Source organism: Dendrobates tinctorius, unplaced genomic scaffold (assembly GCF_039654945.1).
Source record: "Dendrobates tinctorius isolate UK_male_01 unplaced genomic scaffold, ASM3965494v1 ptg000064l, whole genome shotgun sequence".
In the NCBI taxonomy this organism is placed as follows: domain Eukaryota; kingdom Metazoa; phylum Chordata; class Amphibia; order Anura; family Dendrobatidae; genus Dendrobates; species Dendrobates tinctorius.
In genome coordinates this window covers 45,084,056-45,156,144 of record NW_027361732.1, presented here as the reverse complement: position 1 = coordinate 45,156,144, position 72,089 = coordinate 45,084,056, and the positions used below count along the sequence as shown (strand labels likewise).

Here is a 72,089-nt window from a genome sequence, read left to right as displayed (position 1 = left end):
AGGCAAATGCAATTCTAGGATGTATTAACAGAAGCATACAGTCTAGATCACGTGAAGTCATTATTTCCCTCTACTCCTCTTTGGTCAGACCTCATCTGGAATATTGTGTCCCGTTTTGGGCACCACATTTTAAAAAAGACATCAACAAACTGGAGCAAGTTCAGAAAAGAGCGACCAGAATGGTGACCGGTCTGCAAACCCTGTCTTATGAGGAAAGGTTGCAGGATTTGGGAGAGTTTAGTTTGCAAAAGAGAAGACTGAGAGGAGACTTAATAGCTGTCTACAAATATCTAAAGGGCTGTCACATTGTAGAAGGATCAACTTTATTCTCATTTGCATAAGGAAAGACTAGAAGCAATGGGATGAAACTGAATGGGAGGAGACACAGATTAGATATTAGAAAAAACTTTTTGACAGTTAGAGTGATCAATGAGTGGAACAGGCTGCCACGAGAAGTGGTGAGTTCTCCTTCAATGGAAGTCTTCAAAAAGAGGCTGGACAGACATCTGACTGGGATGATTTAGCGAATCCTGCTTTGAGCAGGGGGTTGGACCAGATGGCCCAGGAGGTCCCTTCCAACTCTACGATTCTATGATTCTATGATTCTACACTATATGGATAGGCGCTATGGCATAGGAGCCCAAAGTCTATCCAAGTCTATCTATGATTCTATGATTCTATGATTCTATGATTCTAAGTCATAGATCTTCGTTATATGGGAATTGCTGTATATTTAATTCTCTAGTATACACATATTGCTTCCTGTAAGGTTATTCCTCACTTACATGTTCTAAATCTACACTATGTAACAGTAGGAGCTTTAAAAATGTCTGGACTTAGAGACAATCATTATTTCACAATTTAATGATTAATTGATTGGAAGATCAAATATAACATGACGCTAAAGACAGAGGTCTGTGACTCAAGAAATATGACATGCAGAATTCATGGGGCATCCTTAAATAGATTATTGCTCTGTCATATGGCAATTACTGAGTGCTCAAGCACGCACAAATGAGTCACACACAAATAACTAATTCATATCATATCCCTAGAACACATTATGATCTGACCATAACTATGGATGCACAATACAATAAAGAACGGTATATGAAAATCCAATATACACATTAATATGGGCACATATTATTTACATATATATATATATACAGTATATATATATATACTGCTCAATTGCTCAATGAAATAAAGGGAACACAAACAACATGTTGCAAATGGAATAGTGTTCCCTTTATTTTTTTGAGCAGCATATATATATAGAGAGAGAGAGTATATTTTTACATACGGACAACAAAGGATTGCAATCATGATTCGGCAGTGATATTTTTAAGCCACTGATTTACACATTACTCCACACAAATGGCAGCATTGTAAGACCTGAAGAGTGAAATATCGTATGCCGGGTGCCCACGATCTGGAAGTAGTGCGCACATACCTTTAGTGGTTATACCAAGAGTGCAACTTATCACCTATCCACTGTTATTTCAGTTATAAGTGTGTGATCACCTGATTTCAAGCAAAATGTACATTCATTGGGTGAAAAGATCTTTTAGGCACCCTTCACAAGTCAGTGTCTCCAGCACGAGTCACAACAGTTTTCACACATACTGGAGACACTTAGGGCCCCGTCACACATAGCGACGCACCAGCGATCCAGACAACGATATGAGCTTGTCAGGATCGCTGCTGTGTCGCTACATGATCGCTGGTGAGCTGCCAAACAGGCAGGGGGGCCGGTCGCTGGTCAGTGTCACACACAGCGATCTCACTGGTGAGATCGCTGTTGCATCACAAAACTTGTGACTCTGCATCGATCTCGCTAGGGAGTCTGCGCACATGTAAGTGTGTTCACATGGATCGTGTGTCAGTGTCCAAAACACATAGACATGTCCATTTTTTGCTGGCAGCATGGGCCACAATACATCCCACACATATGCACACATCAGTGTGACATGTAGCGGCATCTAGGAAAAGCAGTACAGTTAGCACTGTTCCCAGGCACCCAGAGCAGAATTCAACTCTCATCAACGTCACATGGTCTCCCTGCGATCAGTGTGAACAGGCAACGCTGATGAGATTTGGAGTCAGCACCCATCGTCTGTGTATAGTGCATATTAAGTAAAGAAATAAAGAAAAACAACGGCATGGGGTCACCCTTAATTTTTCTAAACAGCCCAGGGAAAGCAGACAGCTGTGAGCTGGTGTTAATTTTCTGGGAAGGGGCCAATAACCATACAGGTTCCCAGCCTATTATTAACAGCTTTCACCTATTTTCTTAGCCTTTACTGGATTTTAAAAAGGGGGTACCGCCCCCCAAAAATGATACAGGGTCCCACCTTGGATGGGCCAGTTGTGCCACTTAGCCTCAACTCTTCCCACTAGCCCTGGTGCGATATTTGGAGTACACTCCTTCTGACTGAGCATATCTCACATCAGCGTAAGACGTTTTTAATTAGAGCTGGAACCTGCCTGCCTTTAAAACTGTACACTTTCAACCCAGGATACTCATACAAGGTTAGGGTCTCATCAAAGAAGTATGTATTGCCTTGGCTGATGGACTCTCAAGAATTGGCCAATTTTTGCACTAAGTGTTAGGCTGGCGGAACGCACCAAATAATAAAAATGTTAATGAGGTGTGTTCGCAGCCTGGGGTCCACCGTGCAGCGATGGAAACTGCTGCTAGACAATGACGGATACGATACAACAGGTGGAAGCCGGGCACCGGCGGGTAACCACTGACCCGGTGCTTGCAAGAGCGGACTCTGTTACCTCCCGGAGTCCGCACTAGCCGGCATATAACCGTGCCCTGTTAAGCTTCACAGGACACGACTGGGAGTAGTACACCACACAGAGCGGATGCTCCGACTACCCTGGTGGTCGCCACTAACCAGCATGGTAACATTGTTGGAAAGCGCTAGTAACTGCGCACGGCGCCGTATGGATAGCCGCTGCGGTAACTGCAGAGATGTGGTGTCTGCACTGTCTGGCGCCCACTGGCGTAAATGGAACCAGAGCTAACTGCACTGCGGGGCTAAGCAATCCTAGTGCTAGATGCAGAGACTAACTCTAAGGCCCTAACTCATACACAACCAAGGAGGGGGATCTTAATGAGTCAGTCACCAGAATCATACATCCATCATCAGACACACAACTAAAGCAAAAGACTCAATGTCTATCAGCGCATGGCGAGGTGGCCATGTGAACCTTTTATAGCAGCGTCCTTCTGGGACCTTCCTGATGGTCCAATCCGAGCTGGAGAAGGACCTGAACATGTGACCTCCGATCTCCAATGAGAGATCATCCCGCGGGCATGCTCAGTGGACCAAAAGGAGGACTTAGTCCCTGGAGTCGTTCGCTGCTGACCAGCATGCGTTGCTATAGCTGGACCAGAGGTGGCAGCAGCAGCAACCAAACCTACAATGCTGGTGTGAGCAGAGTGCTGGGATCGACAAGTCTGCTGAGCAGGCTCCACTGTGGCTGGAGAGGAATGGGAGACCGCCGAAGGCAAAGCTCGGGATTCAAGTGGGGTTCTTGCCAGTCCATCACCGCCTGCAGTTTGGCAGGATCCATAGCCAAACCCTGGGCCGAGATGATATATCCCAGGAAAGGCAAGGACTCCTGCTCAAACTGGCACTTCTCCAACTTGGCATTGAGGGAGTTCGCTCGCAAGCGGTCGAAGACCTTGCAAATGTCTCTCTGGTGGGTGTCCAAATCTGGAGAGAAGATAAAGATGTCATCCAGACAGACCACCACCGAGGTGGAGAGCATGTCTCAGAAGATATCATTTACAAAGTCTTGGGAGACGGCTGGGGCATTACATAGGCCGAAGGGCATGACCAGATACTCGTAATGGCCATCCCTGGTGTTAAAAGCCATCTTCCATTCGTCCCCCTCACGAATACGTATCAGGTTATAGGCCCCTCGTAGATCTAGTTTGGAGAAGATCCTTGTTCCAAGCAACCTATCGAACAGCTCTGATATCAGCGGCAGAGGGTATTTGTTCTTAACGGTTATGGCGTTAAGACCCCTGTAATTAATACAAGGACGCAGCTCTCTACTCTTCTTCTGCATGAAGAAGAATCTCTCCCCTGCTGGTGACACCGACTTCCTAATGAACCCTCTTGACAGATCCTCCCTGATATATTGTTACATGGCCTCCATCTCTGGGAGAGACAGGGGATACACGCAACCCCCGAGGAGGCTCCGCTCCTGGCCAAAGGTCTATAGGACAGTCATAGGGGCGTTTCAGAGGAAGAGTCTCTGCCGCCTTTTTGGAGAATACGTCCGCGTACTGATGATAGTGCTTAGGGAGCGAGGACAGATCCGCGGGGACCTCAGTGGAATCTACCTGAATGCACTCCCTCATGCATCTACCCTCACAGGACTTGCTCCAGCCAAGAATTCTCCCCGAGGACCACTGTATGTGAGGAGAGTGGCAACGCAACCAGGGAACTCCTAGGAGAACCTGATCAATGCCCTCGGGCATAATGAGGAGAGACAAGGTCTCATGGTGGGACGGAGACAGCGAGAGCCTAAGAGGAGCAGTCTGATGTGTGATTTGTGAGGGTAGTGTCGAGCTGTTCACCACCCTGATGGTAACGGGGTGAGGTAGCAGAACCAATGGGACTGCGTGCCGTTGGGTGAAGGCTGAAGACATAAAATTGCCCTCCGCCCCGGAGTCCACGCAAGCCTCTACCATCAAGGTGGAAGAACCAAACTCTAGCGTCCCTTTAAAGGACAGTTTGGAGGAGAAAGTTTCAGTGTCTAGTAGGCCTCCTCCGATTACCACTAGACGCTGGCGTTTCCTGACCACTGTGGGCACCTGTTAGCCAGGTGACCAGGCTGTTGGCATTGGAAACATAGCACGGGGGCACGCACCGAGTGAGACTTGGAGCCCGTGTGAGACACCTCCATGGCCTCAGAAGGCTTGATCACCCGACCGGGAGGTTTCGGGAGTTTAGAGAAGGTTGGAGCCAACCTAACCCTCCATCTGGACTGGGAGCGCTTCAACCCCCTCTCCGTGAAACAGAGACCTATACGGGTGGAGATGGTGATAAGCTCCTCCAGAGAAAGTGGAACCTCCCTGGTGGCCAGAGCGTCCTTGACGTGTTCCGCCAAACACCTCCAGAAGACTGGTATAAGCACCCTGTCAGGCCATTCCAACTCGGAAGCCAGTGTCCGAAACCGAATGGCATAATGACTGACCGAGGAGGATCCTTGCACCAATGCCAACAAATGGAGAGCGGTATCGTGTGTGACCCGTGGCCCCAGAAAGACATGTTTCAGGGATACCAGGAACTGGGCGGCACTCTGTACCACAGGGTCACCACACTCCCACAGGGGAGTGGCCCACTCCAGAGCCCTGCCCAACAGGACGGAGATAATGAATCCCACCTTGGCCATTCTGAGGGAAAACGAATAGCCAGCAGCTCAAGCTGAATAGAGCACTGGCTCACGAAACCCTGGCAGGAGGTGCTGTTACCCGAGAACTTATCGGGCAGTGGTAGACGGGACATGGATGGAAGTGGAGGCGCGGGAGACAGCCTCTGTGACTGCCTGAGCAGTGACTGCAATGACATCCACAGCTGAGGTTGACCGCTCAAGAGCCGTCAACCTTCCCTCCAGCTGCTGAATATATCTCTGCAGACGCTGATCGTCTGCCATTGCTAGTCAGACCCTGGCGCTATGATAATGTTAGGCTGGCGACACGCACCAAATAATAAAGATGTTAATGAGGTGCGTTCACAGCCTGGGGTCCACCGTGCAGCGATGGAAACTGCTGCTAGACAAAGGCAGATACGATATTACAGGTGGAAGCCAGGCACAGGCGGGTAACCACTGATCCGGTGCTTGCAAGAGCGGACTCTGTTACCTCCCGGAGTCCGCACTAGCCAGCATATAACCGTGCCCTGTTAAGCTTCACAGGACATGACTGGGAGTAGTACACCACACAGAGCGGATGCTATGACTACTCTGGCGGTCGCCACTAACCAGCGTTAGAACAGTGCTGGAAAGCGCTAGTAACTGCGTACGGCGCCGCACGGATAGCGGTAACTGTGGAGTTGTGGTGTCTGCACTGTCTGGCACCCACTGGCACAAATGGAACCAGAGCTAACTGCACTGCGGCGCTAAGCAGTACTAGTGGAAGAAGCAGAGAATAACTCTAAGGCCCTAACTCATACACCACCGAGGAGGGGGATCTTAATGAGTCAGTCACCAGAATCATACAGTACATCCATCATCAGACACACCACTAAAGCAAAAGACTCAATGTCTATCATAGCGCATGGCGAGGTGGCCATACGAACCTTTTATAGCAGCGTCCTTCTGGGACCTTCCTGATGGTCCAATCCGAGCTGGAGAAGGACCTGAACATGTGACCTCCGATCTCCAATGAGAGATCGTCCCATGGGCATGCTCAGTGGACCAAAAGGAGGACTTAGTCCCTGGAGTCATTCGCTGCTGACCAGCATGCGTTGCTATAGCTGGTCCAGAGGAGGCAGCAGCAGCAACAGCCAAACCTACAATGCTGGTGTGAGCAGAGCGCTGGGATCAACGAGACCACTGAGCAGGCTCCACTGCGGCTGGAGAGGAATGGGAGACCGCCAAAGGCAAAGCTTGGTATTCCTGCTGTGCAGCGACAGGAACCCGACGCCTAACACTGAGTACCTTCATTCTATAACATATTTTCTATAGCAGTAATGCAGTTCCAAATTCATATATTTGATGTTTGCATATTACAGTGTTTCAGAGTGCAGCTATTTTCTTGGTTATATTGAATAGTTGTGACGGCTTGCACCTGTTCACAATTGTCTTAGGCTAGGTTCACATTGCGTTAGAGCAGTCCGTTCAATGCATGCATTAAACGGACTGCGCTAACGCTACTCCTTTTTTTGATTGCGTAATGAGATCACGCTAGCGCAGCTGCTCCATCTGTACTAGCAGTGACGGACCCTCAAACGCTCTAGACCGCATCCGAGGGTCCGTCACAGCATGACGGCACATCGCTAGTGCTTGCCGTTTATGACATGTGTTAGTGATGCGCTAAGTTATGGCAGTCTATGGGTGCGTTAACGGATGCGTTATATCGCGTTAATGCCGCTTTGTAACGCAATCCGTTAAACGGACTGCCATAACGCAATGTGAACCACCCCTTATTCTGTTTGGAGGTACTTAGTCAGTTTTTTTTATATGGACAGTGTATTAAACAACTGCCAATCTGCAAACATATAGAAAATTGGAGGTCATTTAAGGCCATGAATCGGCTGGTGCAAAACAACCTTAGGGACAGATTCTGATATGCTAACAATTCACTAGCAATGCAAGTAGGGTATTTGATATCCAAAAGGTAAATATCCCAATGGCAGAGATAACAAAGATAACACATCGTGTTCAATAGACCTTGGTCAGACATCAATTTTTCACCTGTGTTCTATCTTTATGTTTCATAGACACAACACATACTGTACCCATTATAGTCTAAGGGTACCGTCACACTTGGCGACGCACCAGCGATCCCGACAACGATATGACCTAGTAGGGATCGCTGGTGTGTCGCTACGAGATCGCTGGTGAGATGTCAAACTGTCACATCTCACCAGCGACGTAAGAACGATACAACGGTCATTGGGACCCTGTCTCTCAGACCTGTAGTATTGATGTCGTTCGTCGTTGTCCCTGTCAAACACAGCGATGCATGCTGGCCAGAGGGACACCAGCGATCAAAAAATGGCCCGGGACATTCGAGCACGATCAGCGACATTGCAGCAGGGGCCCGATCACCGCTATGTGTCACACGTAGCGAGATCGCTGTCGCGTCACAAAATCAGTGACGCAACAGCGATCTCGCTAGTGATCTCGCTATGTGAGACGGGGGCTTAAGGGGTTGTTCAAATGTTCATGCTTTTTATGTAGGTCTCTCCATTTTTATCAGAGTCATGATTCGATTTCGCCAAAGAGTCCGTGAAAAAAACTGCAAGTACATTTATGCCATCCTTGTTTCATCTATGGGCTGTGGGGTTAATGGGCATGAGAAACTTGGAATTTTTTTATTTTTTTGCATATGAGAAAAACTGATGAAACATGGATGGTAAAAACAAATCTGATCACACTGATGGAAATCTGACAGTTTTTTCCCATATACGAGAAAAATAGCAGATGTCTAAATGAGGCCTTACTCTGTGAAAACACGCACTACCTACATACTACTATGTAAAAGTATGGTGTAAGATTTGTCCTCCGAGAGAATGCTATCAATACGACTGGATGACGGACAAGTTAACAGATTGGGTGACTAGGATATTGCATAATTCTGAATAGATTAACATCTACTTAGTAAGGATTATATCTTAATATGACTGTGGACATAGAGGACACATAACAAATGAGAAAACTAGAGCGACAGATTTACCACATTATGGCTCCGGAATTAATATGGTGATCTGTATATAGGTTTTCCAGCTTATGTAATGTAGCTTAATCACTGTGTAAAGAAAAGTTCTGTAACATTTTTGATTCCTCTCCATTATTAAAATATCAATATCTCTGCTTGCTGTCAGTGAGTGGAAGTATTCTGGTTTACTGAAACATATGGATAACTCGTTTCCCAAGCCAAACTTAAAGTGGTTTTACTATTAACAAAAAGTTTATTTTAATAATTTGATTTTTGAATAATAATAAGTTCCACAATTGAATGTGTTTAAATAAAATGTTCCTGTGCTGAGATAATCTTATAAATGTTCCCCTGCAGTGTACTGTGTAATGGCCGTGTCTGACCATACAGGTTCTGATCGTACCACATCTCCTGGGCGGGGGGGAGCAAAAGAGTATACAGACATTACAGTACGGGATCTCTGCTGATTCTTTTTGGGAGGTAAAACATTGTTTTCAAAAAATGTTTTATTTCAAAGAATCAATTACAATCCCCTGCTGTAATGTCTGTATTCTCCCCTCCCCCCCGCCCGGTAAATGTGGTATGATCAGACCATGTTCCTGTAGGGTCAGACACAGCCATTACACAGTACACAGCAGGGGCACATTTTTTTTAAACACATCCAGTTGTGGAAATTATTCGAAGATCTATTGATTAAAATTAACTTTTGTTCCTGTTAAAACCCCTTTCATTCAGACAATATATAGATCTAAAATATCTCACAGCTAATGGCTCAAAGCAAATATATTTTATCTCAAAAAGTATTAAGACAACAGAAAAACAAAAATAATTTACAGCATCTTCTGACAGTTTAAGAAAATGTTGTGAATGTGAGCAATACTTCGATAATATCCATCCATGCACAACATCTCAGATTAATGGCACAAGCATGTTAATTTTTTTTGTGTGCTTGTGTACCCCATGTCATGTCTTTCTATTTTTTAGTCTGCATTCTAGCAAAATACTGGGCTTCGCTTCTTAGCACTGCTCAGCTCATGTTTTATCCATGGATCAATAGGAGCATCATGCCTCAGGGACAGAGTATTATATTCCTTCCATGCACATACATTATTATGTCACCAGTATTGTATTCTATCAATGTCATCACATCAATGAACACTCATACACTATGCGCCCTATTTATCAAAATTTTCACTCTAGAATTCTGACGTAAAAGTTTCTAAAATTTGCAAACTCGGTTGCACCTCAATTTTGCAATTTTTGCCATTTTCACACCAGTTTCTCCCAGCTACAACAAAATGGCTATGTGGCAGGTGCGGGAGGCCACAGCTCGTCTAATTAATAACAGCACTAAGATTTCTGGAGCGGTGCACCGGCTGTGCACGCCATTCGGCAGACTTTCCAGATTCATGAAGAGGAGTGCACCTAGTCATGAATCAGGAGCAACTGACTCCAGAACATCCCCACATCAAGACCGGCACTATCAGCAGGAGCTCGGCTGTCACAGCTCACATAATTGCCAGTATGTACCGGTACTTTCAATTGCAGGATCGCACTTCAAAATAGGGCATACCGGTACATCCAATGTCAGAATTGGGTTAATGCCACTAAATCTATACACATTAGTTAATTGGACAACATGATGAACTCAGCAGGTTCAGTTAGAATGTGTATAGCCACCTTTAAAGGGAACCTGTCACCAGGTTTTTCCCATACGAGGTAAGGCCAGTACCTGTAAGTCCTGATATACAGCCTTCTAATATGCTCTATATATGCCCCCAATCTGGCCTGTAAGTCATTAATGGGGCTCATTATTCTGCATAAAGCATTATATGGGGCTCATTATTCTGTATGGAGCACTATGTGGTGCCAAAATAATGTATGGAGCACTGTACTGTCTGGTTTGTACGCTATTGATATCACTCATGTAATGTAAGAAGTGAAATCTTTGGCACTGTCCTACACCTATATTTTTCTGCCGTATCTGTGCATCATGAATTGTGGTATGCGTTAAAGGGGCCCACTGAGACTCTTTCGCCCGGCGCCTGCGAAAACCTGTAGCTGGCTCTTGCCATCAATATCATATCTGCTATTTGCGTTCCCGGCAGTGGTTGGATATGATCAGTTGTTGTGGAGCTGCACAGCACAGATCTTCCAACTGTATAGTGGTCATAGCAGGGAACTACAGCCCCATTTCTATTCATTTAAATGGAAACAGAGGTGCAGTGCCCACTATACGGGTGATGACGCTGTACTGTGCAGCTCCGCAACTGAGCACATCCAGCTGTTGCCGGCATTGGAAACAGCTTATCAGTTTGGGTGCCGGGTGTCTCATCCCAGGTACTCTGATATTGATAACCTATTCTAGTGGTGGACAACCCCCTTAATCAAAGGTATTGTATATGGCCACAAATTACACTGCAGCTTTTTGTTGTTTTTTTTTCAGAAACTGATATGAAAGCACAGCATTGATTGGTAAACAACAGCATCACTATAGTGTTAAGGCTGCCCATGTTTTTATAAGGGACACTAATGCTTGAAGACAGCGGCCATGTTTTCCTAATATGACAAAAGAGGCGCGTCAGTCTCTCGTCCACTGCAGAGTGTGATGCAATTATTAACAGAGCAATCCCAAGATGAAAAAAATGAACTATCGTTACTAGTGCGTGTGTTGCAAAAAGCAGCACTATTGTCCTTTAGAATAGCAGATAGGAGGTGACATTGAGATTTGGACCATCCTATGTAGTACAGATGGCGATTAATTTAACAACTGGAAACCCCTTTAATATTAGCAAACACTGTTTAGCAAACCCCTTAGATGGTGCTTTTTCGTAGCATTTAATTTGTTAAAACCAAGGTGTCCATCCTTTCACTCATTAGGCTCCTGCCATGCTATTGTGAGATAGCAGGTGCGCAGGATGCAATGACGAGCAGGAGACAGAGCAAGAGTTAAAGGGTTTATTACAGGGAATACTCCACGCAGGGAGAGAGTGGGTTAATAGGGAACAAAATTGAATAATATATTGGGGTAAGAACAATTGTTTATGAAACAGGTAAACTTTTCAGTCTATTGGTTTCCGGGCTGTAAAGACTTGAAATCCCACGGTGGCACCCACACATGTGACGCATGAAGTCTCTGGCGTGATCTTGAAGCACATTGAGGAACTGTCTCCCGAAAAAGGCGGTGTAGTATCCTGGCTATCCTAAGCGAGGTTCTGCGTTCCAGGGACGACGTACGTGATGTGGCACAGTCTGTGGTACCGCCAGAGCATAAGTCAGTTCAGCTGCGGTGTCGGGGTAGAAACTACCCGGAACGGTGCGGGACAGATTCTTGATGACAGGTGTGAGTGGGAACACCGCTACTTGTTGCTCACAGCTAGTGGGCGCATAGGCCAGGGAACTACAGTGCTGGCCTGAGCTATCACGTTGCTCTCAGGAGAATGAACCAACCTTCTCCTGCTGCGCACTCTGTCTTCCTGACAAGTGTCCCGCTTTCCCACGCGCCATCCCTTTTGACCCTGACACGCCCCCCACTGTCGAGTACAAAGGTCTGTCTGGGTCAGAAAGCTTTCCCCCCTGTCAACAATGGAGACAGCCCCGACAGTTTCGGAACCGGCATAGGAGAGGTACCACAACCCGGTCTGTTTTCCTCTCCTTTTGCTCGCCATTCCACTGGTGAGTGTTCTTGTAAAATGCGTTGGCAGTCTTCTATTCCTTGGACAAGTCGTTGCCAAATAAATTGGTCTTGATTGTATCGTTGGGGGGTATGGGTGCTACAGTCAACGCCTTCTTCAGAGCTTGAAATGCCTTTTCCTGATGGTCTCCCCTTTGGATAGTCCGATTCTTGGTGCCTGAGGGCACTCCCTTTAAAAGTTCTAACAGTGGGTTCACTATGCGGGTAAAATTCTTCACAAAGCACCGATAATACCCAGTCAACCCCAAGAACGCTCGGACGTCTTTCACAGTCGTTGGGGTAGGCCAATCCTGCAGAGCAGCAATCTTCTCTCGGGATGGTTTCACCCCTTCAGAAGAGACTACATGACCCAGATACTTGATTTGAGTGCGAAACAGATGACATTTCTTAGGCTTCACCTTTAAACTTTATCTTTGAAGGCGGCTCAACACCTGTTCCAGTCTTTGTAAATGATCCTCAAACAAAACGACATATACGATGAAGTCGTGTAAATAAAGGAGCGTGGCTTCAAAGTTTAAGTCACCTAAACACCTCTCCATCAACCAGGGGCGTTGGCCAAACCGAACAGCATCCTGTTGAATTCATATAGTCTTATGGGAAGTTTGAAGGCTGTCTGCCCGATCCTGCTCAGACATCCGCACCTGCAAATAGCTGCTGGCTAGATCCAACTGGGTCGCCCTCCAAGGGCTGTGGGGTACTTGGTACCGGGCCCGATGAGCTTCAATGGGAGATGTCACGGCGGCTGAGACCCGGCCCGTGGCCCTGGGCGCCCATTGTAAAAAAAGGGAACCTTTATAAGTGATTCGTGACGCCACCTGTGGTTTTCTGCAAATGTTAAGCTGACTCTGCAGACAGATCCTCTGGGACAGATGGTATAGTGCACCAATGATGTTATAGCCCTCCACAGGCAAGGGATGTAGCCGTGCTGGCGCACGAATAAGTGGAGGACACCAGGGCATGTAGTTCCAAAGCTTTACTCACAGTCTGCTGTGCAAACAGGTGCCCACCTCGGTGCTGTGTACTCCAGGTCAGGAGCTCAGCCAATTTCAGTCAAGATGAAGTACTCCCTTCCAACACTCCGCCAACATATGTGCCTTTTCTGAACGTCTCCTCTTATAGCGCCTTTGAGTGAAGTACTCACCGTACTGAGTTACACTGGAGTTCCTTCTGTCAGATGTTCCTATGAACTCTACTTGTACGGCAGACAGCTGTAGCCTGCTTTGGGAACTCCTTACTACCTAGTCCCGGCTCACTATCATTGCTGTTGTGCCCCCAAGTCTTGTGTGGGAATAAAGTGGTCACTACTTCTATTCCTCCGGTGTCTGCTGCAGGACCATTAGTATCCATACAACTTCGGGGACCGGACCCCGGCCTTGCGCTTAGAACTTGGGAAGGGTTCTCTCTTCCAACCCTGATCCTTAGTCCTCCTACTCTCCTTACGTTCCGTACTAATCCTTCTTTCCAGTGGAGAATCAAGCTTCCTTTCTCTGTCTCTTTCCTGTGCCAGCATACCCAGATCACTGTGGCCTGCTGCAGCACTTCCTTCTTCCATCCCTATCCCGGGGATCTTCTCTTTATCACTCTCTGTCCTTCTACATCCTCACTCACTGACTGAATGAAAGACTGACTGACTGTCCCAACTCTTCCCGCTTTTTTATGTGAACTAAAATCAACCCACCTCTCAGCACGTTTCGTGTTCCAAGCAGGGAGCCACCAAAGGGTGCTATGCTACACTCCAAGCAGGGAGCCGCCGAAGGTGCTTTGCTACACTATTTTGTGGTGTGGGGTGCAGGTGTTGGAGTGTGGTCAGGTGTCTCCACCTTACCTGGATGGTGGGGTACCACACCTTAGGAGGAGGTGCAGTACCTCTGTGGCAACTGAACCCTCAGGGGTGACACACAACCATGAAAAGAATTTGGCATTTCCTAGTGCAGACAAGGATTCTTCAACCCTGGCTAATGAGTAGGAATCTCAAACGGTGCAGGCATTGTTTGCGATAGTCTACGCAAAAACGTAATGTACCATCCTTCTTTTGCACTAGCACAATGGGGGCTGCCCACAGACTTTGGCTCTCCCTTATGACACCTTTCTGCAGCATCTGAGTTAGCATGCCTTTCACCTCTTGATATAGTTGCGGTGGAATTTGTTGTTACCGCTCTCTTATGGGTGCAGCATTTCCAGTCGGAATCTCATGTGTGATTGCTGTAGTGGAGTCAAAATCATCCTCATGATGTGCGAACACATCCTGATATCACCCCAGTAGAGCTTTCACCTGCTGGATCTGTAGCAGAGTAAGGTCTGCCACTTGGCCCGCATCTGTTCTAACATATGATGCCCCTCTCGTACATGCTGGAGTTCTGGTGTCAGAGACGTATCTACATCCACAGTCCAAGGGTCCCCCTGTTTCACCATCAATAGCATGACCTGTGGTGATAGCAATTCTTCTGGCATGCCTAGAATCCGCGCCACTTCACTTCTGAGAGACAGCATGATGTTATCTTCTCCCAAATTGACACAGCATACTGGGACCGTCCTGTTGTGTACAATGGCTAGTGTTCACGCCACAAGGAGCCATGGGGGTAATTGGTCCATAGTAGCTGGCTCGATCTGCATCTCCACTCCTTCCAGAGGTGTACACACCCGTACGGACAGGGTAAGCACGGTCTGTCCTGATGGCAAAACGAGTCAAGCAGAGGCTAGTACAATCACCTTTCTTAATGTCTCTCTGTCAGTGGAGGACTCCTGAGCTTGAGCTACACAGAATAACAGTTAGAATACTCTCCTTTGGGGAGTGTGCAGGTTCCATTGCTTCAGGGTAACATCTGAGGGCTCATTGATGAGGAGGCTACCGAACTCCTTCAGCACGTTCATCCCCAGGGCGACTGCATGTCCATTACCTGCTTCTCCAATGGTCAACACCACTCCCTTCCGACCCAGGTCTTTGCTGCAGTAGGTTATTTGCATCCAGACCACCCTGTGACCAGGATGGCCAAGTGATTGGCAGCTGTCAATTTTATCACTGGGCCTCACTCAGGCCGCATTGTCTCAGGAAAGTGTCGCCGGAAGTAGGTTTCAGGCATCGTATTCACCTGCGAACCAATATCCACCAGACAACATACTGCTCGACCGTCCATTTCGGCTCAGATGAGTGGGCACATCGAGACTAAATTTAAGGGACTTCTGACACTCCTTCGTGACTGTTCAGGCTCCTGGTGGTGTCCCCCAGGCTCGGAGCCCTCAAGTTTAATGAACGACGTTGAAGGGGCCTACCCCGTCGTGGGCACTCCCAAGCAAATGTCCAATTTCTCCACAATTATAACAGGTGAGGGGTCTTTCTCAATGGAACATCTGTGTTTCGCAGCGAGGTTCAGGGCCATCTCTGCCCACTGGAGGATTTGAGGTACTTACTGACTTCTTCTTTGCATCAGCCAACTCTCCTCGAATATCCTAGATTTCCTTCCGCAATTCCTCCACCCACTGTGGTTCACTGACCATGTTCACAGATACCTCTCCGCTGTGGACCTTCCCTACCAGGACTGTCACCGCCTGCTCTTGCTCGCGTGTGCGTGCTTCACTTCCTATCTCAGAAAAGGTCATGCAGGGGGTTTAAACCTGTTTCGTCAGCACGTCTCGCAAGCCTGTCACCAATTGATCCCGCAACAATACGTCAGTAGGCCCTACACCTATGGATCTCCTGAAATGCGTTCATGTACTGAGTCACCGTCTCCCCCTTGCTTTTCATACGGCAAAACAGACGCATCCGTAACTCCCCTACACCCGTGGGGTCCCCATGGGTCTCTTCCAAGATTTGTAGCACCTTGTTAAAGGTGTCTCTCTCTCTGGAGGGTCGTAACATAACTGAATCTCTGGCTTCTCCATCTAGAGCCATCATGGCCACCTCGGCTTCTAATGCAGAGGTCATGGGGTGCATCCTCATCATTCCCCTAATGTGCTTACTCCATCTCTATAACATAGTATTATTCCTTGCAAACTTAGGGAGGTTCTCAACATTGCCTCCAGGGAGATACTGGATCTAGGGCTCACCCCAACTGCTTGGTCTGCCGCCTCCTTGCCTGTTAGATTGCATCCTGCCGACCAGGGGCGGACACTGACAGCTTGGGGCTCCTGTGCAAGAAATATGTCTGGGCCCCCCTCCTTTTATGGCATCAAAGCTACATGTGTGTATATATATATACGGTATATATATATATATATTATACAGCCACACACATACATGTATATATATTACATAGTCTCCTTTATTATCTATATTGCTGTCCCTTACACAGTGCCCTCTCTTATGTACAGTACCATCCCTTACATATTGAATTATAAAGAGCCCTGTTTTTTATTACATACTGTCCTGTCTTGTTAGCTGTATAATGCAATGATGGCTGATGGAGCATGGGAAAGCTTCCTTTCTAATGGAGGAGCCGATGGACTGGTAGTTTGGTCACCGGCTGCTCCATCAGCAGTCATTTTATATCTAACAAGAGAAGGGACTATGTAATAAAAGAGGGCACTGTAAATAACAAAATTAACAAGAATACACTATGTAAGAGACAGCACTATACATAACAGCAGAGGAAGCTATATACAGTGGGGAAAAAAAGTATTTAGTCAGTCAGCAATAGTGCAAGTTCCACCACTTAAAAAGATGAGAGGCGTCTGTAATTTACATCATAGGTAGACCTCAACTATGGGAGACAAACTGAGAAAAAAAATCCAGAAAATCACATTGTCTGTTTTTTTTTCATTTTATTTGCATATTATGGTGGAAAATAAGTATTTGGTCAGAAACAAGCAATCAAGATTTCTGGCTCTCACAGACCTGTAACTTCTTCTTTAAGAGTCTCCTCTTTCCTCCACTCATTACCTGTAGTAATGGCACCTGTTTAAACTTGTTATCAGTATAAAAAGACACCTGTGCACACCCTCAAACAGTCTGACTCCAAACTCCACTATGGTGAAGACCAAAGAGCTGTCAAAGGACACCAGAAACAAAATTGTAGCCCTGCACCAGGCTGGGAAGACTGAATCTGCAATAGCCAACCAGCTTGGAGTGAAGAAATCAACTGTGGGAGCAATAATTAGAAAATGGAAGACATACAAGACCACTGATAATCTCCCTCGATCTGGTGCTCCACGCAAAATCCCACCCTGTGGGGTCAGAATGATCACAAGAACGGTGAACAAAAATCCCAGAACCACGCGGGGGGACCTAGTGAATGAACTGCGGAGAGCTGGGACCAATGTAACAAGGCCTACCATAAGTAACACACTACGCCACCATGGACTCAGATCCTGCAGTGCCAGACGTGTCCCACTGCTTAAGCCTGTACATGTCCGGGCCCGTCTGAAGTTTGCTAGAGAGCATTTGGATGATCCAGAGGAGTTTTGGGAGAATGTCCTATGGTCTGATGAAACCAAACTGGAACTGTTTGGTAGAAACACAACTTGTCGTGTTTGGAGGAAAAAGAATACTGAGTTGCATCCATCAAACACCATACCTACTGTAAAGCATGGTGGTGGAAACATCATGCTTTAGGGCTGTTTCACTGCAAAGGGGCCAGGACGACTGATCCGGGTACATGAAAGAATGAATGGGGCCATGTATCGTGAGATTTTGAGTGCAAACCTCCTTCCATCAGCAAGGGCATTGATGATGAAACGTGGCTGGGTCTTTCAACATGACAATGATCCAAAGCACACCGCCAGGGCAACGAAGGAGTGGCTTCGTAAGAAGCATTTCAAGGTCCTGGAGTGGCCTAGCCAGTCTCCAGATCTCAACCCTATAGAAAACCTTTGGAGGGAGTTGAAAGTCCGTGTTGCCAAGCGAAAAGCCAAAAACATCACTGCTCTAGAGGAGATCTGCATGGAGGAATGGGCCAACATACCAACAACAGTGTGTGGCAACCTTGTGAAGACTTACAGAAAACGTTTGACCTCTGTCATTGCCAACAAAGGATATATCACAAAGTATTGAGATGAAATTTTGTTTCTGACCAAATACTTATTTTCCACCATAATATGCAAATAAAATTAAAAAAAAAACAGACAATGTGATTTTCTGGATTTTTTTTTCTCAGTTTGTCTCCCATAGTTGAGGTCTACCTATGATGTAAATTACAGATGCCTCTCATCTTTTTAAGTGGTGGAACTTGCACTATTGCTGACTGACTAAATACTTTTTTTCCCCACGGTAATAAGGGACGGCACCATATATAACTAGAGAGGATGGTACGTAATAAGGGACGTGTTATACATAATAACAGAGGAAACTATGTAACTAAGGGTGGTGTTATGCAGAATTAGTGAGTCCACTATATACTAAGGGACTGTGTTAGACATAGTGAGTACACTATATACTAAGGGACTGTGTTAGACATAATAAGCGAAAACGTCTTCCTCCACCTCCCCCTGTTCCTAAAACCATTATAAGTCCCCCTTCCGAACATCCCAATCCCCCACACGCCTCATTGTCCCTCGCATCCCATTATTGTCCTCTCCCCCACCCCATCATTGCCCTCTTCACCACCTCCATCATTTTCTTCTCCCCACCACTATCTTTGTTTTCTCCCCCATCACTCCCATCATTGCCCATTCCACCACCTCCATCATTTCCTCCTCCTCCTCCTCCACCACCCCCATTATTGCCCTTTCCACCACCACCAGTGAATTCTCCCCCACCACCCCATCATCATTTCTTTTTCCCCCACCACCCCATCATTGCCCTCTCCATCACCCCCATCATTGCCTTCTCTCCATCACCCCCATCATTGCCCTCTCCCCATCACTCCCATCATTGCCTTCTCCCCATCACTCCCATCACTGCCTGCTCCATCACCCCATCACTCCCATCATTGCCTTCTCCCCATCACTCCCATCATTGCCTTCTCCATCACCCCATCACTGCCTTCTCCCCATCACTCCCATCATTGCCTAATCCCATCATTGCCTGCTCCATCACCCCATCACTCCTATCATTGCCTTCTCCCCATCACTTCCATCATTGCCTGCTCCATCATCCCCATCATTGCCTGCTCCATCACCCCATCACTCCCATCATTGCCTTCTCCCCATCACTCCCTTCTCTCCATCACTCCCATCATTGCCTTCTCCCCATCACTCCCTTCTCTCCATGACTCCCATCATTGCCTTCTCCCCATCACTCCAATGTTCCCATCAATGCCTTCTTTCCATCACCCCTCATGGCCTTCTCCCATTACCCCTCATGGCCTTCTCCCATCAACCCGGGCATCATGGCCTTCTCTCCTCATCACAATCTTCTCCTCATGTCCGCATCTCCTCCAGGGCCAGGCTCCACCTACACTCACAGACACACACACACATACACACATACGTACACACAGACATACAGACATACATACATACACACACAGACATACACACACAGACACACGTACACACACAGACATACATACACACACATACACACAGACGCACACACATACATATATACACACACACATACACACAGACACACACACATACATACACACAGACATACACACACACATACACACACAGACATACACACATACATACAGCCACACACATACATACATACACACATACACACAGACAAACACACACATACATACACACACAGACATACTGTACATACATACAGACACACACACACACAGACATACACACACATACATACACACAGACATACACACATTCATACACAAAGACACAAATACATACACACACAGACATACACATACACACACATACACAAACATACACATACACACACAGACATACACACACACATACAGACATACACACACACATACACAGACATACACATACACACACACAGACATACACACATACATACACACACATACACACACACATACAGACATACACACACATACAGACATACACATACATACACACATACACAGACATACACACACACACATACATACACATAGACATACACACATTCATACACAAAGACACACATACATACACACACAGACATACACACACATACACACACATACATACATACACACACAGACATACACACCCATACAAACATACACACATACACACACAGACATACACACACAGACATACACACATGCATACACACATACATACACACACAGACATACACACAGACACACACACATACATACACACACACAAGTGACTGACTGACCTGCGGCTGCAGCCACCATCCAGCCGGCGCCAAAGGTACAGTGAGTGAGACAGTCTGTCTCCTCCTCTCCTCCCCCATGGCAGCAGCGCAGCACAGTGTGACTGATGCTGATATCCTCTCACCTCAGGGCAGGCTCCTCTCCTCCTTGCACCTGGCACTCCACATGGCTAATTTGAATAATTAGCCATGCGGTGCTGGAGGCTGGAGGGGCCCCTCTCCCCCGGGGCCCTGTGCAATGCACAGGCTGCACGGGCGGTAGGTCCGCCCCTGCTGCCGACTACGCCGAGAGAGAGTAGATCCGCGGGATGCAGTGATGAGCAGGAGGCAGAGCAAGAGCTAAAGGGTTTATTACAGGGAATACTCCATGCAGGGAGAGAGTGGGTAAACCCCTTTTACCCCCCGGGTGGTTTGCATGTTAATGACCAGGCCAATGTTTACAATTTTCACTGTTCCTTTATGAGGTAATAACTCTGGAACGCTTGCATGGATCCCGGTGATTCTGACAACGTTTTCTCATGACATATTGTACTTCATGATAGTGGTAAAATTTCTTTGATATGACTTGCGTTTATTTGTGAAAAAAATAGAAATTTGGCGAAAATTTTCAAAATTTCGCAACTTTCCAACTTTGAATTTTAATTCCCTTAAAACAGAGAAATATGTCACACAAAATAGTTAATAAATAACATTTACCACGTCTTCTTTACATCACCACAATTTTGGAACCAATTTTTTTTATTGTTAGGAAGTTATAAGGGTGAAAAATGGCCAGCAATTTCTGATTTTCACAACACCATTATTTTTTAGGAACCACATCACATTTGAAGTCACTTTGAGGGGTCTGTATGATAGAAAAGGCCCAAAAGTGACACCATTCTAAAAATTGCACCCCTGAAGGTGCTCAAAACCACATTCAAGAAGTTTATTAACCCTTCAGGTGCTTCACAGTAATTTTTTGAGTGGTTAAAAAAATGAACATTTAACTTTTTTTCACAAAAAATTTACCTCTGATCCAATTTCTTTTATTTTACCAAGGTTAACAGGAGAAATTGGACCCCAAAAGTTGTTATACAATTTGTCCTGAGTATGATGATACACTATATATGCAGGTATACCACTATTTGGGTGCACGGCAGAGCTTGGAAGGGAAGGAGCGCCGTTTGACTGCAAAATTGGCTGGAATTGAGATCGGACACCATGTCGCGTTTGGAGAGCCCCTGATGTGCCTAAACAGTGGAAACCCCCCCAAGTGACACCATTTTGGAAAGTAGATCTCCTAAGGAACTTATCTAGATATGTGGTGAGCACTTTGAACTCCCAAGTGCTTCACAGAAGGTTATAATGTAGAGCTGTAAAAATAAAAAATCTTATTTTTTTCACAAAAATGATCTTTTAGCCCTCAATTTTTTATTTTACCAAGGGTAACAGGAGAAATTGGACCACAAAAGTTGTTTTGCAATTTGCCCTGAGTATGCTATGCTGACACACCATATGTGGGGGTAAACCACTATTTGGGCACATGACTGAGCTCGGAAGGGAAGGAGCACCCTTGGACTTTTTCAACGCAGAATTGGCTGGAATTGAGATCAGATGCATGTCGCGTTTGGAGAGCCCCTGATGTGCCTAAACAGAAACCCCCAATTCTAACTCCAACCCCAAACATAATCTTAACCACAAACCTATCCCTAACACACCCCTAACCCTAATCCCAACCCTAACCCTAATCACAATCCTAACCATAATCCTAAATTTAGCCCCTACCCTAACCCTAATGGCAAAATGGAGATAAATACTTTTTTTATTTTATTATTTTTCCCTAACTAAGCGGGTGATAAAGGGGGGGTTTGATTTACTATTTATATTGGGTTTTTAGGTTTGGCAGCTGTCACACACTAAAAGACAATTTTAATTACAAAAAATAGTTATTGCATCACCACATTTTGAGAGCTATAATTTTTCCATATTTTGGCCCACAGAGTCATGTGAGGTCTTGTTTTTGCGGGACGAGTTGACGTTTTTATTGGTACCATTTTCGGGCACGTGACATTTTTTGATCACTTTTTATTCCAATTTTTAGGAGGCAGAATGAACAAAAACCATCAATTCATGAATTTCTTTTGGGGAGGGCGTTCATACCGTTCCGCATGTGGTAAAATTGATAAAGCAGTTTTATTCTTCGGCTCAGCATGATGACAGTATGATGACAGTGATACCTCATTTTTATATTTTTTCTATGTTTTGGCGCTTTTATACAATAAAAACTATTTTATAGAAAAAATAATTATTTTTGCATCCCTTTATTCTGAGAGCTATAACTTTTTTATTTTTCTGATGATGAAGCTATATAGCGGCTTGTATTTTGCGGGACAAGATGACATTTTTAGCGGTACTACGTTTATTTATATCCGTCTTTTAAATCGCGTGTTATTCCAGTTTTTGTTCGGCGGTAGATGACAAAGCATTGTTTTTTTCCCTTGTTTTTTTTGTTTTTTAATGGTGTTCACTAAAGAGGTTAACTAGTGGGACAGTTTTATAGGTTGGGTCGTTACGGACGTGGCGATACTAAATATGTGTACTTTTATTAGATTTTTTTAATTCAAATACTGATTTAATGATAGATTAAGTATTGATATTTTTAGTATTATTTTTTAAAATATTTTTTAATTATTTAAAAAAAATTTTTTATTTCATTCTTACTTTTCCACTGAGTCTCACTATGGGACACTTATCTTGTGCAGGCTGATTGCTTCTATTGCATGCAGATCTGCATGCCATATAAGCTGTCAGTGCTGCATTCTGCATACTGACTTCAGAGACTTCCTGACATGCAATGCGCATGACAGGAAGTCTCTGAGCTCTGGTAACCCGGCTGACGTCCACAGCTGACAGCCCCTCTGCCTGCTCCCGGAATGCTGTGATGTTTGATTGCAGTGTGCCGGGGGTTAAAGTGCCGAGAGCAGTCCGTGACTACTCCTGGCACTTAGTGCCGTGTGTCAGCTGTGAGAATCAGCTGACACCCAGCCACGATCAGCCGCGCTCCCAACCGTGAGCTTGGCTGATCGCGTATGACGTATCATCCCAGTCATGGTCATTAAGGCCAAGGGAACATGGATGGGAGAGTACGTCCAATGTCATAATGGGGTTAATAGGGAATAAAATTGAAAAATAATAATATATCGGGTAAGAATAATTGTTTATGAAACGGGTAAACTTATCAGTCTGTTGGTTTCCGGGCTGTGAAGTTGAAATTCTACGGTGGCGCCCACACAAGTGACACATGAAGTCTCTGGCGTGATCCTGAAGCACATTGAGGAACTGTCTCCCAATGAAAGTGGCATATCCTGGCTCTCCCAAGCAAGGTCCTGTGTTCCCGACGATGTACGTGATGTGGCAAAGTCTGTGGTACCGCCAGAGCGTGACTCAGTTCAGCTGCGGATGCGGGGGAGAAACTACCCAGCTCTGTATGAATCACCAGGTCAGTCTTAGGCCGGGCGCCTGCGGCAGTCAGCTGAATAGTGCGGGACGGATTCTTGGTGACAGGGGTGGGTGGGTACACAGCTACATGTTGCTCACAGTCAGTGGGCGCATAGGCCAGGGAACTACAGCGCTGGCCTGAGCTATCACGTTGCTCCCAGGTGAGTGAACCAACCTTCTCTCGCTGCGCACTCTGTCTTCCCGCCAAGTGTCCCGCTTTCTCACGCGCCGTCCCTTGTAACCCTGACGTGCCCCCTACTGTTGAGTGCAAAGGTCTGTCCCGGTCAGAAAGCTTTCCCTCCGGCAACAATGGTAACAGCCCCAACAGTTCCGGAATTGGCGCATGAGAGGTACCACCGGCCCGGTCCATCTTCCTACACTATCATGAGGTACTGAAGGTGGCTCATGGAAGCTGAGGCTCACTGGTGGCTCTCTGTCATGTTAGTTCACCTTTGAATCTCTATCAGTAGCATGGGGTGGCTGGGGATGGCAAGACTTTGAGGGAGAGGAGCACTCTATCTTTTGGAGCATAATTTTGGCTGAAATAGATTGCAGATGCCATGTCACATGTACAGTCTATCCCACAAAAAGTGACCCCCATTTTGAAAACTACACCCCTTTAGGGATATAGTAACCTTTTCAGACTCACAAGTGCTTTACAAAAGTTTGACACCAAGACAAAAAAAAATAAAAGTTACATTATTTCCACAAAAATGTTGTTTTAGCACCCATTTTTTCCCTTTCAGAAGGGTAGTAGGATAAAGTGGACCCCAGAATTTGTAAAGCAATTTCTCCTGAGTACACTGATAACTGAATTGTGGTCAGAAACTACTGTTTAGGCACATGGTAAGGCTCAGAAGGGAAGGGAGGTGCACTTCTTGACTTTCTGTTTTTTTGTTAAAATATGTGGATAAAAATGTACAATTTTTACCACAGCCAATTAGAAAAAACCTACCACGTAAAATATTTTATTTGTCCCAAGTACGGAAATACCCTATATAGAACCACTGGCAAAAATTATGTAATCACCGACCTTGGAGGATGTTCATTCAGTTGTTTAATTTTGTGGAACAAAAGCAGATCACAGACATGCACAAAACTAAAGTAATTTCAAATAGCAACTTTCTGGCTTTAAGAAACACTAAAGGACATCAAGAACAAAAAATGTGGTAGTCAGTAATGGTTACTTTTTTAGACCAAGCAGAGGGGAAAAATTATGGAGTCACTCAATTCTGTGGGAAAAAATTATGGAATCACCCTCTAAATTTTCATTCCCAAAACAAACACCTGCATCAGTTTAGATCTGCTCATTAGTGATCACACCTTGGAGAGCTGTTGCACCAAGTGGACTGACATGAATCATGGCTCCAACACGAGAGATGTCAAATGAAATAAAGGACAGGATTATCAAACTCTTAAAAGAGGGTAAATCATCACGCAATGTTGCAAAAGATGTTGGTTGTCCACAGTCAGCTGTGTCTAAAATCTGGACCAAATACAAACAACATGGGAAGGTTGTTAAAGGCAAACATACTGGTAGACCTAGGAAGACATCAAACCGTCAAGACCGGAAACTTAAATCAAGATGTCTCCAAAACATGAAATGCACAACAAAACATATGAGGAACGAATCGGAGGAAACTGGATTCAACGTCTGTGACCGAACTGTAAGAAACCGCCTAAAGGAAATGGGATTTACATACAGAAAAGCTAAATGAAAGCCATCATTAATACCCAAGAGTCAGTGATAAGCGGTCATAAAGTAGCGCTTAGGAAGCAACCCAGGGGCAGACAAGGATGTCAGGTCTCCACCGCAGCTCCAGCCGAAAACCTCCAATGGAGGATAGGAGCAATGAGAAAATGGAAACGGTCTTAGGAGCGCAGGAAAGAGACTCAGACAAGAGATGGGTTTAAACCACAACGCGTTTCGACAGAGGATCCGTCTTCATCAGGTCGAAGTTTCTCATTATTAATACCTAAACAGAAAAAAAACAAGGTTACAATGGGCTAAGGAAAAGCAATAATGGACTGTGGATGATTGGATAAAAGTCATATTACTTAAGTGCCAGACAGCTGCTGAAAGATCCTGCTTTTAGCCTGTGTCTGGAGATTGGTTGTCTATGTTGACATTATGGTATACATATGGAAATGTTTCTAGACACACTGTAGGCTAGGTGTACTGATTCTGCTATATACAGCAATCTCATACATTGCTTGGTGACCGCTGCCAGAAAACTGCAGTACATTCACTTCAATGGGAGATGAAGCTCCGTACCCGTCTGTGGACAAATAACGTAACGTGCGTTGTTCTGCCCATACATCGCTTATGTTCGGGCACTGCCGGAGCAGTTTTGAGCTGATAGTTATGCTGGTGCCGGACCCCCTACCTCATATTAAAGAACTATCCATTGGATAGATAATCAATGATTACACCTACAGAACCCCTTTAAGTCCATTCTCCCATCTGCAGCAAGGCCAGACATATTTTTACATTAAGTGTAGCTTGGCTACGCTTCGAAATTCAGAAGGGGCCACTTGGCTTTCAGAGCTCGGATTTTACTGGATTTTTGGGGGAAGCCATGTCGCTCTTCCAGTGCCTTTGAGCTACTAGGAACATGGATAATCTCTATTTTTCCGTCGACAGATATGAGTAATGGCTTGTTTTTTGTAAGATGAATTGACTTTTTTTTGGAGCCATTTTGGGCAATTTAAAATACACATTTGCTTTTTATACCATTTTTTTGAGAAACAGAGTAGACAAATAAAGAGCTATTTAGGAATGGTCTTTAAATTTACGTTGTTCAACGTGAGGAAAACATGAAAAGACGTTCAAAAGGAGGTGGGCCAAGGGCAGTGAAATGCTAGACACTGAAAATATAATTACATACACTGACATTGTAGTGCTATTGTTCAGAGATAAAAAGTGATTCCAGCACCATCCCCCCACCCCACCCGGAAGAAGCGTTATGCAAAACGGCGTAGGGTTGGGGATGTGCGGCTGTCCTTGTCTTAATTTTGGGTCCCTTCCTACACTTCATTGCTTGAGGTGATGTAATTCTTTTTACCCTCACAAATGTTATGTTATGTTCTTGGCACTTCCTTATGGATTTTCTTATTGCACTAAGCACTTTAGGCTACTTTCACACATCAGGTTTTCGGCGTCAGGCGCGATCCGGCAAATGTTTTGTAAAACCTGATGTGGTTTTCTGCCGGATCCGTCTTGTTCTTGACAGACAAAACCGGATCCGTCTCATCCGGTTCATCCGTTTTCCTATCCGTTTTTCGACGGATTACGCCGGATCCGGTTTTTAAAATTGACCCTTGTGGCCTTCCGAACGGGATTGGCTACTGGAAAACTATATATAGAGTGTTCCTACAGCCCTTCTTTGACAGGTTGTCGAGGAGAAAGTGCAGGTTGGAGAGAAGAGCAAGTTACTGGCGAAGATGGATGTTGTGATTGGAAATATTTTGAAGAATTTGGCGGATTTTATAGCGGAGGTGAATCGTTTGAGGGTGATTGTTCTGGAGAAGGAGAGAGCGAGACAGCAGCGCATCAGGCATCGTAGACGACGTTTGTGGATCCACCCCATCACAGCCAAGAGAATGACGCGTGGGGTCTATTCTACACTCTGCATGGACCTTCGACGAAACCCGGATACATTTTTTGGATATGTTCGGCTGAAAATGGAGAATTTTGATTACTTGGTGGAGCGCATTGCACACCTCATAAGAAAAGCGGACACCTATTGCCGCTTCTCTGTTTCACCCGCAGAGCGTCTGATGGTGACTTTAAGGTAAGCCACATTTATTGGATGTGCTCGCATCAGAGCACACTTTCACTGCAATCTTGTTGGTGGTAGTTTGTATCTCCAAGTGTTATAGCTGAGTTTTGGTATGTAATGCTGTGATTTTAAACTAATTGATTGTTTTTTAATTCCCCACAGATTTCTTGCAACTGGAGAATCCCTTTCGTCACTGCATTTCCAGTACAGACTCGGGATTTCCACCATATCTGGAATAGTGAAGTACACATGCCGTGCACTGTGGGACTCCTTAGCTGAAGAGTTTTTACCAGAGCCCACAACAGAGAGGTGGATTGAAATTTCAGAAAAGTTTCAACAGATATGTCAGTTTCCCAACTGCTTGGGCACTGTGGACGGGAAACATATCCGCATTGTAAAGCCAGCCGGATCGGGATCGGAATATTTCAATTACAAGAAATATTTTTCAATTGTCCTCATGGCCATCGCTGACGTGGAATACAAATTTATTGCTGTTGATATTGGGGCCTATGGCCGCTCCAATGACTCTCAAGTTTTCAAACTGTCTGCCATGGGGCGTAAACTGTATGGAAACACCTTCCAGTTCCCACCACCTAGACCGCTGCCGCAAACATCTGGTCCACCTATGCCATTTGTCTGTGTAGGGGATGAAGCCTTCCAGCTGTCAGAACACCTTTTGAAACCGTACTCTAGCAGAGGATTGACAAGACCAAAACGCATTTTTAATTACCGCCTCACAAGAGCAAGAAGAATGGTTGAATGTACCTTTGGTATTCTGACAGCCAAATGGCGGGTCCTATTGACTGCGATCAACCTCAAGACAGAAACTGTGGACGAGGTGATCAAAGCTTGCGTGGTACTCCACAATTTTGTTATCTGCAAGGAACCCATTTCCATTGAGGACACCTCTGAAGAAACCACCTTGCAAGATTACCATGACATTACCACTAGAAGTTCTGTGACGGTTTGAGTAATGAGGGACAATTTTGCCCTATACTTTATGTCACCTCAAGGCAGAGTACACTGGCAGGATGACAGAGTGTGAAAGATTTGTGCCCTAACCAAACTTGTGTACCTTCTGGACCAACAGTATATACCTTTGCCAACCAAAGTTGGCTATCTTGTCATGGTCTCTATTTTTAGCTTTAGGCCACAGGTGTGTACCTGGTTGTGTTTTATGCAAAGTATTTCACCTTTTAACAAAAGTTGTGTACATTGTTAGGAAATCACCAACAATAAACACAACTTTTTAGGTGAAATACTTTGCTTCAAACACAACCAGGAACACAACTGTGGCAAAAAGCTAAAATTTACCCACAGTTATATACCTGGTTTTGAATACCTTTTTACCTTTTAAATAACCTTTATTTAACCTTTTTTTTAAACATATTTTGCCGCAGAAAGAAATGACAGACAACCAGTGTAAACAATAATTTAACTTTTATTTAAAATATTTTTTTGTTTGTAAACTGTTTTTAAAGTTAAAAAAACTTTTTTAATAAAGGTTTGAAAAAAAACTGGGCATTTTTATTACAAAACACACATTACAAATCTGTGTAGTGTGGGGTGGAAATACTGCTGGAGGGGCTGCGGGACACTTCGACAATGGGAGTGTGGAGAGAGGACTGGGATCGTGGTGGGGAAGGAACAGTTAGAGGTGATGGTGTGGAAAAAGCTACAGAATGGGTGGACATGTGGGAGGCAGAAGAGGGTTGGGTGGAGTGGAGGGTTGGGCAGGGACTGTAGGAGCAGATGATGTTGATGGAAAGTTGTATGGGGAAGGAGTTTGGTACGGGGAAGGAGTTTGATACGGGGCAGGTTGCTGGAAGTGGGGAGATGTCTGGTACTGGGGAGGTTGCTGGTACTGGGGAGGTTGCTGGTACTGGGCAGGTTGCTGGTATGTAATAGGAGGGGGAGGATGGAAAGTGGCTGGAGGGGGTGCAGATGTAATAGGAGGGGGAGGATGGAAAGTGGCTGGAGGGGGTGCAGGTGGAGGAACTACAGTGGTGGGAGGTGGAGGTTGGGAGGTAACCTGCTGTAGAGCACCGTGGCACGAATGCATTACATGCATCTGCTGGGTAGGAGATAGTGTTGCCATGCGCTCCACAACAGACCTGAAAAAGGTGTGGTTTGGCAAAGATCTTGCTTCTGAATGCATGGTTTGCAGAAGTGTCTTCACCTCCAGAATGCTGGAGTTGATCTGCTGAAAGCCTGCGGAGATTTGCTCTGACAAGACTTTTAGACAGTTCTGGAAAGATGCATTCAGATGCAAGAACTCTGGCGCATAACTCTTTTCCTGACCCCTCTGCCGCTGCCGCCCAGTACCCGCAGGTGTACTAGAGGTGGCAGGGGCAGAAGGGTGGGGTAAAGGGAAAGCGATCTCCTCACCAGCAGCTTCATGTAATGTAGGCGGCCACGATGCTCCTGTGCTGGTGGATGGGACAGATGGGTCGAATGTGTGGGAAGGCTGGGAAGGTGCAGATGTACCGGGGCGGTCGAAGTGTCCCTCGGTGCCGGTCTCCTCAGGGATCGCCTCAGAAGGGTCCAATCGTGCAGGCTCCCGAGTGCTGCTCACCGTGCTGTGGAATAAAGAGAAAAAAAAACAATTAAAATAGTGACATGGTATGGCCCTGGCTGAAAAAAAAAAGTTACATCTAAACATTTTTTTGTCACATGTGGTGTGTAATATTTACCTTCTGGTGAGCATTTTCTCCCGGAGGAACGACAGGGCTCGTGCGTACTTGTACTTGCTCCTGCGTCCTCCAGATCCACTCGGGGCCCGCATCTCTTTATTGAACTCCTTCTTGAAACGATCCCTCACAGACCGCCACCGCTTCACAATTCTCTCCCCTGAAACGAGAAAGGACAAAGTGGTTAGTATACAACATCAGTGTTTCCCAAACTCCAGTCCTCATGCTCCCCAGGGGTCATGTTTTCAGGATTTCCAAAGTAAATAGAAATCATGAACACATGATCCGTGGGGACCACGAGGACTGGAGTTCGGGAAACACTGGTTTAAATCAAGCAACCGGTACTGTATATACTTACGCTCTTTAATCTGGGCCCGAGCTTCGAGGTCCTCCCAGCGGTCCACAAGGAGCGAACAGATTTCCTCCCAGAGTCGTCGGGTAACGATAAGGTCAGCGTGGCGGCGGTCAGCCATATTCCAGAGCGGCTCCCTTTCTCTGACGAGATCGATGAGGCGGTCCACATCAATCCCTCCATCCTCACCGTCAGAGTCGGGAGCACGCTGTGAAGGCTGTTAAAGAAAAAGACAAAAATAACATAATTAGCCTCCACAAAAGAAATGAAATAAAAAGTGCAAAAAAAACAAAGCAAAAATATTTATACTTACACGCTGGTGACCGCCGCGTTGCTGTCGCCGACGACCCTGGGAGGCACTGCGAGGACCTCTTGGCCGAGCACCAGATTGGGAAGACTAGAGAGGAAAACAAAAAATGTTATGTCTTTGGATGTAGGCATTTGTTTGCTGTGTGTGGTCTGCAGAACATTGTTTTCTATGTGTTGTGTGTAGTGTGATGTTGTGTTTCTGCGTTTGATGCAAAAAACTTACCAATTGTGAGCCCACTCCAAGTGTCTGTCCACCCCTTCCTTCTTCTTCTGGGAGCTCCTCTTCATCTTGTGATTCCTGTTTTGAAATAAAAGGCAATGAATAGACATATATTACAGAGATGATGGATTTTGGAAATAAAAACTTACCGTCAAACGCTGACGATGCGAGGGAGGGCTCCCAGAAGAAGATGTGCTGTCTTCCTCATGGCCAGACTCCATGGCTGTGGGTGGTGTTCCTGCTGCTGCCATTGCTGCTGCTGCTGCATCTATTGGGCGGCTGTTGAATAAAGAGAAACAAAGGGCCAATGAATATCTTGATATTCCATAGCCCTAGTTTGGAGGAATGGGGGATTTGATAATTACCGTCTCTCATCTGCTGCTGGACTCCCCTCCCGTTGTTCAGCATGCTGCTCCATTTGGGGTGGTGCTGATGGTGCTGCTGCAGATGTCTGCTGCCTTCTCCTGCTCCTGGTTCTTGGCTTGGGTGGCATGTTGGGTGTGGCTGAGGGTCCCACTGTCTTGCTTTTATATATGTCTTGTGGGCAGAGCTACTGAGCATGCTCAGACCAAAAAAAACGGATCCGGCGCATTGGCGGCGCTCATAGGCTTTCATTGTATGAAAAAGCCGGACACGCCGGATCCGGCGTGTCCGGCTTTTTCGCCGGAGACAAAAAACGTTACAGTAGCCGTTTTTTCCAGACGCCGGATCGCGTCACATTGCCGGATCCGGCGAAAATCGGATGAAACGCATGGCCATCTGGCTCGATCCGGCTCTAATGCAAGTCAATGGGGGGGAAACCGGATCCGGCATTGCATTTCGCCGGATCCGGTTTTTGTCAAAAGCGCCGGATCGCGCCTGACGGCGAAAACCTGATGTGTGAAAGAGGCCTTACTCTTGTTGAGAACCTTTAACATTAATACAGCCATACAATGAATTGTATACCGCGGAATGCTAACCCGCAACAATCTACCTCACATCGGATAGTACCTTAGTGACCCAACTGTTGACCCAGCCTTTATGTTCACTTCCTCCCTTCGAGGTTTATTCCCACCTGGTTTTCTATAATTAGTTTTAAATTTTAATATACTTCAACAAACTATTGCTTTTATTAAAATTCTGCTGGAATCACTTTGTATCTCTGGACAATAGTGCTACAGATGTTTACAAACACTATGACATGAGAAGATACCTAATCCTCAGGTCAATACAATTACGGCGATGCCAGGGTTCGTAAGTATTTTCATTATTTACACGCCAAGAACACAATTTACAAAAAAGTATTTGTGTTTGCACCACCATATTCTGAGGTGTATAATTATTTTTATTTTTCCTCCACTGAACGAGCTGCATGGGGGGGGGGTAGTGCTTTCTGCAAGATGAGTTGAAGTTTTTGTTCATAACCTTTTTGAATTGTTTCAGGGTTTTTTTGGGGGGGTGGCAGAGTGAACAAAAATGCAGAATTCATAAATGGATTTCAATATATCTTTTTCACGTTATTCACCTTGAAGTAAAAGTGATCAGGTCAGTATGATCGCAGCGGAACATAATTATATAGGCTTTTTTTGTTATGCTTTTGGCACACTAAAAATCTAATTTATTTTCTATCTGGTTTTCACGTTATTTTTTAATAGCTGTAACTTTTTTATATATATATATATATATATATATATATATATATATATATATATATATATATATACACACGGAGCCATTTAAAAGAGGGCTCTTTTTTACAGGATAAAATGACATTTTAATAATATTTTGTAACATTTTGAATTAGTTTTTATGCAAAATTCTGTGCGTCTCAGTTTGATGAAATAAGTATTGTTGCAAGGTTTTTATACAGCGTTCACCAAATAGGTTAAATAACATGACTGTTTTATAGGCTGGTTTGTCTATAAAAACAATTTGAAAAATCAATTTTCCATTTTTTTTTACCACATAGTCCCAGTATGGGATATCAACTTTCCATGCGCTGATCCTTAGGGCGTAAACAGATGACAGCATAACTAGTGTGAGGATCGCATCACAATCCTCGTACTGGCCGTCTGCTCCCCCAAGCAGAGCTTGACAGCTACATAGAACTATATCACACTGTCATGACCAGGACAGGAGAGGTGCCGGGCCGTCTGTCTGCGACCTTCGCTTTTGCATTGCAGGGTATTAGACCTGTCAGACACAGGTCTAATACCTTGTGTCACATCCCACACATTGTAGAACCTTATAGACCACTGTATCTGTGTGACCCAGCTATCATTCAGCCTGGGATTCCCATAGAGAGCACTGGCATGCCCCAATACTGATGGAGCAAAGATAGATGCTGCTGTTGCTATTGACAGTGGAATCAGAGGGGTCATTATATACAGTTGTGGCCAAAGTATTGACACCCCTGCAATTCTGTCAGATAATACTCAGTTTCTTCCTGAAAATGATTGCAAACACAAATTCTTTGGTATTATCTTCATTTAATTTGTCTTAAATGAAAAAACACAAAAGAGAATGAAGCAAAAAATTGATCATTTCACACAAAACTCCAAAAATGGGCCAGACAAAAGTATTGGCACCCTCAGCCTAATACTTGGTTGCACAACCTTTAGCCAAAATAACTGCGACCAACCGCTTCCGGTAACCATCAATGAGTTTCTTACAATGCTCTGCTGGAATTTTAGACCATTCTTCTTTGGCAGACTGCTCCAGGTCCCTGATATTTGAAGGGTGCCTTCTCCAAACTGCCATTTTTAGATCTCTCCACAGGTGTTCTATGGGATTCAGGTCTGGACTCATTGCTGGCCACCTTAGAAGTCTCCAGTGCTTTCGCTCAAACCATTTTCTAGTGCTTTTTGAAGTGTGTTTTGGGTCATTGTCCTGCTGGAAGACCCATGACCTCTGAGGGAGACCCAGCTTTCTCACACTGGGCCCTACATTATGCTGCAAAATTTGTTGGTAGTCTTCTGACTTCATAATGCCATGCACACGGTCAAGCAGTCCAGTGCCAGAGGTAGCAAAGCAACCCCAAAACATCAGGGAACCTCCGCCATGTTTGACTGTAGGGACCGTGTTCTTTTCTTTGAATGCCTCTTTTTTTCTCCTGTAAACTCTATGTTGATGCCTTCGCCCAAAAAGCTCTACTTTTGTCTCATCTGACCAGAGAACATTCTTCCAAAATGTTTTAGGCTTTTTCAGGTAAGTTTTAGCAAACTCCAGCCTGGCTTTTTTATGTCTCAGGGTAAGAAGTGGGGTCATCCTGGGTCTCCTACCATACAGTCCCTTTTCATTCAGATGCCGACGGATAGTACGGGTTGACACTGTTGTACCCTCGGACTGCAGGGCAGCTTGAACTTGTTTGGATGTTAGTTGAGGTTCTGTATCCAACATCCACACAATCTTCCATTGAAATCTCTTGTCAATTTTTCTTTTCCGTCCACATCTAGGGAGGTTAGCCACAGTGCCATGGGCTTTAAACTTCTTGATGACACTGCGCACGGTAGACACAGGAACATTCAGGTCTTTGGAGATGGACTTGTTGCCTTGAGATTGCTCATGCTTCCTCACAATTTGGTTTCTCAAGTGCTCAGACAGTTCTTTGGTCTTCTTTTCTCCATGCTCAATGTGGTACACACAAGGACACAGGACAGAGGTTGTCAACTTTAATCCATGTCAACTGGCTGCAAGTGTGATTTAGTTATTGCCAACACCTGTTAGGTGCCACAGGTAAGTTACAGGTGCTGTTAATTACACAAATTAGGCCTCTTTCACACTTCCGTTTTTTACAATCAGTCACAATCCGCCAGGTTTTGGAAAAAACGGATCCGCAATTTTCTTTTGAGGATCCGTTTTTTCCCCATTGAATTTCATTAGTGGCGGATCCTGACGGATTGCTGTCCGTTGCATCCGTTTTTGTGAGGATTCGCCGTGATGTTGCTGTCAGTTTCCATCCTCAAAGATTTTGAAACGGAGCTTGTAACGTTTTTTTTCCCAGCGGATCCTCCAGACACTGAATTAACCCGAAATTCTGTCTGGGTGCCGGACAAAAAAATTCTCTCTCTCTCTCTCCCCTTCCCAGCCAGCGTTTCCTTTAAACTTCCTCATTTTCAGGATCCGTCTCAAACCGGATCCTGTGCCATCCGTTCACATCAGTTAAGAACGGATCCACTTTTCTAACTTTTTGGCGGATTTGAACTGATGCAAAAAACTGAAGTGTGAAAGAGGCCTTAGAGAAGCATCACATGATTTTTTGAACAGTGACAATATTTTTGTCCACCCTCTTTATGTTTGGTGTGGAATTATATCCAATTTGGCTTTAAGACAATTCTTTGTGTTTTGTTTTGTTTTTTAAGACAAATTAAATGAAGATAATACCAAAGAATTTGTGTTTGCAATCATTTTCAGGAAGAAACTGAGTATTATCTGACAGAATTGCAGGGGTGTCAATACTTTTGGCCACAACTGTATAGCCGACACCCGCTAATGATTTTGCTGGCTTTGCTTGTGAGCTGCCCCGATTATTGCGCTGTATATGTATGGCGGTTTATGGGAATGCCGTACAAGACGCTTTGTTTGATACTTTCTGATTTTGGGCTGAGAAAAATGTATTCTTAAAATGTGAGGATCACACGAGTTTGCGTCTCCACATATGGGGATTTTTCCTGCGGGTTTTCAGAATCTAACGCAGTACTATAAGGAAAATCTCCACATAACTTCTGTTGTCGGTACACTGAACTAATAAGTTGCAGCAGATTAAACACACACACACACACACACGTCTGTTTACGCTACGTAATGAATAAAAACATAATGCAATCATATTTTAGGCACTTCAGTTTATTATTGACAATGCATATAAAAAAGGAACAGTTTTCATTTTTTATGGAAACAGACAATTTGTCCCTTTGTTTTAATAACTGCAAATATAAAAATACAGGGCAATAAAGCAACAACAATGTGCACATCTTTTGTATAAACAAAGTGTTGTACAAAATTATTTACATTTGTAATGTATTTACAGGTTTTTTTAAAAGTACAATTAAACGGCCTACAATAATGTTAATTTAATCAAAATAGCTAAAATAGAGAAATTTTACAGTAAAAAAAGGAAAATAAAAACAGAACAAAAAAAAAAACAAAAAACACACCATTATGAACTAAAACAATTAATAAAAATAAATAGAAAAAGAAAATACAGCAATTATTTTTTACGAGTAAAACCCTTTCGGTTCCTGGTTATCTTTTATTCTTGAACACTTTTGTCAGTACAAGAATTTCTACAGCGCAAAAACCTTCATCCAATCTATTTTAGTATTACAATACTTAAGATACTGCAAAAATATAGGTAAGTAAACTGCATAGTAACTTCTATAAATTACCGTGTCCATTAACAAACGCTGAAATACACATTTACGACCTACATAATGAATGCTGAATTTTTTTTTGCTTTAGTGTTGTGGCTTTATAAAATACATATGTAGATAAGGAAACCCCCTGAGGCCGCGTTCCCATGTGCAGTATTTTACATCAGTATTGGTAAGCCGAAACCAGGAGAGGAACAATCAGAGGAAAAGTATAATAGAAGCACGTCACCACTTCTGGATTTATCACCCACTCCTGGCTTTAGCTTACAAATATGGATGTGAAATCCTGATCGAGTACTGAACTTGTGCATTCTCCTTTAGAAGCCCGATGGCTATTAAAATCAATGTTGCACTTAACTGATAAAATATATACGGTACGTATTAGGGGGACTTTACAGACTGGAGTAACAACCACATGTGTCTACAAGACCTGCAATGTTTAGCGTTAGCTTATCAAACTATGTACAGACTCAAAAATTAAACCCTTTTTTTAACATATAAATGTATAAATAAGATTAGTTTCAAGATATCAGTGCAGGTTTTTTTTTTAAGGCTATGAAATATTTGGGCAATAGCTTTTGTAAAAAAAAAAAAAAAGTCAATGGAGGCCTACATTGATATGCTATAGAGACAGATTGGGGTGGGGGGACAAAATGCTACAAAATAAAAAAATAAAAAAAACAAAAAACAAAACCTGGTGTTGCATGCTCAAGTATCAGGTTTTTTTATATTATGGCTTGTCCTTTGCGTGCAGTCATCTGTGACCTCATATCATTTACTAAACACTGTAACAGTAAAGACAGTGCTTTGGTCAAAACATTGCTGAACAATCTTAACAGCATGGTGTTGAGATGTAAATATCATGTATTGAGATGAAACCGGACAACTGCTATATATTGGGGGAAGAGGAGTAATAGTAATGTTGTATCAAACATTCAAGGTTGGGGGGGGCAGGAGACACAAAATTAGGTTTTCTTCCAGTCCCTCTCCTTCTCCACAACCCCCATAGACCAGTCCATATTAGAACAGAGATGAAGCAACCACTTTGTTAGGAAGTTACTGCTGTTTGAAATATATTTCGGAGATGAGGCAGTGGGGGGGGGGGAACAAAACAACCCTTTGCATAGTAAAGAACAGCCTCTGGCAGAGTCCAGATTAATTCTGATGTCTTTTCATATGAAGAGCCAAGTGGTCAGAACGGGAGAAGCTGCGGCTGCAAACTGCACACTGAAAAGGTTTTGCTCCCGTGTGTTTCCTGTAGTGACGCGTCAGTTCGTCGGAGCGAGCGAATCTCCAGTCACAACCTTCCCATGTACATTTGTATGGCTTCTCGCCTGCAAAACAGAATTATTGAACAACATTAGAAATATGATTAAATATAAGAAAAATTAGTATTTTCAGAATTACAGGAGATGCAATGTAAAACACACACACCTATGAACCTCATAAATTTACCAATTTACCAAAGTAGACATCATGCTTATCTCAAAAAAAATCAGAATGTCATCATAAGGGTAGAGAAAGCACTGATTAACATCATTCCAGAGGTATAAGACCGACGAGAGAAAAATCTACAATCCTACTGCAAAATAAGGCAGAGAATGATCTGCTTACGGGTGGGTGTTCTGGGCAGGAGCCTGCAGCTTACTCCATGGCATGACACAGTAGGCCACAATACAGACTCAAGTAGCTGTCATACGAATGACCATATCCAAAAGTTCCGCTCCGCTTGGAATGTCCTACTAGCAGCTCTCAAACCTATTTGTGTGTTTGCAGATGAGCACGTTAATTATAGATTAGATGACCACAACCATAATGCCATCACTCAAGACAATGTACTCAGCTGCTATTCTGACTGCCTCTGTGTATTAAATCCTGCGCAGTCATTACCCAACTATTTCTATGTTGCTGTGCATATAATACGTAGGTTGCCATACTGCTAATAGCTTTAAAAAGTGGCCAACTGGCAGGATAATCCTTGCATAATATACACACACACACCACTTTGAAAATCTATATTTAAGTATTATCTGTGGGTTGTGAAAAAAAAAAAAAAAATATGTATAATGCTGAACTTTTGCTACATCTAGGTAGCATCAGAAAAATATCTAACCAAACTACCTAGATGTAGCAAAAGGCCAGACTAAATCACAGTGCCGGTGACCTTTCTGATCAGAATTTTCAGACCTTCTTACATGCGTGGACAAGCATGTTTTGTGGCCGATTTTATTTTCATCTTCTTAGGACAATTTTGAAAGAAATACGGTAATTTGCTATGTACTGTAAGCATTTGCCTTCTAAACAATTCAGTCATCTAAGTTGATTAATATTGTGTTCTAACTACATTGTCATTATCTGAAGACTTTATATTATCGAGTTACGATTTCATTTTCCAGACATAGTTTGAGACTCTTTACTGCTTTGGAAAGTTTGTCTACATGATCTAAAAAAGATTAATAAATTCTGAGAGCAGAAAGGGAGAGATTATTACTGAATAAACAGGACAGATGTAATTATAGAATTAGACTTTTTTCAGTAATATACTAGGGTAATACACTGAACAGGTATATACATTTAAATTCCACAGAGAAAATAAAAAACAAAACAAAAAAAAACTTTTAGATCATAAAAGGGTCTAAATTTCATAGCCATAAAACAAAAACACACATAGAAGACGGTTACCTTGTTGAAAAGGGTTCAATATAACCGATTGACTCAATGGGTAACTAACGTTCTGTTCACATTGAGAAAATGGCGGGACTAAACAACTGCTGATCAGTAAAGATTTACCAATCTGCAGTAGTTTAAATAGCTCATCTACAGATCACATTAAACTAAGCTCACTTAGCAATCTGCAATAAACCAGTCAATGAGCATAGGTAGCCATTGCTTGACAGGGAGACCGTTTTCACAAAGGAGGATGCGCTGGCAAGAATGATGATCTTTTGTACTGCACAAAAGATCACTTCACCCAATGAACGAGAATGTTGCGTGTTCTTCAGTAGCCCATTTACACTGAAAGAATGCTCAATCACGCTAATCTCAACATTGACATTTTATTATTTTTTTTAAATCCTTTTAGTTGAAAGATTGTTGGGGATTGAGTTCAGAAGAGTCCCACAGATGGCCAAACCATCCCCCCTCACCAGAGGAGTGCGTCATGCTCGTGAAACAGGAGCGCACACATAGAAGAGTATGGATGTGCTATTTATTGTATCAGTACTCTGCTCTTTGCATATGCTCAGGCAAGAGCTGTCTTCCAGTCTCTTAAGAAGGATAAACTCCTCGGGGTTTTTTTTTTTTGAGCGATCAGGGAAGTTCTCAGGACCCAGAACCCACCTTGCATCTAAAGTACATAAAAACTCTTGCCAAAAAGGATTACTCTATAAGGGTCAAATTGAAGCCCAACTAAGGTCCTATCAGAAAAGTCAAGTTTTTCTTATTTTGCTCGCTCAGAGAATTGAATCGATGATAGTAAGGACACTTGGCTCAAACACCGATTAGAGCTTGGACAGTGTCAGTGTACCGTGTTGACAGTCTTTCACAGGATAAATCAGAGCGCGGGTGCAAAGAAGACGGAGGACTTAATTTCTCCATTGTTTGTGTTCGCATAAATGGACATCAGAGTGCAGTCCGATGTTTTACACGCACCCATAGACTTGCATGGGTGCGCGTGATGTGATCTGCCGAGCCACTTGATGCATTTTTTTCCTCATGCCAAGGGGGGGGGGGGGGGTAGAAACACTGGTTAGCAGTAAGACATTGGTCCGAGTTATCCGATAAGACATCACATAAACACTTGTCCAAGTTATACGAGTTAACTTCTTAACTTTATAAATGTGGATGATCAGGGTCAGTAGGGATGAGGAGCGCTCGCAATTTAAAGCCGGCAACAGTCACGTAGGTGCCCTAATTTACCATTTAACAACAGACATACAGTTGGGCATGATGTCGCTGCCTGGATGACTCATCTGCATTATTCAACCTGTAAATGCAGTCAAGTCTAAAAAAAAAAAAAAAAAAAAAAATAAGTCATCTTTGAGAAAAAACAACAAGGATGAGGTGTTATTCAATTACAAAGAGCTAATCCTTAATTCACACAATGTTCAGTGGAGATTTGACTCCACTCCAATAGATTCTAAAGCTCCCCCTCCCCCGAAACGTCTCGAGTGTTAAATCAAAAATACTATTCTTCAAAGACTAATGTGTTTAAGTTCAGTTACTGGAACATGACGACTGAATCAAAACAGCTATTTTACTGTGCAGCAAAATGCAGCTACTCCTCCACTTCAGAGAACTTCTATGGCATTTGTTAAAATGTCAGCACTGTTCAAGTAAAACATCATGGAGGAAACTGGTACCAACTTCCAGCCAAATAGCACACTCCGGCCGTTTCTTTCCAAGCCAGGAATATCAAGCATAGCTCTGCCAGAAAACAGGCCTATACTTTATGTATTCCTTCACTGCTATGGCAGGCGCAGAGCAATAACCTTACCCAATATATATGGGATTTCTACAGCTTAGAGAGGTTATGTCACAGAATATTCTTAAAGCGCAAGAAAAAAAAACAAAAAAAAACCAAAAAAACAGAAGAGCAACAGCGACTGCAGGTCCACAGAACCATTCTGGCGGTCAAAACCCAAGAGTCAGTCGGAGTTTTCCTATATCTTAGAAAAACCAATCCTGCATGGCTTTCACAGCTTCGTTATAAGAGCCAGCCATGACCAGTGTGAACAAAGTTGTAATTTTATAGAATGTGTAGTTATCGCATTACCAAACAATTACACGGTTTAGGATCCAGTCAATACTAATAACCATGTATCCTGTTGGTGGTCGGTTCAGCTTTAAGTTTATTAAGCCATTTTCAAGCTCCAGCTTTGCAGCTTACCATTTACCTTGGTGCATGGTCATAGTAAACCATGATTGGGTATGACAACTCAATTTTACCCCTTCATATGGGAAGGATCTGGCCTTCAGAACATCTAGCAGCACTTTGTTTAGTAACCCTACTCTATCATTATGATCTGATTGTACAGAGAAAAACCCAAAAAAATGCAAAAAAAAAAAACACAACACACACACGTCAAATTGCAATAAGGGCGACAGCCGTGTTTTGCCACAGGAAAGTGACTCCATCAGGGTTTTTCCTATGAAATGGAATTCAGGTGCAACCCATGATGGGGCCATGAACACTACTGAGGGAGACAGTCACTGTGCTTTGTCTGGTGGGCACAAAGGTGCAGTCAGTCACATTTTGTGGTTGCCTAAAATAGAAGGTCACTGCCAAAACAAAAGGCCAGGAAGATCACAAAACACCTACACCCGCTTTAAAAAATAAATAAAAAAGGTCAATCACGTCATCGTGTGTTGCACCTGGATCCTGTTTTTCAGCCCCAACGTAACTACCGTATATGCATGTGGAAAACACGCAATATGAATAAGGCTATGTGCGCACATTGCGGATTTGCTTGCGTAAATTTCTGCATCTCTTGGCAGAAAACGCAGTGGAAATTCTGCACTTTTTTTTGCAGATTTACATGTAGATTTGTTATCTAAATAAAGATATAGTATTAAAAAAAAAAGTCATGTAATTTCCTTGTCCAACCTCCATTGTTGATGTGCTTCAACCCAAGATGGGCACTAATCTATATTCTCCGCCCATACACTCTTCCTCCTTCTGACATCATTTCCTTTGACAAATCTGCTGTGTTTTTGGCACAAAATCCGCAAACCTTTACACATCTGCGTTTTTGCTGCAGATTTCAGTGACTCAATGGGTGAAAAACGCTGCAGAGCTGCAAAAAGATTTGACATGCTGCAGAAAATAAAACGCTGCAAATAAGGATAGAAACTTCTACATCATGTGCACAATTCAGGATTGTCATTGATTAACCTTGCTTCAGTGATCCTTTGCGCTTTTGGTGCATTTTCGAGCTGAAAAAAAAAAAAAATATACGCTGTGGAAACACAACAAATCCGCATCGTGTGCACATAGCCTAAAGACTAAATAAAGCCATCCCTAATTGCATATACGTTTCCAACACAATTCCCAATACCATTAACTACATATCCAAATACCTCCATGTAGGAATGAAGAGCAGAGAGGAGTACAAGGGTCACCTACCCAAATTTATTTCAAAACCTGCCAGAAGAGCGGAGATGAACGGATTGCTTAATTTTGACAGTCAACCACATTCTACAAGTGGCCAAGTAAATGGCTTATTGTCCCCAATACTCGGCATTGCTAAAACATGACTACACTGCTTACGAAATAGGATGAAAAGTAATATTTAGCAGCACTGTGTGTTCTTTACACACCCTAAATATGAGGACTTCAATGAAGTACAAATGCTCTAGAAACTCCTAAAATAGCAACTCTTAATACACAGAACTAATTTAAGTAATTACTGATGCTGAGGAGTGATTTGCACTTTAATTGCAATTACCTGGATGAACTGAACTGCATTAAAAACACACACAGGCTTTTGGAGCGAGCCCACTCAGAAAAATCACTTTAAGGCCTCATACTCACTGGCGATTAAATCGGATGATTGCAATCCGATTTTTAATCGGATTTCACTCTGGCCCATGTTAGTGAATGGGTGACATCTCACTTGCGATTTTTTTTCCCAGCCAAGATCGGTGTGAGAGAGAAGAGAGGAAAAAAAAAAAAAAAAAAAAAAACACCATCTGTTTTCAACGGATACACCACCATTATGTGGTATAGACCACTGTAAATGGTCCTGTAAATGACTGTAGAAAAAGAGTGGCTGGAAAAAAAAAAAAAATATATATATATATATATATATATATATATATATATATATATATATAGCAAAGAAATTGCGTGACACTGGCATAACACTCCACCCTTTTTTCCAGTCCAGAAATCTGACTTTTTTTTTTTAAATCGCCAATGGGTATGAGGCCTAAAAGTGAACCTGTCAGCAGTTTTGGCCGATATAAGATGCAGCTATCCCCTTTCAGGGTTAAGGCTTCTTTTACACTTGCCGTGTTTTTGCGTGCCATTTTGGAGGCCCCAATAGATTTCTATGGGGCCGCAAAAATACATTGGAGCGCCGTGTCCCGTATGGCCATGAGGGCTGTATATACGGCCGTGAAAAAATATCGAGCTTGCTCGATATTTTTCACAGCTCATGGACACTGCCTCCATTTAAATCAATGGTACCGCAAAAACAAGGGTAGCTTGTTTTTGTGGTACACAGTATTTGCGGATCGCCATTTTTTTCCCTGCAATTTGTTACAGCAGGGAAAAACGGCGATCCGAGAAGGTTTCTTGGGGCTCGTTTTTGTGGGAGACAGCAAAAACCACTGCACCCGTCATGTGTAAAAGTAACCTTATACACAGCATTTAATGCTGTATATCTGCCCCCAACCTGACCTGGAAGAACTGAAAAATAAGTTTATACTCACCTGTGAAGTGGTCCAGTCCGAGGCATCTTCTAATGATCGCCACCCTCCTGCTTGCTTTTTGTGGATGACGCAACCTTGCATCATCCACACAGGCTCCCCAGCATTGCACACCTGCGCAGGTGTACTTATCTTCCCTGTTGAGGGCAGAGCAAAGTACTGCAGTGCGCAGGGAAAGGTCAGAGAGGACCAGCACCTGCGCACTGCAACAGGGTAGATAAGCAAGCCCAAGCCTACACAGGAGCGTGATGCCAGGGAGCCTGTGTGGATGATGCAGGGTCACGATTAAAATGAGATTATATATATATATATATATATATATATATATATAATTTTTTGAGTGTTCAGGCTTTTGGGGGTGGGGGGGGGGGTTCTCCTCTTCAAGTATTAAAACAGGTAAACAGAGAAAATAAAAATATCAAAACTTCAAAAAACTCCAAATAAGTGGTCGCCAAAAGAAAAAAAAAAAAACAAACAAACACATTTTGAAGGGGGCACAATTTTTTCTTCTACTATATTTATATACTCTGCAACTAAAGTTCAATTTCACTAGCATTTTGAGCAAAAATTTTCAACTTTCTGCTTGTCTCACTTTTCAAAAGGGACAGGTGAAGTTTAGCCAGTAGGGACTTCGAGGACCAACAGATTTACAATGATTTACACCAGAAATTAAATTGAAGTCCAAATTTTTCGAGTGTTTTGAGACCTGTCCAAATAGGTATATGTGTTTTTGTTGCATTTGTGTAGTTTTAGCCATATATTCATCTCACTTCGGAAAGCGCGCCATTTTTTTTTCTTTCCCGAAAAGACCAGTGTCAAGAGCTTCTATAGTTATGTCGTTTTAAGCTGCCATGTTGCAAACTTATTTTGCAATGCACAAAATGTTCCTGAGAAGCTAGGATCTGCCAAGAAACTGCCCAGCTTAGTCTTCAGCTAAGACCAAAAGACTCCACAGAAGACGGAATCTCCCAGCAAAGGAGAGTATTAGAGCTTGTCTGTGTTTGTTCTGAAACAAAATCTATTAGGAGGTATTCAGAATGATTGAAAGGCCCAGCAAGCTTGAATAAATAATAAGAAAAGACGGAGGGGTTTTTGATACAAAAGAAATTCTGAAAGTGTTTTGACTCCTTCCACCAGACAAACTTTGCTCTGGGCTTTTTATTTTATTTAAAATGACAGATTGTAAAGGGAGGTTATCATTCACAGGTGATTTAAAGGCATTGTCATGAAACGAAGATTAGGAGGAAAATGCAGTTTGAATAGTCAGCGATTACTATGGAACAAGTTTGGCCAGATAAACAGGACCGCTAAACACCCCAAGGCCATTTAAGACATATTAAACAAAGCTTTGTTAAATTGCATTGCATGGTACCATCTTATTAATTTAAGATTTGCTTTGAAGGCAACTTAAGTTTAATAATAGTGTTTTAAAGATTAAAAAAGATAAAAAAGAAGAAAAGAAAAAAAAGACATTGTCAAATGTAGAGTGCCTGTAGCCTGAAATAGGCTGGCCGCATTTGTAAGGTACAGAAAAAACAAACAAGGAGGAATTAGTGCTTGGAACCATTGTGTCCTCCATACAAACATCGCTTGATTAATGAAACCTAAACTTGTTAAAGTTAATTAGAGGAGACGTTGGGAAGTGTACAAGTACCATGAATAATTCAATGTTAGCATAGTATATCAATTGCTTTTTTTCACAGCTTCGCTTGACACTAAAAGAAAGGTCATGTTGAGATGCTTGAGTCAACCCGAGGTAGACACACAATGAAGAAGTTTATTACAAATACAGAAATATCTAAGAAAAATAAATAACTAATCCACACAATAGCACTGCTGACATTTCTGTAGCAAGAGGCTTGAAAAAGAGATTCCATCAAGCAAATAAGTTCTTGCCAGAAATGTGGAAAGACAGAAGAATGGGTCTTGGCTAATCCCATAAATTAGCCATGATCTCTGCTGCGCCAAGGTTAGAAGATAAAGCAATGACTCAATATCTGTGTGGGACACTGTATAGCAATATGTTTAAGCTGGGATTATGAAAACACATATTGCTTAGAACAGTTTTGTTTAGCATGGTAACAGTCTGCCAAACAGACCTTTGTTCTGCTTCTTTTATTTTTTTACAGTGGCTGTTAGAGATAACTGCTTCAATTATCAAAGCTAGGATTTCCATAGAAACCTCCAGCTTTCAGATACCTCCTTTACACACAAAAAAACAAATCAATGAAAAAGAAACAGCTAAAAACAAATAGCGGGCGTCCATAGCAATTTGGAAATTAGTTTTAGCTAACTGAATTATTTCTTATAATAGCTGTAGTCAAGTGAATGAGAAAGTCCTACCGTCTAACAACAACGGCAGACAGGCCTCCAAAATGTACTCCAAGATAAGCCGTGTATATAATAATTCTCCGGAAGTGATGTATGTGTAAAAGGCCGGGATCACACAAGCGAGGAATATGGCCGAGTCTCACATGTTAATATCCGGCACTGCCGCCGGCACTCATGACCGGAGCATGCGGCTGCACGCTCCGATCCGAGTGCTGGCGGCAGTGCTGGGTATTAACATGCAAGACTCTGCCGTGTTTCTCGCATGTGTGTGATGCTGGATTAAAAAAATTTTAAAAAAAAGTTACAAGACCCTGGTTGAGTGACCAGGTCAGTAGTCCTTGGCCCCCAGACCTTGGGCTCTGTAAACCTTTTTGCCGGCATCCCTGGCACTTCTTTTGACTAGTAGGCCCAATGTGCCGCAGAGTAGACGTCATACCACCAAGTTTACTAATTAGAAGAGACATAGGGAATATGGACAGGAAGACGGACATTCGCAGGACATGGCCCTCTGAAACGTTTTGCTCAATTCTAATTTTAATATATTTTGTATATCACCCTACCATTTATTCAGTAACATCTTATATCAGTTTGGTTATCAGGATTTAATTTTTTTGTGCCATTTTATTCATTATTTGTTTTTAATATCAGATGTTTCACTGCCTTAAGAATAGAGTTGATTTTGCACTCATTTATAAAATCAAGTTAAGGTAATTCTAAGAGCAGTGCAAACTGTAGGTGACAAAAAAATAAAATAAAATCTGCAATACTTATAACCAAACTAAGCAACTGACTCACGGGATAGGCGATCGCAGCAGAATTCCAAGTGATCAGGCCCCCCCCCATACATAATAGACTAATGTGTTCAGATTACAACTCACGGTCTAGTGTATGTGGGGGTGAATGCAGACTGATGGCCGGGAGAGATGTCAAAACGCGCATGTCCAATTTCAGCCTGCTAATTGCATGGATCTGCTGGAGACAAGCTGCCGGCAAACGTGTTAACTAGAAGCTTTCTTAGGGCTCATACTCACATGCGAGAAACTAGGACGAGTCTTGCAAGTCAATACCCGGCACTCGGATCGGAGCATTCAGGTGCATGTATTTCTATGCAGCTGAACGCTCCAATCCGAGTGCCTGCGGCAGTGCCGGGTATTGACGTGCAAGACTCATCCAAGTTTCTCAAGTGTGAGTATGAGCGCTTAGTGAACAAAGGAGCACTCAGCTGAACTAGCTTTCCTGTGTATGGGAGAGTAGACAGATCGCTGTCAACTTAACGATCACCGAAAGCATCGCCTGGATGACAGCCATCTACTGTATATGGCCAGTTTAAGACCCCTACTCCTCCCACCGATGAGACGTCATGATCACACATGTGCATCACTGATCTGTTTATTGTAAATGGGACTGAGAGATAATGAAGTGCAGAATTTTTCCAGCCGTCAGTCCCATACACATTTAGTACGGTAAGCAGTATTGCAGACCGTATATTTTTTTTAAAATTATATTTATAATATAGGTTTTGCTTGTGGACATAAAACACTTTGCTTGTGCAGAAGCCCCTTTAATAGTAAATCAAAAATTTGCCTATAGATGGAATCCTGTAGAAAATTTGATTATTTTACGCACTGAAAAGACGAACTGAACAAAGCACCTGACAATTTTGCCATGATCGAGTGACATAGTGAAAAAACCATACTAACTAAACACACAAACTTCAAAAAAAAAAAAAAAAAAAGGAAGGTTTCTATGAATAATATTTACTCAACCATTAAATTGAACAATGCCTGCACATACCAGTATGTGTTCTCAGGTGAGCTTTTAAATGGGAAGACTTTGTATACACTTTTGTGCAACCTGCAATAGAAGAAAAAAAAATAAATAAAAAGAAATAAAACAAAGATCAGTGTTAATACAAAATCTCTCACAATGCTTATAGTTATATTAAAAAAAGAAAAAAAAAGTTAAATAAAATACAGAAACCAGACTTTTACAGCTTACTGGTAGACAAAATGCAGAAATATGAGCTCCAGTTATTGTATAGAAATGTATCACACATTAGGAAACATTCCTTTAGTGCCGCAAATTAGAGAAAAAAAAAAAAGTCATTAACACAACAGATGTACCTTGTCAGCCGTCATGTATATTTATTCGCATTGGCTGACTTATTTTATCAGAGATATTCCTAGCCACACATATTCATCTGCATTCTTACATTCTAAAAATACCTGGGGAGATTCCAGAAAGTGCAGCAAAGTTTATCGTTACTTAGCCATTGCCAAAAAGAAACACTGAATTGCTACATGAAAACATGACTACATTCCCTCAGTGACCTCTATCACAGGAGCCATTATCGTTCTCATATTCCTGGTGAAAATGCTGTGTCCCATTCCAATTTCAGTATATTCCCCATGTCTTCCCACATGTCAGTGCATGGGTCCTAAATGTATCATGGAAGACGGAAAATAGAGAAGCCATTTCGAAACCAATAAAATGGACATATTTGTAATTTCAATAAAGCAGAAGCTCTGAAATGGATTTTTGCTGTCGAGTTCCCCAAGGGCACTCATGTGGCCGAGGTACATTATACAGTGTCCTGACAGCTGCAGCTCACAGTTTGATCACTAGGAGGCACCAAGCTTGAAGAAGGTTGTTGCCTAGGACTAGATTTTTCGTTTTTCAGAAACAGCGCCTCTCTTAGGCATAGCCTGTGTCCAGTATCGCACCACACTTGAATTCAAGCATAGTCAGCTCAGCTTTAACACACAGTCATGGGATCTCTAGAAAGTTCTAATCCTGGATAATGCCCTTAAGGCTAACTCAGCTCATCAATTTGTAAAATATACTATTACCGCCTCTTAAAATGGTTTATACAGTGCTAAATAAGAGGGTTTAATTACCGCCTAGTACAGATTGAGACGCTCGCCACATATGGTCACTTGCGTCACCCCAGTGATCCTTTTATGTCATAGCAGGAAATGATCACAAGACACTTCCAGAATTACTAGAGATGATGGAAGTGAAGGTCCTACTTGCAAATGGCACTTCCTTTTCATTATAGTAGTACGGTGTTGTGTTATGGAGATGTTCTTTCTTAGGAACTTATAGTGGAGAATAGAATGGTGCAATGTACAATGGCACACAATGCCATATTACAGGCCCTAAAGACACCACCACTTGACGTACAGCCCTTCATCAGCGCGAGGAACCTTGGCCTTTCATCGCAAGTCATTTCTTGGCAGGCTAGACCACTGGTGAACTCGTACATTACAGAGAAGGCAGTTCATATCATGACGAAAGCCCAATTACATGTTATATGCTTGTACTACATAACCTCAATAACCAGGATTGTACAAGTATGGGTAGCGGAACAGGTCACTAATCCAACCATAGCAATAAAGATTCATGGTTATATTTCCCCATCCATCACCTCCCTATTCATATACACTTCCATACCAGCAGAGGTTCACATGGAGAGCATCGCAAGAGCTCAGGAACATGTAATTTTGTTTTGCACATTTTGTAGATTGAACATTGAAGTGGAGATCACACAGATATAACAAGCTGTAATACCTGGATTCATGCCTCAGACTTGTACTAAAAAGGGCTCCACAATGACAGGCAACTCCCACCCAAAAATTCCTCTTCTCCAGGCTGGTTCCACAAATTAGTTTGTTAAATGGGTGCAGTTATTTTTACTACTAGATCAAGAGCCCATTACAAGGAATGTGCATTTTCACAGCCCAATTGTCTACGCAAAAAAAAAAAAAAAAAAACATAGGTTCTATTTGCTGTGGATCAAACTTGACAATGCAAGCAAATGGTGCCATGAGGAAAAAAAAAAAACCCACTGAACGCACACGTATGTCACTGCCCAAATATTACCCTTTATAGGAAGGAGAAGCTTGTTTTTTTCCTCCATATGCAAAAACAGATGTAGCAAGGATTGGAAAAACTGGACACAAACTGATCCAGCATACGGAAAAAGACCGATTTTTCAGGATGTGTGAAACCATCTTTATAGGAAAGACATCTGCCAAGCGGTTTCCCAATGACACTTTCCTGGTAATTTCTATGTTAAGGCTCTCTGAGACCCCATTGTAAAACACCAAGATTCTAGGTTCAGATATAGATCTAAATTCACATTTATTTCAATAAAGTAAATAATTCCTGTAAAACAAATATGTTACATTGAAGAGGTCAGTGGAAAGAAGTGGCAGCATTCCCCAGTGAGGTGCTATGGCGGCAGTCACACTATCAGAATTTCACATCAGTATTTGTAGGCCAGAACCAGGAGTGGGTGATAAATACAGAAGTTGTGACAGGTTTCTATTATACTTTTCCTTACCTGGTTTTGGCTTACAAATAATGAGGTAAAATACTGATCGTGTGACCCAAGCCTAATATGTACACTCGGTCTTACCAGGATAATCACAATAGTGAATTCTTCTCTTCTCCAAGTCTGGGTTGTTTCTGCGGTTGTACCGGACTGGCTGGACAGCTGCGGACACCATCGATACTGTTGCAGGTATGCTGGTATTGTGAATGACCATCTTGGAAGCAATTGTGGCCGCGTATGAAGGTGGTGGGTTTAAACTATGAAGGAGTTCTGCTTGTCGGTCAGGGCTTCCAGGTTCTGAGCTGGGTGGTGATGGGGGAAAGTACGTGGCCTCCTGCTGTGGCATGAACTGACCATGCATATTATATGAACACTGGTGAATGCCCTGAAATTGCTTCATTGTGGTCTGTGACACGGGGGAGGGAAGCGTATTGAATCCTGATAAATCTGGAGACAATGAAGCATTGCTAATAGGGTCCAATACCCCTGTCTGGCTTGTGGAGTTCAAGTCCATATCTGAGGAACTTAGGAGCTGATATAACTGACCATGCTGGGGGTTGACAGGAATCTGGATTTCTGGAGAAGGCAGCTCCTGTTTGATGTAAATGTTATTCAGATCTGTGTTCTGGTGAGAACTGAAGATGCTGGTAAACTCTGGAAGAGGCTGCGAGGCCGTAGCATCCGTCTGCTGGTTGAACACTGTAACAGGCTCGGTCTTGATCTGGGTGACTGTAGGCCTTTGAGACTTGTATAGGTTTGTTCGCAGGTGAGTGATGTCTGGAAGGAAGACGTTCATGTTGATGCTGTAAGGGAGTCCATCACTGTCATTACTGAAAAACTGGTCAATGCCCGATGCGCTCTCCCTTCGGTATTTCTTTTGATCTTGCATGATGTGTGCTGCAGTTTGATTTGGCACAAGGTACTTCTCCATTTCACATCTAGTCTGTTATAGAGAAATAAAGACATTAAAGTACCGCAATTTAATTCCCACGTGAATACATTACACACTACGAGAACAGAAGATGTGATCCATGCTCAGATTCACGCCAACACTTAATGTCCTGCTGAGATTTCCATTGGAAATTAATAATCTTGTAATCTGAACAAGCCATTTTTGCAGATGCGGCACTCTTGTGTGTAATCCTTAGCCAGATCCATATCAAGCAGATCTTACAATTACAAGTGCTGCATTGTAGGCCGGGGGCGACTGCAGGCTGATATTACCAGTACAGTCATCAGCAAAACATTTATCATGTACTCTTCAATGGACAAATGCTACATTCCCCCTTGCACTGTAAAATCTCTAGTCATTCCTAATCCCCTTAGCATTCCCCAATATGAATCAGCTGACAAATGGAAAACAAGTGTAATAATTCACTGGAAATTAGCTTGTGCAAACAGTCGTCTAAGTCACTTTCCACAGGTCCACCTAATAATGGACAATGGACCTGCAGACTGGGGTTTTACAGCCTTATATTGAGCCAGTGCCTGCAGGTAACATTATCACAAACACACTTGTATTAAAATCGGTAATGGTCTACATCTTTGCCAAGAGACCACCTTCATCGAGAATCCCACCCCTTATCCAAACCATAATTCATTTCCACCACACTATCTTTGAGAAGACCATCCCCTCCCAGAACACAACAATGCAATGTAGGGTGGTCCCTGTAAGGTTTCACTATACCAACAGGTCGGTCTTCGTTTAGAGTGATGTTACAGAATAGGCTAAAAGGTAGAGCGTAACACACCTGACCCGTAGTTTATAGACAATGAGAACGTAGTAGTCTGCAATAGGGTAAACTGTCCCAAGCCAAAAACCTACGACCACTTCACATTCACCAGTCTGATAATATAAGGCCATGTCATAATCTACTAAACGGAGCCCATGAAGAGCCCACCGCTCAGTCTGTGGTCGGCCCCGGCCAATTTTAGTTCGCCCAGCTGTTGTGTGCATGCGGATCGGTCCTAGTGTATGTTGTATTTATGAGGTGTAGTGTGCGGGGGCGAGAGGCAGTCAGTTGTTCTGCCCCTAGTATCCATACACAAAGTGCCCCCACGGTTCAGATGGCGACATTCCCTGCACCGCTCCTGTTTTTCTATGGGTGACTCTGCACCACATAAGTCCAATAAATATCTCCAAGCACCAGAATTGTTCCTTAGTTGAAGCTTTTATTAAATGCATCATAAAAAAGGCATACTATATAGTATGAGAAAGATTCAACTAAGGAACAATTTTGGTGCCAAGAGATATTTATTAAGGTGCCCACATGGTGCCAGTCACCCTGGTGCACAGCCCTGTGCTGGTCACTGTTGTGCAGAAACGGTTACTATAATCCATAGGCACAGCTTGTACGGTCATACCGGGTAAAAGACTTGAAAAAGCGAAATATCCGCATAGTATTAATAAGTGCCACGCTGGTAAAGGTGGGTCACAGCCCCCAGTGCCACAGAGATGCTGCTGCCAGAGACAGCACAGGCACTGCATGCAAAACAAGAGGCATCGGTAGCACTCACATGCAAGGAGTACATGTCAGATACATGCAGAGCAGGCAGTACACGGGAGTCCAGGTATTGAGTTTACAGACAGGCACCTCAGGCAGATCATGGAGGACACGTATTGCATAAAAACAGGACAGGCAAGCACAAGCAGTACATGGAGCTCAGATATGAAGTACAGGTATTGTGTATACACAGGGCAGGTTACACAGCCAGGCAGGTATGGCTGTACATAGCACAGGTAATGTATATCCAAAGGGACAGGTAGGCAGGAGACACAGGCACTGCATGTACACAAGCAGGCAGCACAGTCAGTGCAAGGATTGCTATACACAAGATAGGTGGCACAGGTAGGCAGACTGCACATGAAGTACAGGCAAAGCATATCCACAGGACAGAGGCAGGCAGCACAAGCACTGCATATATACAGGACAGAGGCAGGCAGCACAAGCACTGCATATATACAAGACAGGTAGGCAGTACATGGAGCACATGCACTCCATATACGCAGGACAGGTGGCACAGGCAGTACATGCACTCCATATACGCAGGATAGGTGGCACAGGCAGTACATGCACTCCATATACGCAGGACAGGTGGCACAGGCAGTACATGCACTCCATATACGCAGGACAGGTGGCACAGGCAGTACATGCACTCCATATACGCAGGACAGGTGGCACAGGCAGTACATGGAGCACATGCACTCCATATACGCAGGGCAGGTGGCACAGGCAGCACAAGCACTGCATATATACAAGACAGGTAGGCAGTACATGGAGCACATGCACTCCATATACGCAGGACAGGTGGCACAGGCAGTACATGCACTCCATATACGCAGGACAGGTGGCACAGGCAGTACATGCACTCCATATACGCAGGGCAGGTGGCACAGGCAGTACATGCACTCCATATACGCAGGGCAGGTGGCACAGGCAGTACATGGAGCACATGCACTCCATATACGCAGGGCAGGTGGCACAGGCAGTACATGGAGCACATGCACTCCATATACGCAGGGCAGGTGGCACAGGCAGTACATGGAGCACATGCACTCCATATACGCAGGGCAGGTGGCACAGGCAGTACATGGAGCACATGCACTCCATATACGCAGGGCAGGTGGCAAATGGAGCACATGCACTCCATATACGCAGGGCAGGTGGCACAGGCAGTACATGCACTCCATATACGCAGGGCAGGTGGCACAGGCAGTACATGCACTCCATATACGCAGGGCAGGTGGCACAGGCAGTACATGCACTCCATATACGCAGGGCAGGTGGCACAGGCAGTACATGGAGCACATGCACTCCATATACGCAGGGCAGGTGGCACAGGCAGTACATGGAGCACATGCACTCCATATACGCAGGGCAGGTGGCACAGGCAGTACATGGAGCACAAGCACTCCATATAGGCAGGGCAGGTGGCACAGGCAGTACATGGAGCACATGCACTCCATATACGCAGGGCAGGTGGCACAGGCAGTACATGGAGCACATGCACTCCATATACGCAGGGCAGGTGGCAAATGGAGCACATGCACTCCATATACGCAGGGCAGGTGGCACAGGCAGTACATGCACTCCATATACGCAGGGCAGGTGGCACAGGCAGTACATGCACTCCATATACGCAGGGCAGGTGGCACAGGCAGTACATGCACTCCATATACGCAGGGCAGGTGGCACAGGCAGTACATGCACTCCATATACGCAGGGCAGGTGGCACAGGCAGTACATGCACTCCATATACGCAGGGCAGGTGGCACAGGCAGTACATGCACTCCATATACGCAGGACAGGTGGCACAGGCAGTACATGCACTCCATATACGCAGGATAGGTGGCACAGGCAGTACATGCACTCCATATACGCAGGACAGGTGGCACAGGCAGTACATGCACTCCATATACGCAGGACAGGTGGCACAGGCAGTACATGCACTCCATATACACAGGACAGGTGGCACAGGCAGTACATGCACTCCATATACACAGGACAGGTGGCACAGGCAGTACATGCACTCCATATACACAGGACAGGTGGGCAGGGGACCCTACAGTGCACGGTACAGGGCAGTTGGCAGCCCAGGTCCCAGCCTAGGAGGTGGGCAGGCTTCGTTACCTACCTGCACCATGTCATCAGGTAATAGTCTGGGGCTCTTCATCTCTACAGCAAATGCCGCTCCCCCAGCAGAGTGGTCTCCTCTGTTAGGCAGCTGCCCCCCATTCCCAGTCACAGGTTTTAGCTGGGTGAAGACAGGTTCGTCCAGACGTCCCAGCCGGGCACTCATGGTCAGCACCGTGGTGGCCATAATGTCAGCTAAGTCCAGAAGAGCAGCGGATGAGCAGCCCGGGCTCTGGAGAAGAGCGGAGCGATCCCGTACCCAGCACACAGGACGGCGCGCGGGGCAGGACACGGGCAGGAGACGCTACCTGCTGCAGGGTGTGGACGCCACTTTATTATGGGGCTGGACAGCGGGACTGCTCACAGCTTCATAGGGACCAATGTGCTGTGCGGGGCGGGGCTGCAGTGCGTGGGTGTGCGGCCAGGGGGCGGCAGAGACTCCGCCTCTCATCTTACAGCGGTTTGTGCAGCGGGAACTCATTGAGTGATCGTGTATAACATCTGTGCTGTAACAGCTCCACGGACTCAGTGCAGACACTCACTGCCTTGCAGTGTTATATCCGACATATACAGTGACACCAGTGTAATATCGGACATATACAGTGATACTGCCCTGCAGTGTTATATCCGACATATACAGTGACACCAGTGTAATATCGGACGTATACAGTGATACTGCCCTGCAGTGTTATATCCGACATATACAGTGACACCAGTGTAATATCGGACGTATACAGTGATACTGCCCTGCAGTGTTATATCCGACATATACAGTGACACCAGTGTAATATCCGACATATACAGTGATACTGCCCTGCAGTGTTATATCCGACATATACAGTGACACCAGTGTAATATCGGACATATACAGTGATACTGCCCTGCAGTGTTATATCCGACATATACAGTGACACCAGTGTAATATCGGACATATACAGTGATACTGCCCTGCAGTGTTATATCCGACATATACAGTGACACCAGTGTAATATCGGACGTATACAGTGATACTGCCCTGCAGTGTTATATCCGACATATACAGTGACACCAGTGTAATATCCGACATATACAGTGATACTGCCCTGCAGTGTTATATCCGACATATACAGTGACACCAGTGTAATATCGGACATATACAGTGATACTGCCCTGCAGTGTTATATCCGACATATACAGTGATACTGCCCTGCAGTGAAATGTGACATTTACAGTGATGCACACTGCACCACCCTACAGTGTAATATCTGACATATCATACAGTGACATTTACTGCAATGCCCTACAGTGTAATATCCAAACATATCCAGCGATACGCACTGCAATGTAATATCCGACATATCATACAGTTATATTCACAATTATGCAAATCATACAGTGACGTACACAGCACTTGAAGATCCTACACATGATACGGTGACATGCGCTACAACATCCTACACACGATACGGTGACATACACTACAACATCCTACACACGATACGGTGACGTGCGCTGCAACATCCTACACACGATACGGTGACATACGCTACAACATCCTACATACGATACGGTGACATACGCTACAACATCCTACATACGATACGGTGACATACTCTACAACATCCTACACACGATACGGTGAAATACACTACAACATCCTACACACGATACGGTGACATACTCTACAACATCCTACACACGATACGGTGACATACTCTACAACATCCTACACACGATACGGTGACATACTCTACAACATCCTACACACGATACGGTGAAATACACTACAACATCCTACACACGATACGGTGACATACACTACAACATCCTACACACGATACGGTGACATACTCTACAACATCCTACACACGATACGGTGACATACTCTACAACATCCTACACACGATACGGTGACATACTCTACAACATCCTACACACGATACGGTGAAATACACTACAACATCCTACACACGATACGGTGACATACTCTACAACATCCTACACACGATACGGTGACATACTCTACAACATCCTACACACGATACGGTGAAATACACTACAACATCCTACACACGATACGGTGACGTGCGCTGCAACATCCTACACACGATACGGTGACATACACTACAACATCCTACACATGATACAGTGAAATACACTGCAACATCCTACACACGATACGGTGAAATACACTACAACATCCTACACATGATACGGTGACATACTCTACAACATCCTACACACGATACGGTGAAATACACTACAACATCCTACACACGATACGGTGACATACGCTACAACATCCTACACACGATACGGTGACATACTCTACAACATCCTACACACGATACGGTGACGTGCGCTGCAACATCCTACACACGATACGGTGACATACACTACAACATCCTACACATGATACAGTGAAATACACTGCAACATCCTACACATGATACAGTGAAATACACTGCAACATCCTACACACGATACGGTGACATACACTACAACATCCTACACATGATACAGTGAAATACACTACAACATCCTACACACGATACGGTGACATACACTACAACATCCTACACACGATACGGTGACATACACTACAACATCCTACACACGATACGGTGAAATACACTACAACATCCTACACACGATACGGTGACGTGCGCTGCAACATCCTACACACGATACGGTGACATACGCTACAACATCCTACACATGATACGGTGACATACTCTACAACATCCTACACACGATACGGTGAAATACACTACAACATTCTACACACGATACGGTGACGTGCGCTGCAACATCCTACACACGATACGGTGACATACACTACAACATCCTACACACGATACGGTGAAATACACTACAACATCCTACACACGATACGGTGACGTGCGCTGCAACATCCTACACACGATACGGTGACATACACTACAACATCCTACACATGATACGGTGACGTGCGCTGCAACATCCTACACACGATACGGTGACATACACTACAACATCCTACACATGATACAGTGAAATACACTGCACTTGAATATCCTACACAAAACATACAATGATGATAGTTCTGACACTATAAGAGACATACCATTGGTGTAACCTGGGCAGCCACATATGACGTGGGCCCAAGAGGTAATGTTGGGGGGATTTCACCTCCTAAGCAACATGCATATTCTGTGAGTCACATTTTTGAGCTGCAATGAGCCCATGTACTGTTTTGCACAGGGTCCCTCTTGTGCCTGAGTTTAATCTTGCTGTTTTCATATACTGATGATAGTTCTGGACATTTATTTGTGTACTGATGATGGTACTAGTGATGTACGGTTGTTGGTTCTGGTGCTGTATTTATGCTCTGTGATTCTGGGACTGTTTTCATACTGATTGTTGTCCTGGTAGTTGTAGTCATGAACTAATGATTCTGTTACTGTATTCATGTACTTGTTATGTTTCTGTATTCATGTGACAATGGTTCTGGTACTTTGTTCATGTACTGATGATGGTTTTGGTGCTGTATTTAAGTAACACTGTCGGTTCTGTGATCCTGGTAATTTATGTACTTATGATGAATTTGGTATTGTATTCGTGTGCTGGTGATGGTTCTGTGGTTCTGATACTATATTCATATATTGATTTTTATAATGATAGTACTATAATAAAATGGTAAAGTTTGTTTTGATGCTGTTTTTATGCACTAATGGTGGTTCTGGTGCTATATTCAAGTATTGATAGAAGTCCTGGTCTTGTAATCATGTACTAATGATGTTTCTGGTGCTGTATTCATGTACTGATGTTGGTTCTGGTGTTGTATTTGTGTACTGATAGTGGTTCCTTGCACTGTTTTCATGTGCTGATGCTGAATCTGGTGCTGTATTTGTGTACTGATGCTGATTGTGGCACCGTCTTCATGTACTGATGTTGGTTCTTGTACTTTATTCATCTGCTGATGATGGTTCAGTTGCTGTGTTCATGTACTGATGATAGCTTTAGTGTTATATTCATATATTAATATTCGTTCTGTTCCTTTACAGATGGTTTTAATCCTTAGTTTGTCATACAGAAGAAAATGTGCCTTTAATTTTGGTTACCATTATTTTCATTTTATGTGGGAGGGAGGACTCTGTTGCTTGGTGTCTGCAGAAATGGTCATGGTCTGAAAAAGGGACTTGACTTCACTCAGGCAAATAAGGAACAGAAAAATAAAGTTCATGCAGGGAATGGATGCGTGAAATGACAGATCTAACTTGTGGGTGACTCATCCTATTGATTATAAAGGGATCCACTGTGTTTTCATCATGCTTCATGTGTAATAGAGCTTATAACACTTTTAAGACTCAAAAACAGAAATACGTTGCTGATCAATTGTCTTCAGAACCACAATAGGACAATCCTGTTAAGTTTAACTTTGTTTCCATCAATTGTAGACATTTTTTAATAAATATCAAGGTTGGCCCGCCTTGTTAATTTTGGCACTTTGTATATTTGAGTTTGATATCTCTGATTTAGAGGATTAAAGAGAATTTACTTCTGTTTGAAATTGGAAATATTCCATTAGACATGATATTATCACTCCGAGGGCCTACAGCTCAGTAGGACCAGCCACAGGCACATAGCAGAACCAAATGTACAGAGCTTGTATGAAGGCACAGGGAACTCTTCCATGTGGTGCTATTACTGAGATAGTAAAGCAGGGGATTCCATGTATATATACACATTTACTTCATAGACTTTAAGACTTCCATCAACGTTGTTGACTTGAACCAAGCGTATCCAATAAGAACCTATCTAGAAAACCTTGTGTTCTTAAGGGCCTGTCACACTAAGCGATATCGCTAGCAATATCGCTATAACTTGTGACGTTATAGCGATATTGCTAGCGATATCGCTGTGTGTGATACTTACCTACGACCCGCTCCCCCGCTGGTTATCGCTGATCGCGCGAGAACGTCCAGGACTGTTTCTCGTCGACAGCTTCCTGCGGCGCTTCCTGTGGAGAGATGAGCGACGAGCGTGGAGCCGGGCAGGAGGACGTCAGGATCGCCTAGTGTGACAGGTAAGTAGCGACCCCCGACCCCTGTGATGTCGCTGGTGAGATCTGCCTGTGTGGCAGCTCACTAGCGACCACTTAGCGATGTACCAGCGATCCTGACCGCGTCATATCGCTGGTCGGGATCGCTGGTGCATCGCTAAGTGTGACAGTACCTTTCTCATATTCAGTCTGTGATCTATTAGTATACCCAAGTCTTTTTCACATGTGCTGTTGCTTAGCCCTATTCCTCCCATTCTGTATATGCTTTTTTCATTTTTATTGCCCAGATGTAGTACTTTGCATTTTTCCCTGTTAAAAACCATTCTATTAGTTGCTGCCTTCTTCTCCAGTTTATTTATATCTTTTTGAATCCTCTCTCTCTCTTCTCTAGTATTAGCTATCCCTCCTAGCTTTGTGTCATCAGCAAATTTGATCAGTTTACCCTCAATTCCTTCATCTAAATCGTTGATAAAGATGTTGAAAAATACAGGCCCCAAGACAGAGCCCTGTGGTACCCCACTTGAGACATTCTTCCAACTGGATGTGCAGCCATTTACGACCACTCTTTGGGTCCGATCACTAAGCCAGCTATGAATCCACCTAACAGTTGCCTTGTCCATTCCATACTTAGTCATTTTTTCAATAAGGATTGTATGAGATACTTTGTCAAATGCTTTGCTGAAGTCAAGATATACTATATCTACAGCATTTCCTTGATCCACCCAATCAGTGATTCCGTCATAGAAGGAAATTAAGTTAGTCTGACATGACTTATTAGTTACAAACCCATGCTGACTCTGTTTAATCACTTCATTCTTATCCAGGTACTGACATACATGTTGTTTAATAATTTGTTCAAAGGTCTTTCCTGGTATAGAAGTCAGACTCACCGGCCTATAGTTACCTGGGTCCACCTTCTTCCCCTTTTTGAAGATAGGAACAACATTTGCTCTTCTCCAGTCTTCTGGGACTTCTCCTGTTCTCCAAGAATTTTCAAAGATTATGGAGAGGGGTTCAAAAATTTCTTCTGCTATCTCCTTCAGTACTCTGGGGTGTAATTCATCTGGACCTGGAGACTTGAATTCATTTAGGTTAGCTAAGTGTTTCCTCACTATATTTCTGTTTATAGATATCCTGGATTCTTCTATTCCCTTAACAGGACAGTGAAGAACAGTTGATGTTACATTTCCTTTCTGAGAGAAAACAGATGCAAAATAGGAATTTAAAAGTTCGGCCTTCTCAACATCCTGTCTTACCATTTCATCATTTTCATCCTGTAAAAATCCTATAGCATCTTTGACTTTTCTTTTACTTTTGACATATCCCCAAAATCCTTTATTATTGCTTTTGACATCTCTTGCAAGCCTCAATTCATTGTCAGCTTTAGATAATCTGATTTGTGCCCTGCAGGTCCTGCAGACAGCATTATATTCTTCTTTAGATATGCCTCCCTCTTTCCATTTTATAAACATTTTTTTCTTCCTTTTTAGCATGTGCTTAAGTTCTGTGTTCATCCATCCTGGCTTCCTTAAATGCTTCCTATTCTTCCCTCTTTTCGGAATTGTTAACAATTGTGCTTTGAGAATTTCATTTTTCAAGATTTCCCATCCTTCCTGGACATTTTTGTCTTTAAGGATATCCAGCCATTGGATCCCTCCAATTCTCTTTCTGAATCCCTTAAAATCTGCCTTTCTGAAATCTAACCTTGACGTCTGAGTCTTCACAGGTCTTCCTCCTCTAGTTATCCAAAATTTTAAAATAGCATGGTCGCTACCTCCTTGGGTCCCAGCCACTTTTACCTCCTCAACCATTTCCTCCCTGTTTATAAGGATTAGATCCAAGGTAGCAGTTCCCCTTGTTTTCTCCCCTACCTTTTGGAAGATAAAGTTGTCAGCAAGAGAGGATAAGAATTTCCTTGACCTGTTAGTTTTGCCTGAGAGAGAGTCCCAACAAATGTCTGGATAGTTGAAATCTCCCATGACAACTATGTCATATTTTTTGGAGAACTTGGCCATTTGATGCATAAAGAGTTCATCCATATCTTCAGCTTGCACAGGCGGCCTGTAGTAAATGCCTACAATGGTGTCCTTTCCATTGTTCTGTCCTTGTATTCTTACCCAAACAGTTTCCACAGAACTCCCAGTCTCTGAAGCTTCAATCTCTGTGCAGATATACGCTTTTCTAACATACAATGCGACACCTCCTCCTCGTTTATCAAGTCTGTTTCTTGCAAATAAGTTGTATCCTTCTAGTCTTGTATTCCAATCATGTGTAGCGTCCCACCAAGTTTCAGTGATTCCAATGACATCATATTTCTTTTCCTGTGTTAGTAGTTCCAATTCTCCTTGTTTGTTGCCCATGCTTTGTGCATTAGTATAGAAACATTTTAGTTTGTGATTGGTTTCTCTTTCTCCAATATTTTTATTAATTAGATTCTTTTGTCTTTGTTCTTCCTTTCCACTTCTAATAGCAGAGTTCTCAATAGCATTTGTCAGGTGTATGGCTTTTTCTGGTCTTTTGCTTCCCTTCCCATGTTGTTCTAGTTTAAAGCTCTCCTTACAAGTGTAGCAAGGCAACTTCCAAATACCTTTATTCATCATGTTCGAATCCCAGGTGGTTGCTTTAAGATTGTCTCTGAATACGCCTGCCAGAAAAAGTGATATATGTCTTTCAATGGCATAATTATATACTTATAGTGAGTAACCTAAACAATATATAACACAGAGGATGAATGTGAACTAATCTGCATTGTGCCAAATAACATCTGACCATTATTATTAGTTGTCTCCAGAACTTTTGTTTTCTGTCTGTATGAATCTGGTTTCTTTTGATTCTGGATCTTGTGTTATAGCTGGGATAAAGCACTGCTGTGCTGGTGATGGGAAAGTTACTGTCTTTATGATGGGACCATGGGTGTGTCTAATGTTAAAAATGAGTCAGGCATAGTTCATAAATATAGCATAATAAGTCATTAAGTTCTGCTAGCAACAAGAACACAGAAAGTAATTTGACCTCAAGGGGTTATGTTTTTTTCTTTAATTCTTTGGGAAGATCTGTTTGCATATCATGAAACCAACGTGTTTACACACACACATACAGAAATGTCTTATAATTATAGATACTGATATTCAGGTAAAGCACACACGTATTCGCTCACCTCCAGCATATAAAGATACACACTCATACATATATAAATAAGCTCACATTTATACTTACATGTACAGTGGGTCTGTTATACAGGGGGATAATAAGGAATTATCCAGGGCCCCTGGAACCACTAATTATGTAGTTATAGTATTGTTGCACTATCACGTGGATATTGTATGACAGGATTTTAAGAAAAATAGAAAAAGAAACACCATATCTGACATTAGTTTTTTGGGGTTTTATTATCTCCAATATTGGTCATTGCATCTGTCATCTATAATATAAAGCTGGCACTTGCTGCCGAGGACACAAATGCTGCCTTTGTGCTTGCATTAGATAGATAAATAGATAGATAATTGATAGACAGATAGACAGATAGATAGAGATGGGATAGATAGATATGCGATAGATAGACAGACAGACAGATAAATGACATAGATGATAGACAGATAGATAGATAGATATAGATAGATAGATAGATGGGCGATAGATAGACAGACAGATAGATAAATGACATATAGATGATAGATAGATAAATAGATAGATAATTGATAGACAGATAGAGATGGGATAGATAGATATGCGATAGATAGATAGATAGATAGATAGACAGATAGATAAATGACATATAGATGATAGATAGATATGGGATAGATAGATTGATAATAGATAGATAATCAATAGACATATAGATAGATAGATAGATAGATAGATAGATAGATAGATAGATAGATATGTAGGGTTCTAGCAGGTTCGCAGGATGCAGTGACGAGACACGAGACTGAGTGTGTTTTGTGGAATAAACGTTTATAAACTATAGCCGCTGGGGCTATCTTGAGCAAACCAAAGGGGTTAACAATAACCAGTCCACGCAGGGACTCAACAATCCTAACAACACTTTCTAATATAAATGCGACTAACGCGGTTTGCCCGGGTGCTATAGGCCACGTATGACCAAACTACGGGTCCTTATCTCCTATATTGTACTTATCCTTCCAGGGGGTCTGTCAGGATCACCAGAGTGGCCGCGTAGAGGTCGCTGATGCGGCTGCCTTGACGCCTCGATATTCCGGGAAGGAACTGGGCTCGACAGGCCCTGAAGAGATGATGCCGGTGGGGCGCAACAGGCCCTGAGGAAACAATGCCGATGGGGCGCAACAGGCCCTGGAGAAACAATGCCGGTGGGGCACAACAGGCCCTGAAGAAACAATGCCGGTGGGGCACAACAGGCCCTGAAGAAACTGTGCCGATGGGCGCAACAGGCGTCCCCTTGCGACTCTCGTCTCACAGCAGAATCATGACGCAGTCTCTAAATATAACCGTTCACCAACCTCTGCTCAGGGTCCCTTAGCAAAGCAGACAGGGGCCCCTACTGCCTCCTGTAGTGAGGTGGCGCCCCCTGGGGACAGTGATGACAGGGCCGCAGCTGTGGGAGATGGCAGGGGGGCAGTGTCCTGACCACTGTAAAGAAATTGTCTCTAGTCGCAGCGATCAGTGGAGGTCGTGGACTTGTCACAGCAGGGAGGGAAACAGCGGGGGCGGCTATATGCGTTCGTATGAGGGGAGTGGCCGCTGGTGCAAGGCTCTCACGTGTCACTAGTCGGTAAGTCCGCAGCTTTCCTTTCAGAGGGCCCTGTCGGTCTCTCCACAACACACCGTTCGCTCCCTCGGTCCTCTCTGTCTCACCCGACTTCTTGTCTGTTGTCTGGCTCTCTCTCAACTGCCACTTCAGCGCACCCCCTGCTCCTGTTAAGCTTGCCCCGCCCCCTGTTTCCCAGACAACTTCAGTCAAGTCTTTTCTTTTACTGTCCTCTCAGCATTGTTCCCTCAGGAACCCTGATGGCGGTCCCCTGGGCACCTGCCCCTTCACTGTCTGGGAGTCCTCCTCCCCACACTCCTCCACCCTGTAAGCTCGCCAGTCCTCGGGCGAGGGCTTTAGTCTATTGAGTTCGGTCTGTAGGGGTTTCAATGTTCGTTGCCATATGAATTGATCTTGCTCATATCGTTCAGGGGGTTTGCCGACTGTTGACCGCTCGGAGCGTCTAAGTTCAACTGGGGTAGAGTCATCTGGGGTGGTGGACATTGGTGGGCTGGTTGGTGCAGGCGGGCTAATTGTGTCAGATGATTCATTACTGAGTGGAGGGTCCTGGGAGACAATCTTCGTCGTCGTCCGGGTCCCAACATACGGAAGACGGTTCAGATGTCGACGGGATAGGCTCCGGTTGCTTCGGGTCGGAGGAAGTACATGGGCGTAACATATTACGATGCACAACACGAGTGGGCAGTGTTTCATCCTCTTCAGGTCGCATTTCGTACACTGGTCCGTCAGGATGAATACGGCGTAAGACCCGATAAGGACTTTCTTCCCAACGCGGCTCCAGTTTGTTCTGGGGGCGTTGATCTAGTACAAGCACCCGGTCCCCGCTTTGGAGGTGAGGAGGTGGGGTTGCATTCTTCCCTGGGTGCTCCCAGTCTCTGAGCTTGGTGTGTACAATCCGGTGAAGAGTTTGCAGCCGATGGCGATGATTTCGGACCCAAGACGACACTCCAGTCCAGGGCTGAGGCTCTTCGGGGTCTAACTCCACCTCTGTGATCCCTTTACCTTCTCGCCCAAACAACAGGGAATAGGGGGTATAGCCAGTCACTCGATGTACCCTATTGTTATAGACCAAAACTAATTCGGAAACATATTCGGGCCAACGGGCCTTCTTGTCACTCTCCAGAGTGCGCAACATCTGAATCAATGTCCGATTAAATCGTTCACAAGCCCCATTCCCTTGCGGGTGATACGGTGTGGTCCGGAACGTGTCAATTCCATAGAGGTGATGTAATTCTTGCATGACTTTTCCCAAAAAACATGCTCCCTGATCAGAATGTATTCATTGAGGACAGTCGTATACTTGTATAAAGTTTCTACAAATTGCGGAGGCAGCTGACTCTGCGGTCTGATCCCGAGTGGGGGTGACCACAGCGAACTTGGTGAAATGATCTACCATAACGAGACAGTGTTCGTATCCCTGAAATGTGGGTCCAATGGTCAGATAGTCCACTGTCAGGAGCTCAAGGGGTGCTGAGGTCACAATAGTCTGTGTTGCGGCTCGCTGAGCGGGTGGTTTGGCTAGTTCACACAAGCGGCAGGTCCGGCAAATTTCATCCACAACAGCCGGCAAGCGCGGGTGGTAAGCTTTCTGTTGCAGCCATTGCAAAGTTTTTTTGTTCCGAAATGGGCCTCTTTTTCGTGAGCCTCCCAAGCCAGAACGTGAAGTTGGGCTCCTGGTGTAACCACCTGCCAATCCGTCATTGAGGTTGTTTGTGATGTTATTTTACGATACAATAATCCCTTTCGGATAACCAACCTCTCCCATTGTCGCAGCATAAGCAACAGGCCTTGGGTCAAATTTTGCCGTTGAGAGTCAGTGGGTAATTGCCCAGCGGCGACCCATGTCCTGAGAAGGCCAACCTCTTCGTCTTCTTGTTGCTGTTGTATCCACTTATCTCGGGATTGTTCCAGTATGCCCCTTGGGGTCTCAGAGGAAGATATCTTTTTATTGTCTGTTGTGAGCACGGTAGCAGTGAGAGCGAACGGTATTTCCTCTCCTTCCAATTCTTCGTCTCGATTCTGCCCTGGAGTTGTATGTCGAATCCTGGAGAGGGCGTCTGCATGGATATTCTCGGCCCCTCTTTTGTAGATAATCTTATAATTGTACTTCGCCATCCGGGCCACCCATCGTTGTTCCAGAGCCCCCAATTTGGCATTTTCCAAATGAGCCAGTGGGTTGTTGTCAGTTCGCACTACCACCTCAGAGCCCGCTAGGTACTCTGCGAATCTCTCCGTCATAGCCCACCACTGCGAGGAACTCGAGCTTAAAAGAGCTGTAATTGTCAGGGTTACGCTCGGAGTCATGGAGTGTACGACTTCCATATGCGATCACTCTCTCCTGGCCATCCTGAACCTGTGACAACACAGCCCCCAGCCCGTGAAGACTCCCGTCAGTGTGCAAGATGAACGGTTGAGAGAAATCCGCATAAGCCAATACTGGGGCATCCGAGAGCGCAGCCTTGAGGTCTCGGAAGGCCTCTTCCTGAGGGTGTTGCCACTGGATTTTTCGCCCATTGGCCCCAGCGGGAGCCCCCTTCAGCAGGACGTGCAGGGCTCGAGCTCGACATGCAAAATTCTTTACGAAGCGACGGTAATATCCGGCTAACCCCAGAAAAGCCCGCACATCTTTCACCGTCTCGGGGGTAGGCAATTCCTGGATAGCAGCCACCTTCTCCCGGGATGGCCTCACACCCTCCGCAGAAACGACATGACCCAGATACTCAATCTGAGAGCGAAATAGGTGGCATTTCTGAGGCTTCACCTTCAACCCGTACTTTTGCAACTGGCTGAGTACCTGTCCCAACCGCTTCAGGTGGTCCTCAAAGGTGGCGGCATAGACGATGATGTCGTCCAGATAGATCAGCGTAGCCTCAAAATTGAGATCTCCCAGACACCGCTCCATCAATCGCTGAAAGGTCCCGGGGGTGTTGGCCAGCCCGAACGGCATCCGATTACACTCAAAACAGTCCCATGGGCAATATGAACGCCGTCTTGGCTCTATCTTCCTCTGACATGGGCACCTGCCAGTACTCACTGGCCAAGTGCAGGGTCGAAAAGTATGTTGCCTTCCCCAAGGCGGACAGGGATTCTTCTATGCGGGGCAGTGGGTATGAGTCTTTAATAGTGCAAGCATTCAGTTTACGATAATCCACACAGAATCGTAGTGCACCATCTTTCTTCCGGACCAACACGATTGGGGCCGCCCAGGGGCTTTGACTTTCCCGTATCACCCTTTTTCGCAGCATTTGGGCCAGCAAAGTTTTCACTTCTTGATAGAGTTGTGGCGGAATCTGTCGATATCGTTCCCGGATAGGGGCCGCTCCTGCTGTGGGGATTTCATGAGTGATGGTGGTGGTACACCCAAAATTGTCCTCATGACTAGCAAATACTTCATGGTACTGTCCCAGCAATGTTTTTATCTGTGAAAGCTTGGCTGCAGTTAATCCAGAAAGCTCGGCCCGCATCTGCTCCAAAATATTTCGGCCCTTCTCTTGTGCAGAGACTTCGTGGGCCTGTAAGGTTCGTATTATTACTTCCCAAGGATCCTTGGGGTGTACTCGTAATTGAACCGCAGGGGCTGGCAGCACTTCTTCTAAAGGCCTTACTAGTTTGGCCAGTACAGTCCGTGCTTTCAGAACGGTGTCTCGGTCTTCAAGGTTAACGCAGCGCACCAGGACGGCTCCTTTTTGCACAGTAGCCAGGGAACAGGCCACCAGTATGCCAAGAGGCAAGCGCTCTGAGTGAAACGGCTCCACCTGCACCTCCACACCCTCCAAGGGTATCGGGGCTCAAATGGGCAGGGCCACCAGTCTGTCCAGGAGGTAACACAAGTAGGGGAGTCGCTGGCGTGATGACCTTACCCAGAGCCTCGCCTTCCTGGCGGTCCTGATGTACCCGTGCTCCCCGCACCAGCTGCTGGAATACCTGTCCCTGGGCTGTGCGAGAACCCCACTGCTTCAGAATCCTCTGTGTAGAGTCATTGAGCAGTAGGTTGCCGAATTCTCGTAGAACATTCATGCCTAGGGTGACGGGGTGTTGCTTATCAGCTTCTCCTTGAGTCAGTACCACCCCTCTGCGACCAAGGGATTTACCGCACAGCGTCACTTGCACCCACACCACCCCAGCAACTGGGACCGGCAGTTGGTTGGCAGCTACTAGTCTGATCACGGGCCCCCACTGAGGCCTGGCTGCTTCCTGGAAGTTCTGTTGAAAGTACGTTGCAGGCATAGTGGTTACTTGTGACCCCGTGTCCACCAGGCACCGGACGGCCCGGCCCTCCACTTCTGCCCAAACCACCGGGCATTTTGCTACCAAATCTTCGGGACTTCCACCACCCCTAGTTGTGGTTTTCGGCTCCGAGCGGCGTCCCCCCAGCCCGAAGCCCTTTAGTTTAATGGCGGCCGGGGTAGATATCTCCCACGCCACGGACACTCTCGGGCAAAGTGGCCTGGTTCTCCACACTCAAAACACCGAGCCTGTGTAGACTGACCACCCCGCGGGAAGCGTGATCTCCTGGAACCAGGGTTAAAGCTAGGTCGTCCAGTCCCGGTCTCGGTTCTTCTCTTTACTTCGGCCAACTCGCCCTTAATACTTTTCAACTCTTGCTTCATCTCTTCCACCCACTGAGGCTCCTTGACTACATTCGCGGAGGCCTCCACACCTCGGACTTTCCCCACGGGGACCGCCATCCCCTGCTCCTGCTCTCGAGCACGTGCCTGACTTCCCACCTCTGAAAAATCTATTCGGGGATTCATTCTGATCTGTTCCCGCAGTGCCTGTTTGACTAATGGACCTCGCAAACCAGTCACCAGTAGGTCACGTAGGGTAATGTCAACAGGTCCTGCCCCTACCCCGTCCTTTCTTTCTATAGCCGTATGCAATTCTTGGAGGACATTCATATACTCTGTGATCGTCTCCCCCTCTACTTGCATCCGACTAAACAAACGGGTTCTTAACTCTCCCACATCAGTAGGGTCCCCATGGGTCTGTTCTACTATCTGAACACTTTTTCAAAAGTGTTGTGGTGTCCCGAAGGTTTCAACATCACTGACCTCCACGCCTCCCCGTCCAGTGCCATGAGTGCCACCTCAGCCTCCAGATCAGGGGTCATTGGGTGCATCCGAAAGAGCCCCCGCATCCGCTCTGTCCAGCTCCATAACAAAGTATTGGAGCCGGAAAATCTAGGCAGGTTGTTCAGCATGGCCCCCAATGATATGCTGGTACGGGGACCCTCATCATTTGTTGAGTTTACAGCTCTACCCTGATCTGGGGCACCACTGTCTGTGCTCGGAGACTGCATCCTGCCGACTACGCCAAGTGTAGGGTTCTAGCAGGTTCGCAGGATGCAGTGACGAGACACGAGACTGAATGTGTTTTGTGGAATAAACTTTGAAGAAACAATGCCAATGGGGCGCAACAGGCCCTGGAGAAACAATGCCGGTGGGGCACAACAGGCCCTGAAGAAACAATGCCGGTGGGGCGCAACAGGCCCTGAAGAAACTGTGCCGATGGGCGCAACAGGCATCCCCTTGCGACTCTCGTCTCACAGCAGAATCATGACACAGTCTCTATATATAACCGTTCACCAACCTCTGCTCAGGGTCCCTTAGCAAAGCAGATGGGGGCCCCTACTGCCGCTTGTAGTGAGGTGGCCCCCCCCTCCTCTCTGTCTCACCCGACTTCTTGTCTGTTGTCTGGCTCTCTCTCAACTGCCACTTCAGCGCGCCCCCTGCTCCTGTTATGCTTGCCCCGCCACCTGTTTCCCTGACAACTTCAGTCAAGTCTTTTCTTTTACTGTCCTCCCAGCATTGTTCCCTCAGTAACCCTGATGGTGGTCCCCTGGGCACCTGCCCCTTCACTGTCTGGGAGTCCTCCTCCCCACAGATAGATAGATAGATAGATAGATAGATAGATAGATATGGGATAGATAATAGATAGATATGGGATAGATAATAGATAGATAGATAGATAGATATGAGATAGATAGTTAGATAAATAGATATGGGATAGATTGATAGAAAGATAGTTATGAGATAGATAGAATAGAATAGATATATAGCGTAAGGAGGCTAATGGCCTTATAATTGATGGGAGGTATGTGTCACAGAGATGGCTGCTCCCTGAGATGCAACCAGGAGTATTTTGCTTTAATGCATGTGAGCACTAAGATGTCGTTTAGTGTACCTGGGTCCTGGTTGCCGGTAGCTATGAGAGATGGGTGGGTCTGGCTACCCATATACCTCACATGTGGGTGTGGTTACTACCTAATAATGGAGCTTGTTGTTTGGCACATGGTCGGTCTGTAGAGAGGGAGAACATTTCCTGTGTGTGTAGTTCCAGACTGGACATTTCCCAGCCTGTGTGCCCACAGGCTTGAGGGAGCAGAGAGCACGGCTAAGGCTGGTTTCACCCTTCCTTTTTTCTTTGCGGGATTTTAGCGCTAAAAAACGCATGCGATTTTTTTCCCTATACTTTGCATGGGATGCGCTTATGTGCGCATACACATGCGTTTGTATGCGTTTTTCCGCGCATGCGTTTTTTTGCAGTATGCGCTCGGGCGCACAAAATGCATCCTGTTGCATTTTTTGAGCGTCCGACTTGCCTCAAAAAAACGCATGCGCACGCAATGCGTTTTTTTACAGCAAGACACCAATTATAAGTCTATGGGTGCGCATATGTGCGCATTGGCATGCTTATGTATGTGTTTTTTTGCGCATGCGTTTTTTTTTTACCATTAGTTGGACAATGGAATTTAGGGGTTTGGGTTAGAGTTAGGGTTAGTTAAGGGGGTTTAGGGCTAGGGTTAGGGTTAGGGTTAGGGTCAGGGTTAGGGTCAGGGTTAGGGTCAGGGTTAGGGTTAGGGTTAGTAAAGTCATGGTTTGGGTTAGTGTGAGGGGCCACCTAATGTTGGAAAAAACCGCAAACGCGGTAAAAACGCACTAAAAACGCATACAAACGCATAAAAACGCTGCGTTTTTTTCATGCATGCTCATAAAAATGCTTGAAAAAAACGCAGCATTTGTATGCATTTGTATGCGTTTTTTCTATGCGTTTTTTTGCGCTAAAAACGCGCTGGAAAAAAAAGCAAGTGTGAAATTAG

General features: G+C 44.4%; 1 protein-coding gene across 3 annotated transcripts; it reads right to left on the bottom strand.

The window, feature by feature from the left end:
• Positions 1 to 35,943: 35,943 nt before the first annotated feature.
• On the bottom strand, positions 35,944 to 55,566 carry KLF5 (KLF transcription factor 5). Of its 3 annotated transcripts, XM_073580382.1 has the most exons (5): positions 55,222 to 55,566; positions 50,671 to 51,529; positions 48,045 to 48,104; positions 42,382 to 42,422; positions 37,687 to 37,822 (listed from the first exon to the last, which is right to left on the bottom strand). In XM_073580382.1, the coding sequence occupies exons 1-4, from the start codon at positions 55,405 to 55,407 to the stop codon at positions 42,388 to 42,390; spliced, it is 1,140 nt and encodes a 379-aa protein (XP_073436483.1). In that variant the 5' UTR covers positions 55,408 to 55,566; the 3' UTR covers positions 37,687 to 37,822; positions 42,382 to 42,387. The 3 variants fall into 3 exon arrangements, with proteins under 3 accessions (XP_073436482.1, XP_073436483.1, XP_073436484.1); XM_073580381.1 differs by lacking the exon at positions 42,382 to 42,422 and having other exon boundaries at positions 35,944 to 37,822; positions 55,222 to 55,565; XM_073580383.1 differs by lacking the exons at positions 37,687 to 37,822; positions 42,382 to 42,422 and adding an exon at positions 39,324 to 40,491.
• Between the last annotated feature and the right edge of the window lie 16,523 nt (positions 55,567 to 72,089).

What these genes read in the sequence shown, in the direction of transcription:
- KLF5 (XM_073580381.1), bottom strand. Translation starts at nt 55,407, where the DNA reads ATGGCCACCACGGTGCTGACCATGAGTGCCCGGCTGGGACGTCTGGAC. An exon ending in TCACTATTGTGATTATCCTG is followed by an intron (nt 48,105 to 50,670) that starts GTAAGACCGAGT and finishes CTTCTATTGCAG; the next exon opens with GTTGCACAAAAGTGTATACA. An exon ending in TCACCTGAGAACACATACTG is followed by an intron (nt 37,823 to 48,044) that starts GTATGTGCAGGC and finishes TCTGTTTTGCAG; the next exon opens with GCGAGAAGCCATACAAATGT.